This window comes from Lagenorhynchus albirostris, chromosome 6, assembly GCF_949774975.1.
Source record: "Lagenorhynchus albirostris chromosome 6, mLagAlb1.1, whole genome shotgun sequence".
Classification (NCBI taxonomy): domain Eukaryota; kingdom Metazoa; phylum Chordata; class Mammalia; order Artiodactyla; family Delphinidae; genus Lagenorhynchus; species Lagenorhynchus albirostris.
Window position 1 is genome coordinate 107,686,436 of NC_083100.1, and position 72,089 is coordinate 107,758,524.

Consider the following 72,089-nt stretch of genomic DNA (forward strand, 5'->3'; position numbering starts at 1 on the left):
GTGCCCAGGGAAGGTCTGGAAAGTATTAAAATCTCATCATAGATAATCATGAGTTGACTGTGTTTAATATCACTGCAGATAAAAATAGCTTTATTGAACTATTCAAATACAGCAAGGTCAGGTTTTGTGGATTTTTTTCCTCTTGATCTCTATTGTCTTTTTTAAAAGACTTCCATACACAGCATACACACTATGCAAGGCATGCCTTCAACTACCACCTGGAGGTCAAGGATTCCAGATCTCTATTTCTATCCGTTTGCTCACTTGAATTCCAGATGCACATTTCCAGTACTCTATTCGACATTTTTACCTAAATGCTCAACAAGTATTTCAAACTCGTTCAACCCCAGATTCAATTCCTGTGTTCTTGTTCTAGATCAGTGGTGTTCACTTCCACTCTGTCCATCAAACTCAAAACTCTGAAGTCATCTTCCACCTCTTTCTTTTCCTCACCCTCATGTCAGTGGTCGGCAAGTCCTGCCAATTCTCTTTGAACCTCACCATTGCCTTAGTTCAGGCTTGTACCATCTCTCAGATGATGATTGCAATAGCTGCCTACGTAGATCCCCTGATGCACCAGTTACTTCAGTGCCAATCTAGCTTAAAATAGGAAGAACATATCTGATCTCAATGACAGTCCTCAGTTGACTTGCTTCTGCCTACATGAGCTGGCCTAGCTTCATTTACTGAGACTTCTGCCTTAAAAGGCTGTGAATTCAATGAAGGCAAGGGCTCTGTCTTGTTCATTTTTATTTCTCAGTGTTTTACAAAGTTTTTAGCATGCAACTGGTGCTACATGTCGTTGAATGTTGACAGGGCACTAGTGAGTAGCTAAAAGCACAGGTTGTAGAATCAGACAGATCTAGGTTTAATTTCTCTCCTCTGCCACTTAGTTGCCAAGTGACCCTGGGCAAATTAACTTTAAGACAGTGATTCTCAACTCTGGCTTCATATTAGGATTACACAAGGGATTTATTAAAAGGGCCAAGGCCCCCTCTTCAGTCCAATCAAATCAGAATATATGGAGGGTGATGCTCAGGCACTAGAAATTGTAATAGATCCACAGGTGATCTTAAAATGCAGCCAGGGTGAGAATCGCTGCTCTTAGCCTTAATTTCTCATCTACTATATAGTAACTGTTTTGAAGGGGTTTTGAGCATGTGAAATGAAATGGAATTTAGCATAGTGCCTGGCACATAGTAAGTCATGAAATTAACACACAACCTCGATATGTAACCTCCTTCTCAATGGCTACCCACTAGCTGCTTTGCCATCCTTTCAGTTTCTGGAAGGTACCAAGATTTTGCAGCTTTGGTGCCTTCACACTTGCTCTTCACCCTGCTCTTAGAAGATCTCTATCTTCAAGTCACACCTGAAGTCATACCCAGTCCCCTTTCACAGTATGGAGATGTTCATCATCTTTGTAGCACTTGTCTCAATTTGAAATTATACACTAATTTAACTATTTACTGTGTGTTTCCCCAACTGTACTGCAAACTTCACAAGGCAGAAAAGGTTTTTTCTTCCTGAGGTCCAGTGCCAAGTGCCTGGGATGTGCATGACGTTCAGGTGATAGTTGTTGAGGGATGAATGGATTAACAAATGATCCATCCTGTAATCTCAAAAAGGCAAAAATCCTTGACTTTTTGTGTCCCACAACTGTATGTATTCCTACATCAAAACACCACCAAAACTAGTACTAGAGTCTCTAGTGTTTTGGGTTCTAGGTACTGACTAGGAAAACTCCAGATGCTTTTAATTCGGGAAAGGCTTCCAAGTTCAAGGTTCTTAGAGGCTTAGTCATCAACCCTTGGACAATCATTAATGTTAGTCTAAAAATATCTCACTTCAACAAGGCAAATAAACTTTTGTGGGTGTTTGTGTTAGCTAAGTAAAAAGGTTTTTGTTTTCTAGTTTACCTTTTTTCCCACTCAGTTGGGAAACCAAACAACATGTAAGGTTAATGGAAAAAACTTTTCTGAAGTCACAGAATTAGCAAATCATTGATACTTTAGCCTATGAAGAGAACCTTAGAAATAATCTAGACCAATCCTTCATTTTACAAATGGGAACAAAAAAGCCTAGAGAAATCAATTTATTGGACATGATTATGCACTTGCTGTCACAGCGCCAGGTTTCAATCCTTCACCAGTGTTCTCTCAGCCATATTACACCAGCTTCAAAGTAACCCAAAGTTATTCTGATTTCTCAGCGTTCTTCATCAATTTACACTCTGGCATCAAGTAATTTGTGATTTTCATGTTTCCATGATAATAACAAATATCTAGTCCAAATTCATGAGTGTGACATTCAGATCTCATGTCTCAATACATCTGTCTACGCTCCAGGCTCCACCATCTATTTCATGTTTTTCCATCTCTGAGCTCCCAGAGAATGCACAGCTTCATCATATCTGCCTCGTTATCATGCATAAAAACTGTTCCCAAACTTAATCAGAAGACAGTGGCTCTCTGTATTTCTCCTGAGGACTTTGTATTCTGCCTCATACTGAAGTAGGAATGACTGCGTTGGATGGAAGAACCTTAGGAACTGGGGGCCACACAGTTCTTGCTTTTTAGGTCTTATCCCTTCTTGCAATCAGTAAATACTTAAACTAAAACAAAGGTCTCTCCAGGCTAAAATCTTCCATAAGGATTTCATTGAAGGCAATTTTGAAGTGTTTGAAAAAGCTGGCTTAGAGGAGGCAAGACCTGGATGAACAGGACTCATGTTGCTTTAAAGAGAACAATGATGTCAGGACATTTTGAAGTTATTGTCTCTTTTCTGGGTTCTTTTCTGGGTGCTCTTCTCCTTTCTTTTTAAAATTCCTCCTCCATTCAGTATAATCCACCCACATCCCTTTTTTTACTGGTACTGTGAAAATCTACACGAGACAAATTTAAAACCTTTAGGAAACATTAGAGAAAACAAGAAAGCCATACAAATACTTGCTTTGATGCATTTTGTTGCAAATTTAATTTCTCCTTCAATTTTCATTAATAAATGTACCAGTAAAAACGACGACTGCCCGGTCAGCAAACAACAGCGGATCTACCAGCCTTTCACCACTCGACAGTCCACGCCTACAGCCGGCCGCTACCCTCGCGGAGACCGGAAGTTCTTTTGCCCCGGCTCGCGGGCCCACTACCTGGCGCCGGTGGGAACCGGAAGTTGTTCTGCCCCGATCGTCCGAGCGTAACCGCGTCGGCCGCACAGGCGCAGGGGAGCTCGGGAGGAGTTGTGGGAGGGGAGGAGGAAGCGGCGGAGGGGCGTGGGGGCCGGTCCCAGAAGATGGCGGAGGCGGGGGTGAGTTGGGATTCCCCGGGGAAGCGCGGTGGACTTGGTGCTGAGGGAAGGGGCCTGAGGAAGGTGGTGGCCCTCGGGAAGAGGAACCGCTTGCGTTTTTGCAGCCTGGGAACCCTGCTGGCAAGTACGAGGAGCCAGGACCACAGATGGGGCCTGAAGGTCGAGGGGCTCTGCTTAACCTGGAGAAGGGTCGGCGAGATCCGGAAGGGGACACTTGGGTCGGGGAAAGGGTCTAGGAGAGGCCGAGGCTCCCGGTCAGTGGAAGAGTGTCCGAGCGGAAAGAAGGCTGGAGGACGGCGGGAAGGGCGACCCTGGAGATCTGATGGGGTGGAGGTCGGCGGGCTGTCAAGCATAGAGCTGTCAGGACTCGGCAGGCTCGTAGCCAGGGAGACCAGACTCAGGCTTGGGAGGGGGAAGGATCCGAAAAGGTAGGTATTGTAGAATGCTTAGAATCCGCCAAAAGGTATGTTGATATTGGGTTGAGGAGTGGGACTTCGGCATTTTGGATTGGAATTGGAAACCTCTGGAGTAGGTGTATGGTAAAGACAAAGATAACTCTTTTCAGGACCTAGAAGTCGGTTGGTGATAGTTTCTTGGATTTTAGGGTTGGTCAGTGGGGATTGGCAATCTGGTAGAGGAAAGCAGTGTGGATAAAACTTAAGTGATAGTGACCCATGTCCAGTTAGCATTGGCAGAAAGTTAGTGAAGTATGGCGTTAGCTAGATAGTCTAGGGAAATATACCAGGGAGAGCTGACTATTTTGTAGAATTATTGAGAAAATGCTTCAAGAAGGAATGAATAGTCTTGACAGCTGGGGCACCGAGACTGGCCGGGATCACTATTGCAATGGAGCTGAGGATTGTTGGGGGGGGGCGGCGGGGAGACAAGCTCCTGTCTTGGGTGCAGGAGGAATGAAGGCAGTCTGGCAGAGGCTAGGTTGTATCTTCCAACTTTGGGGTTTGGCCCTGATAGGGAACCATTGAGTGAAAAATGAATGAAGGGATGCCCCCACTAATAGGGGCCCCCCAGAGAATAGCCCCGTACTCTTCCTGTTTCCTCCTTTTATTCTTTCTCTGGACATTACGTTGAGTAGTGTGTTTTGTTATAGTTCTCAGTACATACCTGATACAAAGTGATGAAGCTGTGAATCATGTACATTTATTTGGTAAAGAGGTTGATTCTTTTTAAACTGACAACTGTTGCTTTTACGTGTGGTGGACTGAAAAGGAAAGGATAAAATGCAATTTAGAAATTTAATGACAGAGCTTGTTTTCATTGTTATCAGAAAATTATTCTCAAACGATGGAGTAACCTTTTTAGGGACTGAGATTTGTCATTTAAAAGCAATAATGGGATGCAAATGTTGCTTGCTTAATGGTTTCTGTGTTTGGGTTTTAATGTTGACAGGAAAGATGAGTTTCAGGGTCTTCAAGGCAAACATGTTTTTCTTCCTAAAAGTTTTTAGCGTCCATAGCCTATGATTCACATTTGTGTGCTTTTATTTCAGGAGAGTTTCATTGACTTAAGTGTGTTTTTCCTAACTGTAATGCTTATTCTATTTTGAGAATGCCATTCTAATTACAAGAGCATAGGATAAAAAAGATGTGAGGTAGTAATTTAATTTTATTATTTAGTAGCCTTTCTGATCTAAGCACCTGAAGAGACAGGTAATCTGAGGGAGTAAACATACTTCTGTGACTGCTCTTCCTTTAAAGAGAAATGATCTTGTATGGTTTTGGGGGTGTTGCAATTGTTAAAATACAATTGGTACTTAATCAGTTCTTAGGGAGATTTTGTTTGTATGCTTGTTTTCAAATGCCTGTTGCCTGGAAGTTGTTTCAGTGGCAAATGTAAACTTTGATTTTCATCCGCAAAGCTGAGAATCACTTATTTTATTTACCTGAAGGTAATAATAATCCATTGACAGGAAGCCATAGACTGGGAATAACGTTTTTCCAGTTTTGATGATTTGTTATTGTCTATCCAAACTATTTGAACTATTTTTCTTTTTGTTCAGTAATGTACTTTATAGAAATTGTAGGTCAGGGCTTAAGGTAGAATTTTTCATGTTCTGTGGAAGTTTCTACTTTGTCAGTTTTTGAAAAAAAAAGTGTTATTTTGGTATTAACAGTAGTTTATCAACATGGCTTTAAAAACTGTTTCTTTTGTGGCATTTAAATTGTTTCTGTATGGTGTTTGTAGAAAAGGCAGTTGTGAAATGGGAAACACTCTGGACATGGAGTCAGAGTGCTTGGAGCTAGTCCTGGTACTACCCGGCAACAGTTTTATAATCTCAGAAAGTTACTTAACCTATTTTATTTTTGTAAAATAAAAAGATTAAGGATTAAAAACACCTGCCTACTTACTAGGATTATTGTTGAGGATCTATTGAGATATTGTCTTTTAAATGGTATCTTTATCCCAGAGACTTCTTCCCTGATCAGAAAATTATTTCTTGGGTAATCTAAATTTTTCAAATATAGGTTTTTAAAAAAATTTTGAGAATCGAATTTATTGCTGTTGTAACAGTAACATTTAAAGGTATAGATACGCTCTAGGAAGATATTATCAATACATAATCAGAAAACCAAACTTGAAAACAAACAAATTAGGGATACTTATTCCAAGAGCTTTCACTTTAAAATAACCTCCTCCCCTAATGTGTGACTATTATAAACAACATGCTTTATTTAGGAACTTAGTTGTTGCATAGTAGGCAGTGAATGGTCTTGTGGAATTTTTTACCCCTTTGATGAGTCTGGCCATTTCTAGGAGTTCACTTTACATGTTTGTCGTAGCAAGACCCAGTAGTATACATTCTTGATCTTGTCACTTCACTTACCCACTTTGGGTCTCATTTGCTTTGCCAGGAAACAGATCACTGGTTCTTAACTTCTTTTGGATCATGAACTTTTTGAGTACTTGATATAAAAATGTCCAACTCCCTAACCGGAAAAATGCACATATCCACAACTTTTTTGGTTTTGTTTTACATCAGACTCACATAGCCCCTGGAAGAGATGAACTCCCATTCCCTTCCATTTCTTACATTTTAGGATACTGTGATTCTAAAGCATTTTAACTTTTATTTTTGTCTCCAGTAATTATATAGTATTGTATTATTATGTAGTCACAAAATTAGCTTTTTGGACTTAAAAAATAGCTTAAAAAATCTTATTCAGGTAAACATGAAACAATTGTGTTATTTTTAAAGACAACTTTTGGGGTGAAGTAAGAAACTATAAACAAGCACTTTCAGAAAGGTTGAGTAAACAGCTGTGGCAGAATTACATAAATAAACATTGTAGAAAGTCTCTAGCAGCCTGGAAGTAGAATGCGGAAAGAGTCTAGCAATCAGTGTCTCTCAGTGGGAGAACATTGCGTCTCTGTGGGAATTTGGAAACATGTAAGGCCATGTTTGGTTATCTCAGAGTGGGGAGGGGGCGTGCACTGGCATTTAGTGGGCATGAGCCAGGGCTGCTAAATGTTTTTCAATGCTTAGGGCAGTTCCAAACAACAAGAAATTGCCCTGCCCAAAATGCCAGTGCTCTTTGACAAACACTGGTGAGTGATGTGAGATGGGACCTACCACACCAGAATAGCTTTTTAAAACTGAAGCTGTTTTGTTCTTTTAAAAATATTATTCAACATAAAATTCCCTTTTGGAAAAATTCACAGACAGAAACAATTTACTAGATATACTAGAGCAATTTGGGTTACTTAAAATGTGTATTTACTCTTTGTCCTCTAGTAGCTGTTTTAGTAGCAGAAAGCGGGGGGTATTGTTGTGTCTGCTGAAGTTTGGGAAATGAGGAGTCAACTCTTGGTCTAATACTGCATGTAAGTTGGCCATATGATTTTTTTCTTTAATACATATTTTTACTCCTGGATCTAGTACTTTTAAAGAAAATTTATTTGTTTGTACATTTATTCTTATGGTTTTTCTGGTTGGACATTAATTTACATTAGTACCTTGAGAATATTTACAGTTAAGATTGTTTTCCAGTGTCTGTCCCTCTTTTCAGTAACCAAATCCCCTTCTATAGGGGATGCCAAAAAAGAAGTCTAAGGAGTTGGGCTGGAATGGGACTCAAGTTTTAGAGGAAAGAGGATGGGTTTTGGCATCAGTCAGATGTAAGGTACAATTCCAGTTCTAATACTGCATGTCATGTGACCATAGGCAAGTTGTTAAGTGTCTTTGACTTTATATCTTCATTTGTAAAATGTGGATGATAATACCTACCTTTAGCATTATTTTGAAGATTAGAGTTACTATATGCCTGGCATGGAGTAGGCCCTCCATAAATGGGTGCTGTATCGTGATGATAATGATGATGATGAATTCTGTAGATACTGAACACTGTAGAACACATGACATGCTGACATGCTGGATACCACAGCAAGGAATAGTCTGCAAGACCAGGTCAAGGGGAGATGTTTTCTAGGATTTTCAGTAGGTGTTTAGAATATATTTTCCTATGAATCAGCTATAATATGTACTGTTTTCTCAAGGCTGCTAAGCTATAGAGCTCAGTGATGTTGTACAGTAAGTAGGTTTGTGAGCTTGAGGATAAAATTCCCCCCTTGGGTGTTGGGCACAGAGCTTTGAGTGTGGTAGAGGCACAGTAAAAAAAAGTCTATTGTTTCTGTTTATAACGTGGAACTGATAGGCTGTGAAAGTTACTAGTGCTTACAGATGTTCTCATTTTCATACTGATTATTTCTAAACTCAACACCCCCACCCCTCCCTCCAGCTTACACATGGGTTTTGTTCCCAAAATTCATTTATAAGGTAGTTTGAAACTTGGAAGCTTACAGGACATATATTTTAAAGATGATTAAGTGCTAGGTTAGGTTCACCTTCCAAAAGCCCTGCTTAGGAGAGACCTTCAAGATGGTGGAGGAGTAAGACGTGGAGATCACCTTCCTCCCCACAGATACATCAGAAATACATCTACATGTGGAACAACTCCTACAGAACACCTACTGAACGCTGGCAGAAGACCTCAGACTTCCCAAAAGGCAAGAAACTCCCCATGGACCTGGGTAGGGCAAAAGAAAAGAGAAAATATAGAGACAAAAGAATAGGGACAGGACCTGCACCTCTGGGAGGGAGCTGTGAAGGAGGAAATGTTTCCACACACTAGGAAGCCCCTTCACTGGCGGAGATGGGCGGTGGGTGAGGGGGGAGAGCTTTGGAGCCACCGAGGAGAGCGCAGCAACAGGGGTGTGGAGGGCAAAGTGGAGAGATTCCCACACAGAGGATCGGTGCTGACCAGCAATGATCAGCCCGAGAGGCTTGTCTGCTCAATCGCCGGGGCGGGCAGGGGCTGGGAGCTGAGGCTCCGGTTTCGGGTTTCGGAGGTCAGATCCCAGGGAGAGGACTGGGGTTGGTTGCGTGAACACAGTCTGAAGGGGGCTAGTGTGCACAGCTAGCCAGGAGGGAGTCCGGGAAAAGGTCTGGACCTGCCTAAGAGGCAAGAGACCGTTGTTTAAGGGTGCGCGAGGAGAGGGGATTCAGAGCACTGCCTAAATGAGCTCCAGAGATGGGTGTGAGCCGTGGCTGTCAGCACGGACCCCAGAGACGGGCATGAAACGCTAAGGCTGCTACTGCAGCCACCAAGAAGCCTGTGTGCAAGCACAGGTCAATCTCCACACCTCCCCTCCTGGGAGCCTGTGCAGCCCGCCACTGCCAGGGTTCCATGATCCAGGGACAGCTTCCCCGGGAGAACACACAGCACAGGTCAGGCTGTTGCAACGTCATGCTGGACTCTGCCGCCGCAGGCTCGGCCCACATTCCATACGCCTCTCTGCCCCACCGGCCTGAGTGAGCCAGAGCCCCCTAATCAGCTGCTATTTTAACCCCGTCCTTTCTGAGCAAAGAACAGACGCCCTCAGGAGACCTACATGCAGAGGAGGGGCCAAATCCAAAGCTGAACCCCAGGAGCTGTGCGAACAAAGAAGAAAAAGGGAAATTTCTCTGTGCAACCTCAGGAGCAGTGGATTTAATCTCCACAATCAACTTGATGTACCCTGCATCTGTGGAGTACCTGAATAGACAACGAATCATCCCAAAATTGAGGTGGTGGATTTTGGGATCAGCTGTAGGCTTGGGGTTTGTTTTCTGCATCTAATTTGTTTCTGGTTTTATGTTTATCTTGTTTAGTATTTAGAGTTTATGGTCATTGGTAGATTTGTTTATTGATTTGGTTGCTCTGTTCCATTTTTTTTTTTTACATAGAGATATATGTATATTTTTTTCCTGTTTCTCTTTTTGTGAGTGTGTATGTGTATGCTTCTTTGTGTGATTTTGTCTGTATAGCTTTGCTTTTACCATTTGTCCTAGGGTTCTGTCTGTCTGCTTTTTTTTTTGGATAGCTTTGAGCGCTTGTTATCATTGGTGGATCTTTTTGGTTTGGTTGCTCTCTTCCTTTCTTTTTTTTTTTCTTACTTTTAAATTTTTTTTATTTTTAATAATTTAAAAAATAGTTTATTTTTATAACTTTATTTTATTTTATTTTAGTATTATTTTTTCTTTCTTTTTATTTTTCTCCCTTTTCTTCTGAGCCATGTGGCTGACAGGGTCTTGGTGCTCCGGCCAGGTGTCAGGCCTGTGCCTCTGAGGTGGGAGAGCCGAGTTCAGGACATTGGTCTATCAGAGACCTCCCGGCTCTATGTAATATCAAACAGAGAAAGCTCTCCCAGAGATCTCCATCTCAATCCTAAGACCCAGCTCCACTCAACGACTAACAAGCTATAGTGCTGGACACCCTATGCCAAGCAACTAGCAAGACAGGAACACAACCCCACCCATTAGCAGAGAGGCTGCCTAAAATCATTGTAAGGTCACAGACACCCCAAAACACACTACTGGATGCGGTCCTGCCCACCAGAAAGACAAGATCCAGATCGCCTCATCCACCAGGACACAGAGACTTCTGAGACACACAGTCTCAGAGACCTCTGGGACACTAAACGCACCAACATTTGAATTATAGGGGTCCCTCGCGGTTCTGCCCACCAGAAAGACAAGATCCAACCTCATCCACCAGAATACAGGCACCAGTCCCCTCCACCACAAAGCCTACACAACCCACTGAACCAACCTTAGCCATTGGGGGCAGACGTCAAAAACAACAGGAACTACGAATCTGCAGCCTATGAAAAGGAGACCCCAAACACAGTAAGTTAAGCAAAATGAGAAGACAGAGAAACACGCAGCAGATGAAGGAGCAAGGTAAAAACCCACCAGACCAAAAAAATGAAGAGGAAATAGGCAGTCTACCAGAAAAAGAATTCAGAGTAATGATAGTAAAGATGATCCAAAATCTTGGAACTAGAATGGAGAAAATACAGGAAACTTTTAACAAGGACCTAGAAGAATTAAAGAGCAAACAAATGCTGATGAGCAACACAATAAATGAAATTTAAAATTCTCTAGAAGGAATCAGTAGCAGAATAACTGAGGCTGAAGAACAGATAAGTGACCTGGAAGATAAAGTAGTGGAAATAACTACCACAGAGCAGAATAAAGAAAAAAGAATGAAAAGAATGGAGGACAGTCTCAGAGACCTCTGGGACAACATTAAATGCACCAACATTCGAGTTATAGGGGTCCCAGAAGAAGAAGAGAAAAAGAAAGGGACTGAGAAAATATATGAAGAGATTATAGTTGAAAACTTCCCTAATATGGGAAAGAAATAGTCAAGTCCAGGAAGCTCAGAGAGTCCTATACAGGATAAATCCAAGGGGAAACACACCAAGATACATATTAATCAAGGTATCAACAATTAAATACAAAGAAAAAATATTAAAAGCAGCAAGGGAAAAGCAACAAGTAACATACAAGGGAATCCCCATAAGGTTAACAACTGATCTTTAAGCAGAAACTCTGCAAGCCACAAGGGAGTGGCAGCACATATTTAAAGTGATGAAAGGGAAAAAACTACAACCAACATTAGTCTACCCAGCGAGATCTCATTCAGATTCGACAGAGAAATTAAAATCTTTACAGGCAAGCAAAAGCTAAGAAAATTCAGCACCACCAAACCAGCTTTACAACAAATGCTAAAGGAACTTCTCTAGGCAGGAAACACAAGGGAAGGAAAAGACCTACAATAACAAACTCAAACAATTAAGAATATGGTAAAGGAAAATACATATTGATAACCACCTTAAATGTAAATGGATTAAATGCTCCAACCAAAAGACACAGACTAGCTGAATGGATCCAAAAACAAGACCTGTATATATGTTGTCTACAAGAGACCCATTTCAGACCTAGGGACACATATAGACTGAAAGTGAGGGGATGGAAAAAGATATTCCATGCAAATGGAAATCAAAAGAAAGCTGCAGTAGCAATTCTCATATGAGACAAAATAGACTTTAAAACAAAGACTATTACAAGAGACACAGAAGGACAGTACATAATGATCAAGGCATCAATACAAGAAGATATAACGATTGTAAATATTTATGCACCCAACATAGCAGCACCTCAATATACAAGGCAAATGCTAACAGACATAAAAAGGGGAAATTGACAGTAACACAATCATAGTAGGGGACTTTAACACCCCAATTTCACCAGTGGACAGATCACCCAAAATGAAAATCAATAAGGAAACACAAGCTTTAAATGATATATTAAACAAGATGGACTTAATTGATATTTATAAGACATTCCATCCAAAAACAACAGAATACACTTTCTTCTCAAGTGCTCATGGAACATTCTCCAGGATAGATCATATCTTGGGTCACAAATCAAGCCTTGGTAAATTTAAGAAAATTGAAATCACATCAAGTATCTTTTCCGACCACAACACTATGAGACTAGGTATCAATTGCAGGAAAAATTCTGTAAAAAATACCAACACATGGAGGCTAAACAATACACTACTAAATAATCAAGAGATCACTGAAGAAATCAAAAAGGAAATTAAAAAATACGTAGAAACAAATGACAATGAAAATACGATGAGCTAAAACCTATGGGAAGCAGCAAAAGCAGTTCTAAGAGGGAAGTTTATAGCAATACAATCCTACCTCTAGAAACAAGAAACATCTCAAATAAACAACCTAACCTTACACCTAAAGCAATTAGAGAAAGAAGAACAAAAAACCCCAAAAGTTAGCAGAAGGAAAGAAATCATAAAGACCAGATCAGAAATAAGTGAAAAAGAAATGAAGAAACAATAGCAAAGATCAGTAAAACTAAAAACTGGTTCTTTGAGAAGATAAACAAAATTGACAGACCATTAGCCAGACTCATCAAGAAAAAAAGGGAGAAGACTCAAATCAATAGAATTAGAAATGAAAAAGGAGAGATAACAGCTGACACTGCAGAAATACAAAGGATCATGAGAGATTACTACAAGCAACTGTATGCTAATAAAATGGACAGCCTGGAAGAAATGGACAAATTCTAAGAAAAGCACAACCTTCCCAGACTGAACCAGGAAGAAATAGGAAATATACACAGACCAATCACAAGCACTGAAATTGAGACTGTGATTAAAAATCTCCCAACAAACAAAAGCCCAGGACCAGATGGCTTCACAGGTGAATTCTATCAAACATTTAGAGAAGAGCTAACACCTGTCCTCAAACTCTTCCAAAATATAGCAGAGGGAGGAACACTCTCAAACTCATTCTATGAGGCCATCATCACCCTGATACCAAAATCAAAGATGTCACAAGAAAGAAAACTACAGGCCAATGTCACTGATGAACATAGATCCAAAAATTTTCAACAAGATGCTAGCAAACAGAATCCAGTAGCACATGAAAAGGATCATACAGCATGATCAAGTGGGGTTTACCCCAGGAATGCAAGGTTCTTCAATATATGCAAACTATCAATGTGATAAACCATATTAACAAATTGAAGGAGAAAAACCATACGATCCTCTCAATAGAGGCAGAAAAACCTTTGGACAAAATTAAACACCCATTTATGATAAAACCCTCCAGAAAGTAGGCATAGAGGGAACTTACCTCAACATAATAAAGGTTATATATGACAAATCCACAGCCAACATCGTTCTCAATGGTGAAAAACTGAAACCATTTCCTCTAAGATCAGGAACAAGATAAGGTTGTCCGCTCTCACCACTCTTATTCAACATAGTCTTGGAAGTTTTAGCCCCAGCAATCAGAGAAGAAAAAGAAATCCAACTTGGAAAAGAAGAAGTAAAGCTGACACTGTTCACAGATAACATGATACTATACATAGAGAATCCTAAAGATGCTACCAGAAAACTAGTAGAGCTAATCAATGAATTTGGTAGAGTAGCAGGCTACAAAATTAATGCACAGAAATCTCTTGCATTCCTTTGCACTAATGATGAAAAATCTGAAGAGAAATTAAGGAAACACTCCCATTTACCACTGCAACAAAAAGAATAGAATACATAGGAATAAACCTACCTAAGGAGACAAAGACCTGCATGCAGAAAACTATAAGACACTGATGAAAGAAATTAAAGTTGATAGAAATAGATGGAGAGATACACCATGTTCTTGGATTGGAAGAATCACACTGTGAAAATGACTATACTACCCAACACAATCTACAGATTCAGTGCAATCCTTATCAAACTACCAATGGCATTTTTCACAGAACTAGAACGAATTTCACAATTTGTATGGAAACACAGAAGACCCTGAGTAGTCAAAGCAATCTTGAGAAAGAAAAACGGAGCTGGAAGAATCAAGCTCCTGGACTTCAGACTATAATACAAAGCTACAGTAATCAAGACAGTATGGTACTGGCACAAAAATAGAAATACAGATCAATGAAACAGTATAGGAAGCCCAGAGATAAACCCACACACATATGGTCACCTTATTTTTGATAAAGGAGGCAAGAATATACAATGGAGAAAAGACAGGCTCTTCAAGAAGTGGTGCTGGGAAAACCGGACAGGTACATTTAAAAGAATGAAATTAGAACACTCCCTAACACCATATACAAAAATAAACTCCAGATGGATTAAAGACCTAAATGTAAGGCCAGCCACTATAATACTGTTACAGAAAAACATAGGCAGAACACTCTATGACATAAATCACAGCAAGATCTTTTTGACCCACGTCCTAGAGAAATGAAAATTAAAACAAAAATAAACAAATGGGACCTAATGAAACTTAAAAGCTTTTGCACAGCAATGGAGAGCATAAACAAAACGAAAAGACCACCCTCAGAATGAGAGAAGGTATTTGCAAATGAAGCAACTGACAAAGGATTAATCTGCAAAATTTACAAGCAGCTCATGCAGCTCAATATCAAAAAAACAAACAAGCCAATCCAAAAATGGGCAGAAGACCTAAATAGACATTTCTCCCAAGAAGATATACAGGTCGCCAACAAACACATGAAAGGATGCTCAGCGTCATTAATCATTAGAGAAATGCAAATCAAAACTAAAATTAGGTATCACCTCACACCAGTCAGAATGGCCATCAAAAAATCTACAAACAATAAATGCTGGAGAGGTTGTGGAGAAAAGGGAACCCTGTTGCACTGTTGGTGGGAATGTAAGTTGATACAGCCACTATGGAGAACAGTATGGAGGTTCCTTAAAAAACTAAAAATAGATCTACCATACGACCCAGCAATCCCACTACTGGGCATATATCCTAAGAAAACCATAATTCAAAAAGAGTCATGTACCACAATGTTCATTGCAGTACTGTTTACAATAGCAGGACGTGGAAGCAACCTAAGTGTCCATCGACAGATGAATGGATAAAGAAGATGTGGCACATATATACAATGGAATATTACTCAGCCATAAAAAGAAACGAAATTGAATTATTTGTAGTGAGGTGGATGGACCTGGAGTCTGTCGTACAGAGTGAAGTAAGTCAGAACGAGAAAAATAAAATACCATAGGCTAACCCATATATATGGAATCTAAAAAAATAAATAAATAAACGTTCTGAAGAACCTATGGGCAGGACAGGAATAAAGATGCAGATGTAGGGAATGGACTTGAGGACACGTGAAGGGGGAAGGGTAAGCTGGGATGAAGTGAGAGAGTGGCATGGACATATGTACACTACTAAATGTAAAATAGGTAGTGGGAAGCAGCCGCATAGCACAGGGAGATCATCTCGGTGCTTTGTGACCACCTAGAGGGGTGGGCTAGGGAGGGTGGGAGGGAGGAGATATGGGGATATATGTATATGTATAGATGATTCACTTTGTTACAAAGCAGAAACTAACACAGCATCATAAAGCAATTATACACCAATAAAGATGTTAAAAAAAAAAAGGCCTGCTTAACCCAATATACTTTGATTCAAAAGGAGTTAACCTAATTTAATGAAACAAATATGAATATGTAGAGCTCCTACTATGAGCTAGGCACGTACCTGTCTGGGTACGTAGGCACAGCAAAAACTTGATAGTGAATAAGACCTACATAGAAATTTTATAATCTGTAAAGCAACTATACATATCATCATAAGGTACCTCTAAGAAGTGCCATAGTAAAGGTTTAAATAAAATACTTAGAGATTCAAAGGAAATATCCCAAGGTATACTGTTAGGTGGGATAATGGTAAGTTATGAAAATAGTCTGTATACTTTCCCACTTCAAAAAAAGTATTCATAGAAAAAGAATTTAGGGCAACATGTAACAATTTGGGAGGCTGAACATAATGGTATGAATGAGGGCTTTGGAGCCAGACAGACTGCATGGATTTGAATCCCAGCTTGCCCTCTTACTAAGGCTGGAAACTTGGTTGAGTGACTTAACCTTTCTTTGCTTTTACACCTCACCTGTAAAATGGACATAATTGCACTTACCTGTTAGGGTTATTGTGAGAGTTAAAAGGACAGCTCCTAGATAGCCTCAAATGTTACTTGTCTTAAACATATACAAAGGAAAGTTCACGTTGGTTTAGAGGGGTGAGTGAATACCTAGAGTGACTGTACTTGCAAAGTTCTAGGTTTTAGCCATGTGGATCAAACTTCTTAGCATCTAGCCAAGAGGTTATTCGTTATTTTCTTAGCTCGCTTTCTTCTGCTTCCTACTGCAGCTTTCTCACAATAGCTCCCATGATTGCAACAAGGGCAGACTGGGTCAAGGCAGGGGTGGGACACAACTCGGGCCCTGGTGACAGCGGGTCAGGTCTGGTTTCTGTGCTTGGTGTATGTGTGAGTGAGTGGGTGGTGGTCTGTTTTTTTGTAAGATACTTTTGTGCAGAAATCCACATATATCAGCATTAAACATCAAAAGAGGTCATTTTATTCCCCTATGGAGATGGTCCTCACAAGCAAGTCACATTTTATTCAGAGCAATGTAACATTTTTAGTCAGAATATGTTGATTTTCTGTAAAGTAGAAATTTATTTATTTTCTGTAAAGTGTAAAAATTTCTACCTAAATCTCCAAGCCCATCAGTTACTTGGGCTTGGAGATTTGGGTAGAAGAAACCTGGATTTTGATCTTCCAGTTTCTAGTAGAAGTGTCTCAGATAACCCGTCCTGCTTTTTTCACTGATGTGGGGCTAGCTGTTTTTACTATTATTCTAACCTTTTAGTCTCTTAGCTCACTAATTCTGTCCTAGTAAATATAGATATAGCACTTTATTTTTTATTACATCATTCATATAAAAATGCTTTTTAAATGTCTTCTTATTCAGTAAATAATTTAAATAAATATATAAGCTTATCAATTCATTATTTGGCCTTTAAAATGAATTAGTATTGAAATCAGGAAAATTGTATAGTCATTTATTAGACACATTGATTTCTTTTTTCTTATCTCTTGCAGGATTTCTGGTAGGTCCTATTTTAGGACGAGATGCAATATTGTTGAAACGCCAATCTGCTTTGGTTCAGGCAGTTGGCTTTTCAGCTGAGAAGCCATTCTTCTTCCTCTTTTTAAAATTTTTTTGCTGACTTACTGAACTTATGAAACCATGGCGGAAGGAGAGACACAGTCACCTGGGCCCAAAAAGTGTGGTCCCTATATCTCATCTGTCACTAGCCGAACTGTGAACTTGATGATTCGAGGAGTAGTGCTGTTTTTTATTGGAGTATTTCTTGCATTAGTGTTAAATTTACTTCAGATTCAGAGAAATGTGACGCTCTTTCCACCTGATGTGATTGCAAGCATCTTTTCTTCAGCATGGTGGGTACCGCCATGCTGTGGCACAGCTTCAGGTACGTGAAGGCCATGTCTGTAACACTTAGAAAGGAATTAGGGTAAATGAGTGTCAATATTGTCTGGGCAATACTTTAAAAAAATTAGCTTTATTGAGGTGTAATTTAAATAGAGTGCAATAGACCTGTTTTAAATGAACAGTTTGATGAGTTTAGACAAATACATAGAAGTCATGTAACTACCACCACAATCCAGGTATAGAACATTTCTATTACCCCCTAAATTCTCCTGTGCCCTTTTGCAGCCTACCCCCAGCCTCAGGCTGTCACTGGATTATTTTTGCCTGTTCTAGAATGTGATATAAATGGAATCATAGAGTTTGTACTCTTTTGTGTCTGATTTCTATCTGACTGACCCATATGACTTTTAAAAATTCAATCCTGAAAACAATCTTGATTCTCTTAGGGATGAGGCTTTTAACCTCTTAATTTTGTTCTTTCCTCAATCCATCTCATATAAACTTATTTTAAGTTATTTTGTTGATCATCATCACTGTTTGGTTTTAAGGTTTTGACATGTATGTTATCCTCTGGTTTTTGAAGTAGATAAAAACTTGAAAGATGGAGACAGTCGACCCTTGAACAACATAAGGTGGAATTTATGTGTGGATGTTTTTCAATAAATACGTACTACACAGCCCGAGGTTGGTTGAATCTGTGGATGCGGAACTGTGGATACAGAGGGCTGACTGTAAAGTTATATTCAGATGTTTGATTGTATGGAGGGTTGGTGCCCCTAACCCTCATGTTGTTCAAAGGTTGCCTATAGTTTTATTCAAGTTTAAAGCTTCATGTTGTTATTTTTTACATTTTTGCATATGCTTTTTTTCTTGGTATCTTGTTTTTAGATATACATTCAGAATAATAGATTCTTAAAGAGATCAGTAAGGTAGATTCTCTTTGCTTAAAATCATTATTATCCTATTTAGATCTTGTTTTTGGTGGACAGTGTGTATTGGGTAAAGTGGAGCATTTCAGAATGCTGTATTGATGATGCGCTTCCGTAATGGATAGCTCTTCAGCTTTTTCTAATGAGACCAATAGGCTGATACTATTTTATATAATAAAGTAATAGAAGGAAGCCATAATCATGTGGTAGAAGATAATTCTGATTGAGAGAGAAAAGCGCTTTTATGAATGTCCATTTGGTGTCTCACACCTAATATACATAACTGCCTTGCAATATAATGTAGATCCTCCTTGATTTCCGTCCTAGAGCTAGAGGGCCAGCAGTGAGGAGTTAGGTGTGAGACATTTTAAAATGACCTTGGGAAACTTATTGGACAATTACATAATCCCATTGTGTGGATTGAAGGGCATTTTGGTGGTAAGGTTTCAGCATGGTTTATATATTGATGTCTCACTATTACAACATTCCCATTAAAAGAGAACTTGTAAAGGTGATGATTCTTAGTTTCCCCAGATCTGTTGTTATTCTCTGAGAGAACAGGCAACATAGTCCAAACAGACAAAGCATAAATTACGTTTTATTATTCTCTGTTGTGTCTACCAGCCCTCATGTATTTTCCTTTCTTTCACTTAGGTTCAGAAGAAAAAAGTTTTCCCAATGACTTTTTCTACTTCTTTGTTTATTTTCTCCTATGGTAGAGCTGCTGTCTCGCTACTAATAGAAGCTTTTCAGGACTTGGAAGAACATGTCTTTTCAGAATAGACAAAAGGAAGGTCAAGGGAGGGAAATGATTGCTTATTGAATGTCTACTGATGTTCTGGGCATATCCCTTAACCCCAGGGATCTGTAGGGCAACGTTGGGAGTGAGATGTTTGCATTGTGCCTATTTTGGGGGGTTGAGGAAACAGATAAGGAGAGGATATCAATGAGTCCAGGGTTCCAGAGCCAAGGAATGGCATGGCTAGGTGAAACATCACATGCTGGGGAAGGGGGCAGAGGGAGCCACTCATCCTTCCCTCTATTGGGTATCTCTTTTGAACCTTGCAGACTAAGTGCCAGGCTTGGATGGAGTGCAGTGGCCTGTGCTACACATTCTGGGCTAGGGCAGGAGAACTTGGCTGAGGTTTCATTCTACCTCTATTATGGAGAGGAACAGGGGTTACATCTCTGCCTGTGATATGGACACTTTTGCCACAAACTCCATTTAGGAAGGAAAACTTGTAATGTTAATGCTACATTTTAGTCACTTTGTCCCTACTTTCCTACCTTCTCCCAGCCGCTAGGCTTGTCACACTTACAAACCTAACCTCATATCATTCCATGTGGAGGATTTGCATTTACGTTTCTTGCTTAAGTGTTTCTTCTGAAAGCAGTGCATTCTATGAGGTGCCCAGCAAATGAAGGGAGAGAGGCCTTGGGGAATTGAGATTCCAGTTAACGCTGCTGTTGATGTTGGGTAGGTCATGGTGTTTAGTAGGTGGGGGGTGAGGATACCAGGTTTGTGGAAGTTGCCAAAGATGGAAAATGGACTCTTGCATAATCGCTGCCCCCTCCAATTTTAGGGAAAATATTAAAGAAAAAAAGTAAATGCTGTAAGAAACAGTGTGTACAGTTTGCGTGTGTATATGGTATGTATATGTTTTTGTGTATATGTGGTGTTGTGCATTTTCAAAGCTCTTATCATGTTAAATCAGAAAAACTGATGATTGTCCTTTGATTTTCCTGCCCAATTAATATCCGCAGACTGAGCAGCTGCCTTCGGGAGGGTCTCCAGAATCGCCACTTTCTCCTTGTAGACCCAGTGCTGGGAAATTTGCTAGTGGTGCTTCTGGAGGGACAGCTAGCAGAGGACTCTGATAAACTCCTTTTGATCCCATTTTCCTTTTCCTGGTTCTCTGTTTTTAGTTTAATAATGTTTGGTGTTTCAAGTTGGTTAACTTCTTTACGTGTGCAGTGCATTGGAATTGGAGTTAAGAACCTCTTGAATGTGATTGAGAGCTACAAAGGAATCTCTCTGAGGAATAAATAGGAGAAAAAAGATTGTGTGGATAAAATAACCGGAGAAGTTGACTAACAAATCACGAGTCAAGTTAATATCTAATTTAAAAATGAAAACAAACAGATCTTTTCTGTTGAGTCATGCAGTCAGTCACCCAATTCCTGGAGAGTCTTAGAAGGCTCCTCCCTTTGTCTCTCACTGCCCACATCTGGTTTCCAAGTTTTACATCTCTCCCTTGTCTCTTTCTTGGTCTAGGCCCTCAACCGCTCTGCTTGGAATTTTCAGTCTTTTCTTTTTCTGCCTCTGATTTTGTCCCCCCTGCACCCCAAGTCCCTTCTCTCCTGTCCTGTGTTGTACACTCACTGCTGGAAGAACGAGTGGCCCTCTCTCTGGCACAAGTGTGATGGTGTTATTTTCCCAGTGACTGTGGGGCAAGTCTCTGTGATATGGCCCCCGCCAACTTGTATCCTTCTCAGACTCTTTCTGGACCCGAAACTCCCTTTCCGCCTAAAGTTTCCAGTTTCCAGATGATACCAGGTATTTTCTGTTGTCTGTGCTTTTCCTCAAATGCTTTCCTTTGATTAGAAAGCCCTTTCCAGACCACTCACCTGCTGAACACTCCTGCCTCAAGGGTCACCTCTTCTAGGAAGCTTTCCTGACACGCTCGCACCCTGCTTCCCCTCGGCACACACCAGGAGAAGACTGGACCCCCGGGCCCTTCAGGGCTGCCCCTAACACGTTACTCTACTTAATTGTTTCTGTGGTCACTTTGGGACGGGGGTCATGTCTTACTCATTCAGTGGTTGTGCTTTTTCAGCCCCTTTTCCTTGAAAAATGTGTGCTTTAACTGTTTCTTTTAGCGCAGCACTGCATTAAAAACATGACCATGAAAAATGATGACTTAATATTGACATTTTACAAACTTCTCTTGTTTTTGGTCTTTGGTACCCTTCAGCTAGTCACTGGGAAATAACTGAAATATATCACAAGAAATGTGGTTTTTGCATCAGAGAACCATCTGATTAAGCAGGACTGTGTTTGCATATGATTTTACACAGGCATGATTTTAACAGTCTCTCTTGTTAAAATAAGAAAGTGGAGGAAGAGGACAAGAAGGCCAGACACACTTCTGCTGAGCTCTGAACAGTGCAGCCTCACTGTGCTGTAGATGTTGCTCTCAGACTCTGCCAGGCCTTTATTTAAAGGAAAGAAAGAAGACGTTTAATGCAAAGTGACAAGCTCCCTCGAATTCTCCCTCTCAGTGAGCGTCCAAGAACCATGCATACTCAATGGATTTGATTTTTATTGGCAAATCCCAAGGTTGGCAGCGTGGCAGTTTAAATTTCTTTTTGTGTTTTTGCTTTCTCTCCTCAGTTGTCTCTCATGTGTGAGTCTGACATCACATGCATAAAAATACAGTCAATTTTACTGATTTATATCTTTGCACACACGTCAGTACTCTCTGTGTGATAATTCTTTACCTATGGCATCAGCTGCTGAGAAAAATTGACTTGGAATATCTGATCTTAGTTGATTTCCTCAGCAACAGGCAAAGGGAAGAAAGAGAGAGAGAGAGAGAGAGAGAGGGAGTGAGGGATGACACATGAGCTGCCAGTTTCATGACCCCTTGAGAACAAAAAAGAGGTAATATTCATTTAGATATATTTCAACTGTTAGGCATGCTTGTTGCCACTTTAATTTTGTAGAAATTTGGAAATGCTGTCAGTTAATCTCACAGGATTTTAGAGCAGAACCTTTTAAATAGGAATATAATTTGAAACTTTTAAATTTACTAGCTGTTGGAGCTCTGCGTTGCTGAAGTTTGTTGTTAATGTCTTGATGGTCTGTGAACCATCTATCCTCAGCAAAAGCCTAATCAGAAGAGCACTTTCAGTTTTGCGGGTTAGAAAATGTCTGCATTATTGCAACATCTCCACTCCAGATGAAAGGGTGACGGTGCAGCCTGGTTTTCATGCTGTTCCATTAGTCTGCTAGCCTCTGATTTTTGATATTAATTGATTTCTGTTTTTCCTTTAAGATTGAATGCATTGTTTATGAGATAGAGCTAGCCAGTACCAGGCCAGGCAGGGGCTTCTAACACCTCAGGCGTAGGTTTGGGTGCAATAATTTCATGATACATCATAGGTAATACTGGACATTTTAAACATACTTTTGAACTAATGTGACAGTTGTGTTTTTATTACCAAATGGCAGCATAAACATTCTGTTTTTAGGAAGATGAGCAAATTAAAGCTGCCCAGCTATTTCCTGTTAAATTTAATCTGTAGAAGTATATTTTCCTTAAAACTTGTTGAAGAATGTTTTGGTTCATGAAATACTCTTTTTTTAATGACTAACTTAGCATTTAAAATCTTCTCCCAGTGAATGAATAAAATGTTGAGGTTTGTCAAGTATTTAAGTTAAAAATTGAGTTATTCATACTAATTAATTGCACCATTAGTATTCAAAATGTTCTTTCCAAAATGCAGAAATATACCAAAAAGGTTTTTTCTGATCTTTTAACAGTGGATTTAAATTTTAACTGAAAACATATAATTCTGTAGACCATGTTTCCTCCATCTGTCCTCTGCAGAATGAGTCTTACAAGTAGATTTCTGTTGCAAGTTTCCCTGCTTTGACAGTCTGACCTAGAGTCTCATTAGAGGGCCAGGTTGGAAGGGAGTTGTCCGGACAAGGCACTAGACACAAGAGACTGAGTGAGACAAGAAGCTGGGGGGACAAGAATTGTATGTGTGGCAGGACAGCTATAGCCATCTAATACAACGTATATGATGAGCTTGTACGTGTTTACACTTCGAGATTCTCTTTAGATTTGTGACATTTCATAGCATGCTTCATGGTTATATAGCTTAGAGAGAACATTGCTTAACTGCCAACTGCTTTGATGCTTTCCAAGTCTCGGAGATATTAGTAGTAGAAAAGTAGCATGAATCATCTAGTCCAATCTGCTAAATTCTGAATCATACGCTGAAGTAGTGTTTTGCCTATTATAATTGAGAGTACTGTTGTACTCATTTACAATGCTGTCTTCGATGGTGTTATCCTCACTTTTTTTTTCTTTTGGAAGGTAAGTTTAAAATATCAACGATTAATGTTAAGTAAGTTGAAAAGCTTTTCTAGAGACTCTTTCAAATGCTTATGGTGGTTGTTGTGACTCTTAGCTTAAGTTTTGCCTGTATACCATTGGAGATGACTTAATTTTTTCCCTTTTTTTCCCCACAGCTGTGATTGGGTTATTATACCCCTGCATTGACAGGCATCTAGGAGAACCACATAAATTTAAGAGAGAGTGGTCCAGTGTAATGCGGTGTGTAGCCGTCTTTGTTGGTATAAATCATGCCAGTGCTGTATCCTTCCTGCTGTAATGAAATGCGTAATAACAAAGCAGCTTTTGACAAACCAAAGGTTAAACAGTCCCTCGCAACTGCACTGTTGTCAAATTGTGATATGCCCACTTAGTCATAAAAAGAATGCACGCCGCATTGTTGAAGCATCATGGGAGCACCTGGGCAATTACAGTGTGGGGTATAGCCTTTCATTTCAATCCCTATTTTTCGATATCACTCAGAACTTTGCACATTTAAAAAAATTACATGGTTTTCTTAAATTAGGTTACTTGATTACCTCCATCTAGTTTTGGTAACTAGCATTGAAACAGACACATTTTCAAAGGAATTTCTTTTCTCTCTTCATTTAAGATTTGTCAGTAAGGACATCTGGTGGCTTCAGGTGCTGGTTGGTTTTTTGTTCTGTTTTGTTTTTAATTTGAAGAATATATATATATATATGTATATATATATTTTAAAGACTGTTATTTATTGGTTTTAATCAACACCAACAAACCACATAAATGTTCTTAAAAGTGGCAGAGGCAGAAATAGCCAACTTAGACTGTGGCCCAAAAGAACTGTTTTTCCTAAGTTACATATTTTTAAAGTTTGATCATTTTGAGGATTTTGATATTTTAATTTAGTGATTAATTTTTCATAGTGTCCTGGCTAGAAGGATAAGGTAGCCTCTATGTCCCACCTCTCCTCTGCTTCTACCCCCCCAGAAAAAAATGTCCACCCCCAGAACAAAAGTTTTTGCCTTCATAAGGATTTTATCCTGTCATCCTCCCTACTTCCTCCCTGCCCCGCTGACCTCCCAACTTCCCTTTGTAGAAGAGGGTCTGGGAAATGCTAGTTCAGTCTTCCCTTTTCTGGAAGAGATGGCTTAGAGGATGGCAGGAGCCTTCTCTTTGGGGAAGAGAAGATGTGTGACTCAGGCTGACCAAGGTTTCCTCCTGTAACTCTGCGCTGGGCTCAGGGCTGGCAGTTAGCTGGAGAGAGTGTGGGTCACGGGGCAAGGAGATTCCAGCGTCTCTAACAGCATGTATTGAGGTGTTTTGGAGAAGCTGGAGAAGAGGAACCAAGGAAAGAAGCAGGGTCCTAGATTCTGAAAGCACGTCTACCTTTCTGTTCCCAGTCACGCTGGCTCTTGGAGATCTGTGAATTTGGAAGTCCCTCAGTGGCTCTTATTATTTTGTTTTTTACCCTTTTGTCTTAAAGAGTTTCCCAACATGTTTAGTTTGGTGAAATCTTTGAGAATTAGGATTTTATAACAAACAAATCTAGTGGTTAGGAGGACTTTAAAAAGGTAGACTCGTACAATATTATATCTAGAAGAAAACTTAGAAATCCCCTAGTTCCACACTTTCTTTAGAAAGATAATAAGAGAAATGAAAGCTAGAGAGGTTTCGTACTTTGCTAAATCATACATACTGCAAGGCTGCTCCAGAGCTGAGGCCCGACCCTGGAGATCCTGACTCGAGTCTAGGAACATTCCTTCTCCTACCGAGGAGCCCCACAAGTGTGTAAATTCGTCTGTCTGGTGGATTAGACCTTTCTATCCTAGACAGTTCAGGTATTTTTAAGTTGAGTAATTTAGATAACCTTTTCTGGAATTAAAAAGACTTACATATCTAATTTAAATTCTTTACTTTGGTCATTCTTTTCTTCCTCTCAATGAAATCCTTAAATATAGTCATCTTAGCTATTCTGTTCATCCTTTAAGCAGAATCCAAAATGTTTACAAAATATATAACACAGACTTAATATTAGGTTACTTAGACTTTAGAAAATCACATTGTACTATTTTTAAGATTGATGTTTTACCTGTACCCTAGAAGCCTCCTTATTTTGCTTTGACTCTTAGCAAAGTTAATTTAGTCAGCAAAGATAGAACCCAGTTAATGTCAAATTCCAGTCTTTACAAGAATGTTTATTGCATAGAGAAATCAGAGTGCACAAGTGTTTCTTTGGAATTTGAGGTATAATACTCACTAAAGAATAAAAGCTTTTTCAGAAAGCATGCCATAGACTATAGGTCTCTTGATAAATCAAGCCTAAACAAGGACTGACCAAGAATGGCAGTCTGGGCGTTCAGGATACCCGCTGGTTGGGTAGGAGGGGGGAATGGTGGTAAACAGCAGGGTGTTAAAGGAAGTGGAAGATGGTTTTATATGTATTTTTGGAACTTCCCCTCTCTTCTCTGTAGTTGCAGCATGGCCAGTTTGGCAAGATATATAGTATCCTCTGGGGAGCTGGATATAGAGCCAAGATGTGGCCTTTGGGACATAGATAATGCTCTTTTAATGACACTTGACATTAATTCCTTTAGTGTAATCCTCTAGCAAAGAAATGAGAAAATTGAATTTATAAAGCTTCGTTTTACCCAGAGATTTTGAAGTAGAAAAGGGCTGTACATTTGTGAATAGGTGCTTAAGTAGATGATGGAAATAAAACATCATTTGAGCAAACTGTCCTATACCAGAAAGTCTCAGGCACCAAAATAGCTTGGCAGGTTGCAAGATAATGTTCACTTCAGGGCTTTATCCTCAACAAATTAAAACTAGAACAGTTGACATAATAGAAAGGGATAGTGTGTCCTTGGTACTCTTGTTTCTGGACTGCATTATTATAAAATGTGTCTGTCAGTAAATCACATAGAGAATGTGGTACCCTGTTAAATAGCTGTCAACTCTTCTATTTGCAAGTTCCTGTATGATTCTCAAGTAATTCTAAGCCTGTTTGAGAAGTAATATCGGTTTCCTTTTTGGCAGAAGTGTGTTCCTTTAGCAATACTTGTGTTTCGAGGCTTCTAGTTACATTTTTTTGCAAGGAAAGCATTTCTTAAATAATGGATCTGATCTGATAATCGGCAATGTATATACTGTGCCATGTTTTTGGAGAGATTAACACGTCAGTGAGATCTATTAGTGAAGTATCATGACCTCTGTGCGTCTTTAGTACATATCGGAGATAGCTTTAAGCCTCCCTAGTCTTGTACACTGTATTAAAAACCTGAATGCACTCTAGACTATGCAGTCTGTTCCCTTCTCAACATTAACATCTTTTATTTTAGAAAAGTGAACAGGTGATATTATTTGGTTACAAATTTAAAGATGACTCTTTAACACTGATCTCAGAAAGTGGATTTTGATAACAACATACAGTTGTCTCTCACACTGGCTGCACTATCCATTGGACTGTGGTGGACTTTTGATAGATCTAGAAGTGGTTTTGGCCTTGGAATAGGAATTGCTTTCTTGGCAACTTTGGTCACTCAACTGCTAGTCTATAATGGTGTTTATCAGTAAGTATTCTTTTTGGTGCTTGTTTCCTAAAATCTCAGAATTGAGATTTTAAAATTGCATTAGCTAGTTTAATTTACAGAGTAACTTATTTCCATTGTAATTATCTTAATAAGTGTCATTGTCCTTCCTTTTTGAGCTGTTAAAAATATTTCTATTATTCTAGATACACATCTCCAGATTTTCTCTATGTTCGCTCTTGGTTACCATGCATATTTTTTGCTGGAGGCATAACAATGGGAAACATCGGTCGACAACTGGCAATGGTAAGCTCATGCTCATTTACTTACCTTTCTGTTATTGAGATGTAAGACAAGTTTTCTCCATACAGCAATAGAATAAGTCATTTGGAAGAATTTAATCACAAGTGTATTAAAAATGGAAAGAACCACTGGATAGAAAAGCTAAAATGTGTTATGGATAGGGTGATACGATCTATCCTCCAATTTTTATTAATTAATTTATTTTATTAATCTATACGTTTCTACTCCATGAAAAAGGGACAGTTTTAAAAGTGAGAAGAAGCGCTGCTTATAACTATGTTGCTACAATAAATATAAATTAGGACTATCTCCAGCAAATCAAGATGTTTGATCATTTTAGTTAAGAAGGAAAAGGACATTGTTGATAAGCCCAGTCAGAGAGGGCAAAGGTCAGGGACTGGCATTCAGATGCCACAGCAGTTTCATGAATAGGTGCTGTCACTTTTACCGTTTTAGCCAGCTGAGAGAATTGAGTGGTTTACATTGCTGTCTTTTTGGTAGTCTAGCCACCCAGTTATCCTAAATCCATTGGTTTACTTTATTTTGAATTATGGGTAGACATTTTAATAGCTGTCCTTTCAAAATATTGTTTTGACCAGAAACATTTGCTAATATAGTAGATTTTTTCCTTTCAATTTTAAAGTTATTTGAAAACATATTATCTGAATTCACAATATTAGTCCTGTCCTTAAGTTCATGACCTTTCCTTTGCTAATATGCCTTAGTGAGCACACAAAGAAATTTATTTTGCTTCCTTTCATATTCTAGGATTGATCTAAATCATATACTGTTATCATTTGCTTGTAATATAGAAATATCATTTTTTCCCTGCTTTTGGCTATGCCCCTTTCAGTTCTAGAATGCGAATTTCTTTTTTCCTTTCATAATTGTCATTTAATCCTAATAGTTGTATAACTCTCAGATTCTTTGAGGAATAAAGTGGGCATATGTTAATAAACTATTAAGTTTAGACCTTTTTAGTTTATATGGAAATTGCTATTCAAAATAAACATTAATCTGTTAACCTTTTAACCTTTTAATTTTTACAGTATGAATGTAAAGTTATCGCAGAAAAATCTCATCAAGAATGAAGAAGGCAAAAACATATCTTTTGTACAGAAAAACAAGACGAAAAGGGCAAGTAAATGATAGCTATACCAACAATACTTCGGACTATAAAATTGCCAGGATGCAGTTTTTCCCTTAATTGGTGTGTGTATACATATACACACATATACACACATACATATGTTACTGCAATCTGTGATTGCTTCATCTGTAAATCAAGTACAAACCTTTATGTATTTGACTTAAATAACTGTAAAATATATATGCACTACATTAAAAAACATGTTGATTAATAGATGAAATTTTTAATTTTTTAGACATACCATATATTGTATCACAATGTTGATGTGCCAAAATATTCAGTTATCGTCATGCAGAGTATAAGAATGCTTTGAACAATTTATAGACTTACTGAAATAAAATATGAGGAAAGCCAAAAAAAAAAAAAAAGCAAATGGAAAGTGGTATATTCTCTTTTGCTTACTGTTGTGCCTTTTTATTTTTCTAATATATAGCAGTACGAGTTATGGGTGCCCTAATGTGTGGTTAGTTTCTATTTTAATGTTGTCTCAGAGAGCTTTGGGTGTTTTAATATATGATGAAAAAGAACTTCCAGGGAACATTTTCATACCTGCATTACTGGAGAGAGTCCAAAGAGTAATTTTTGTTTCAACAGATTTTGCTGGAGGTGAAAGTGATCAGCAGGAGAGTTTATCAGCATCAAATTGTTTTGAGTCTAAATCTGGAAGAATACATATAATTAAAAGTAAGGACCATTGAAAAATTTAACTAGAGTAAATATGTTTTACAAATACAAAATGACCTTCTGGAGTGCCACAAAGTGTTAAGTGATATTAACTGTCATTTGCAGTACAGTATTACACTGCTTTTGCACATGGAACACATAAGAATTCCTGAACAGGTCAAAATGAAGTTTCTAGTTGTCTTGGGTTCTGTAATCTGTTGGGTTCTGTAAAGAGAACCGTTTGAACTGGGCTGCTTCATATGATTGATTGTCAGTGGATTGCATCCGAGGAGTGGATGGGCACATAATTTCTTATGTATCCATGCGCCGCCCATTAATGAACAGTTCAAGAATGTGGTGTTTTAGAATGTATTGGGATGGCATGTTGTGCATGGTAAGGATCCTGGTAACAGTTTTGTGCATATTTTTCCAACAACTGGAGCCTTTTGAGTATGATTTAAACATAGTCTTAGTTAACCTTTTCCCCCAGTTTTTATTTTTGAAATTGATGGCAATTGTCTGATACACAAGGGTGAAATCTGCTTACTCTGGAGGGGTGTGTATGTGTGTGTGTGTAGGACTGAGTGAGGGGGAGAGAGAGAGAGAGAGAGAGAGAGAGAGAGAGAGAGAGAGAGAGAGAGAGAGAGAGTGTGTGTGTGTGTGTGTGTGTGTGTGTGTGCGTGTGCTCATGCTCTCTTAATATGTCAACTAGATATTTTTCCAGTTTTGATTTTAAAACCATTTCTGTCAGACTGAGATCTTGTATGCCAAACTTTAATCTGCTCTTATGTTTTAAGGCTGAAAGTGTGAAAATCCTAAGAGGATTTCCTATTGAATATATGTACACAATCTTAACTATAGTGGTGGTAAAGATACTACTGTAATTTATTATTCTATCTTCCAGATAATGTTATTCATTTAGAACAAATAAGGTATATTTTTAGAATCAACTTTGTAAGCACTATAATTCTTTAATAAGTTATAAGGTCTATGATGTGTTTACTTTGAAATTTGCTGTTTAAAGCAAGATGTATTAAATATATAATTATCATCTTGGTTAAGAGTCTTTTTTCCATCCTTGTGGTTAATCTTAGAATTATATTACTGAGGATTAATTTACTAAACTTAACATGGGTGGTTGAATTAATTCAGAAATAATGAAGGAAACTAAGTTTAGTGTTACAGGAATTGAATGATTTTCGCTTTGAGTTCTTAAATTATTTGTATATCACCTAGAAAACAAGAAAATATATTTCTGACAAAAATAAAATTGTTTTGATATTTTGATAAGTGTATAAATATATTACATCTTTTTTTTTTTGCAGTGAAAGTGGTAAACATCTTTTAATACTGCTATATTGGCAGTGCTTCCTGGCTTTTATTATTTAAAGTTTTAAAAATTGAATAGTTGAAAACTGAAACTTAAATTCTATGAAAGCACAGGCAAATAATTAAAATTAGCTAGCAAGAACCCTGGTAATACTTTTGTTATAATCTTCATTTGTTTGCAATGAACTGTTTTACCTTCATTAAGGTCTTTGGAACCTCTCAGTGGTGCCTCTGCTTCACACATCTGTTTTCTAGGTGGAATCCAGACTTGGTCAATATCATTAAATACTTCTCTAATCTTTCGGCTCACTTACCTGCATAATGACATATATTCTTTGAAAGGTAATTCTTCCAGTGATGGTCTGTGAATGGTAGAGTCTTCGCTGTGTGGGTCTGAAAAAGTCTGTTTCATTCTTGAAGGAAAATTTAGCAGGCCATGGAATTTTCTTTCCTTTGTAGATAATCTGTTTTTTTCTCTCCAGGAGGTTTTTCATGATTTTCCCTTCATCTTCGAGGTTAGTTTCACTTTTACTTGTTTGGTTTTAAATTTTGTTTTTATTTTTCTTGCTTAGTATTCAGTATGCACTTTCAGTCTGTGGGCTCATTGTCTGGAAAATTTTAAAATCTGGCTGCATATTGGAGTCCTGTGAAGTCTTGTAAAAATATGCTGATGCCTAGATCCCACTCCCGGAGACTCTAATATAATTGACCTGAGGTGTGCTCTGAGCATTACGAGTTTCATAAGTTCCCCAGGTGATTCTAATGTGCAGCCCAGGTTGACTCTCACAGGTGTAGATACATGTAATATAAGGTGGAGGGTCCAGGTGAGAGAGATGTAATGACTTGGAAATGAAGAGTGAGGGACACACTGAGATACATTTTGGATTAAATCATCTGAACTTGGTGACTTGGGTATAAAGGTCGAGGAAGAGGAAATGTGAAAGGTGACTTAATTTTTCTCCCTTGGAAAACTAAGTGGATGGTATTTCTGTAAACCAAAAAAGGAATGCAGAGAAGTAGGTGAATGGAAGTTTGATTTGATATGTTGAGGCTGAGGGATGTAGGAGGCCTCTGGTAAAGATGAGTATAAGCAGTGGGATATTTGAGCCTGGGTTATTGGGTATAATGAGGGAGTCATCAGCATATGACACTAATAAATACAGCTGTGGGAGTGGATGAGGTCACCTAGGGAGCATGGTATAGTGAAAAGGAAGAGATCTGAGGCACACTGGCCTGTTGGCAGAGAAGCTGGTGAAGGAGATAAAGGGGGTATAGTGAGAAGTAGGAGGAAAAACGAGAGTGATGTGGAAGCCAAAATAGGGGGTTTCAGGCAGAGGGTAACTGGTAGAATGAAGTACAGTTGGAGGGAATAATTGACTTTAGAAGTACAGGTGATGATATCTGATTGTTTTATGTTGAAACATTTTTTCTCTAACCTATTTTATCTTAACATTTAAAGTATATCATTGCATACAACATATATTTGAGAAAAGCCTGATCATGTACTGTCATTTATTACTAGTAAGGGGAGCTGGGGACAGCTAGAGAACTTTGAAAGAATAGTGGAGATTGGGGCCGTATCTTTGACGAACGGACCCAGGAACTGACTAGAGGTGAATAAAGAATCTTCAGAGAGTTTTGAGACCATCCAGGACCCAGGTGAGGCTGGAGACCAGATATCTGCAGTGGAGTCAGTTAACGTGGCGGTGCCATGTTTAAATGGGCTCCGTAGCCCAGGGCCTAGGCCACTTGTGATGGAGCAGATTGAGTCTAGTGGGGAGTTCACTGGTAGACATGGCACAAGCCTTTGTGGAAAATTAAAGGAGGCTCCTAGTGCAAGGTCAAGAGATTTATCGTGGGATCCAGGCAAATTGGGGAAGGAAGTTGAATCAGCAGTGCTAACCTGACTGCATGGGAGAACGGTGTGAGGTGAAAGGACAGCAGCACTCTAAGGAGGCCAAAACCCTGTTTGATGGGAAGGGTGATCGGCTTGGGGTTTGTAGTCAGAGAGGGATTTAATGGCTCACTTCCAGGTCTCGAGGTCCAGGGTATGATCTGAACACCTGTTTCCATGGTTTACAGAAGTGGCTGGAGATCTGAGGCCTGGGTGACCAGCTGTTAGTACCAGTATGGACGGTACTAGAATGGTCGCAGAGGCTGGGTGGAAAGGAAGGTCTCCTCTGTGGGCTCATGACCATTAGAGTGAAACACTTATCCAGATGCCTTGATTGTATTGGAATTCTAATTAGAGTCCCTTCCCCCCTTTTATATAATTATTTTGAGTTGTTTCATCATCCTAGGTGCTTTAAAAATTCACACGATGTTTAGGAGTGTGTCTTCTACTAGTCCTGTTCAATCAGAGACATCATCTCTTTAATCCTGGGCAATTTTTTTTTCTGTGTTTGCTGTTATTATTCCTTTGTTCACCTTCTCTGTTCTTCTAAAATTCCTCTATTTGGGAGATCTTTGACCTTTTGTTCCTGTTTTCTATATATCCCTTAGCTTTCCTCTGTTGTGCTACATTCTAGAAGAACTACTTAACTGGATCTTCCAGCTAAACGAGTTGCTCTTCAGCTGTACCCATTCAGCATTCATCCCATCAGTTGAACTTTTAATTTCAGTTGAACTTTTAATTTCAGTGATGACAATTTTAATTTCCAGGATCCCTCTTTTTGTGTGTGTGTATGTGTGGCAGTGTGTGGTCATTCTTGTATTTCCTGAGGATATTAATTAATCTTCTAAAGTTCTAAACTCTTCTAAAGATCCGTGGCAGGGAAGGGCAGGATGAGCCTGCGCCAGCCTGTCTCTGGATGTGAGCACTCCTTGGTCTGCCTTGGGCACACTCCCAGGCTTCTCTGAACTTAGTGCTCACACCGCTTGCATCTGGGGGCAGATACCGTGCTGTCCGTCTCTGCCCGGTCCAAAGCAGCGAGTAGAAGTGTGGAGGGGTTGGCTAGATGGCTGCTTCTGCAGGAGCCTGCTCTAACGCATGAGGTCTGTTGCCCTTGGTATTTCTGGCTCCAAGCATTAGCCACCTATGAGCTTTGAATGTCCCTAGTTTCGTTTTTAGCAAATCCTTTCCTTGAGTGAGCTGTGGTTTCTTTCCACCTATCTGCTCTCAATTGTTTTCTTGCTTTCAGGGCTTCCTTGTAGTGGTAAAGACATGGAGGAGACTTCTCCTTATCTGGCAGTATACTTGTAGATTCCTTTACCTTTTAAAAATCTTTTGTTGTTTCTATGGATGTGGGATAGGAGGGAAAAGCTACAGGTTGACTAGTCTGCCTCCCTGATTCAATCTTCCCCACAATTTTTTATACTGTAAAATCTTGCCATTTGCCTGATCATTTGTCTTCACATTTCAAAAATTCAATTTAGTTGGGAGCTGAGATAAATGGGTTAAGTCAGTGGTTTCCTGCTTGGTCTCAATAAAAATTGGGGTATGGAGACTTTTTTTGCCTTCGAAATACATTTAGTTCATTGAGATCACTGTGCCAGGAAGTGTAAATATCCTTGTATCTGTTCCTTTATGCCTCCCTTCTTTTTATCACTGATGAAATCTGTGAAACCTGTCATCCTTCTCTGTGATTTACAAGACAGACTTTTCCAGGGTATGTCAACTGTTCTGAAGAAAATGTTGTTAAGGATCAGATTTGGCAGATCAGATAGATAAGGATGTGCCTGTGAAAGACTGGGCTGTTGATGAGCCTCGTGTCAACACTGATTGCCATATGTGGGCAATTTTCCCCTTGCACCGTTGCTCTGGCTGAGGTGTCTGGAAGGATTTTCATGAGCAAGGGACGGTTTTGATTCTAAATCAGAATTCTGTGCTAGCACAACTGTGTTTTATTCCGCTTGGTCATGGCAGGATTTGTAACTGCTGATAGTTCTGTGGCTTCCCCAAAGGTGGGCTTTAAAAGTAATGAGCACTTAGGAAACGTATTTCCATTTAAAATAATCTTTTTTTTATTACTGTTCTGAAACTAATAAATTCACTCAGTACTACTGTGTTTCCACGAGTTTGTTCAGTTCGTGAGATTTTGTCTCTCTTAGAAACATGTTTTGAGTAACTTGTATGGAATGTGATCGTGGACCAATTCACTGTGATGAGCAATTGAGTAGACGAAAGAAAGAACCCAACTGCTGAATCTGATTGTTTCAGAAGAAAAGTTTCTAAAATGCATTCCCTGGGAATTTCTGCCATTGAATGAAAGTCATTTCTATTTCCTTTATAGTCATCACATGGCACTCCTAGATCTTCTGGGAATGTCTGCTCAACCAAGTTATGACGGTGACAGTTCTGTTTTGAAACAGTTCCTTCTGCCTTCACAAAAGCTTGAAATTTTGCAGCAGGACATTACAGGAGGACAGACTGCTGCCCCATCATCTTAGGATCAGCTGGAGGAAGGCTGCTGTGCTTGGTCTCCACACACTGGACTTGGGAAGCCTGCACACTGACAAACTGAAGATGAAGTTTAAAGATGTTTGTAAAGACAAATCTTTGCGGAATTTTCTATGCCTCAGACCTAGTGTGGGTTGATACCATGCCTGTCCAAGAGAGAAGGCGGGTCAGGATATGTTGAAGCAAGTCTTCTAGAATATATGTAAAATTCATAATAAAGTTGAGTCAGATTCAACTTTATTTTTTCCCCACAAAAAGTAAATTAGTGATTCTTAAATCTTTGTTAGGATTAGTTCTGGTCCTGTGACCCCAACTACCTGCAAGGGGGCTGGGATGTGCAATCCCTCTCCTGACAGGAGAACCAAATATAGGTGATCATTGGTAATGTCCACCTCAGTTGGTTTAAAGCGTTTTGTAGCACTCTCTTCCCAGTAGAGTATTTTTCTTCGCAAGTGATTCATAGTGAACAGAGTTGTAAGGAAATGAAAATTCTTTTGGTGGTAAAATTATAGCCTTTAAAATACATAAAATACAAACTTTGTATCCAAGTCCTGGAAGGGTGGGGAAGAAGGAAGGAGTCCACTTTTGTCTTTTCCTATCATCTGAAAGGGAGGGGGTGAGGGGGAGGGAGTGAATCAAGTGTTTCCTTAGTGCTTCCTACAAATGTCCCTACCACACAAATAAGGATCGTTTTACAGCTGCCAACATCCACGTTTTTCTGAATGGCGGAGCAGCATTTCAAACTCCTGTCTAACTTTGCTCCAACAGTCAAGGATTCTCACCACCACATGGTACTGTCCCTGAAAGTCCCTGCAAACTATTTTGCATGTACATTTTCAGCAGATTTCCAAGACCATCACTAAGTGACTTGGCACTGAGGCATCTCTGACACGAATGCGACCTTGACTTCATAGACGTGTGTTTCACGTGTTGCTTCACTCTGGGATCCGGCTTCTCTAGGAAGTTAACATAAGCATACTTAGAGAGTCTGACGACTTTAGCCCTCAGGGAATGCCTGCACTTGAACCTGAAGGCTCTCTTGATAGCAGACATCCTACCTCAGCCTCCACAGACACAGTCCCATGTGGAAATCTGACAGCATAGAAAGGAGATAAAATTTTTAACAGGTTTTGACTTCTGACCTATTAAAAAGTTAAGTCTGAGAGAAGTCTGTGTGAATTATTGTGCTGGCCGGTCTAGCTTTTGATGTGCCCACGATACGTAAGTACTGGCCTGGTGGGATCCATGCACGTGAGCTGTATAGATGGTAAGTTCCATTAGAGTAGGAAGAGGATGTTAACACGGTGGCCCGGGAAAGGCATCTGGAAGGCAGGGGCACAGGTACTGACGGGTCAGGCCAGCTCGAGGAGGGGAGGACAGTTCTCTTGGGCATAGGATGGACAGGAACACCACATGGACAGACAGGCGGATGTTCTCTGAAGACTCCAAAGTCTGGTCTGGAGGTGGTGAAGATTGCAGGTTGAAGTGATGGGAGGACAGACTTAAAACATGGCTTCACTTCACTCTGGGGGTTTAAGTGGTTCCGAAAGAGCCTACCAGCAGGACGTGCTCTGCTTAGACAGGGCCCCCAGCTGCCCGCAGGGTTACTTGTGGGAGCCCTGCGTGTTGAGGCTACCCCGTCTAGCACAGCCCAGAGCATTCCCATCGTCATCAGACTTTTACTGAAAAAGAACATCCTGTGGCTGATCAAGGCGCAATCCTGAGGTTGAGCAGAGTCAGGAAAGAGCCTTGGGAATTGAACAAACTCAGGCTTGATTGTGTCACCCAAGGAGTTATTTACAGACTGGGACCCTGGGCAAGTCCCCCAAGCTCTTGAAACTTCAGTTTTTCATCTACAAAATGGAGATACACTCCCACCTTTCTTGGAGGGCCATTACCATTAAATGCAGTAATATGTAAACAGGCGTCCAGTGAAATATTAGTTCTTCTTTCCCTCCTGTCTATTCGTTTCAAAGTATGGGTACTGTACTGTTCCAGCACGTTGGCATCCCCTCTGCATCAGGATAACTTCCCTAATTTTTTTTTCAAAATGGAAGGGAGCAGAATCTACTCCGCCGAAGACCACCGTCCACAGCTTTCCTCACCAGGTTAGTCAACAGCGAGCAGGTTCCTAAGGAAGCAGGACAGAACACTGGCTGGTCGTTGGTATACTGAGTAATTGTTCAGCTGGAGGTTTGGCCAGGTTAGGCTGGGATGTCATCCAGGGAGGGAAGCTCAGGTGAGATGCTGCAGGATGGCATGAGGACACCAGAGGGAAGGAAGGGTATGGGAAATAGTAGATAGGTTTTGTCAGCATCTTATTTTTACCTAGGGATGATGGCTCTGTCCTCATACTTTATAGTGTCACCACTGTGAGGGTGCACTTTCCCATAGAAGGAGTTACATTTTAATTAGCCACACGGCACCTGATTTCTAACCTATCAGCCCTTTTCTCCAGGCTTCATCTCTTTGGGTTATTTTTGCCCATGTCCGCCACTTGCCTACGCCTTTCATGTGTATCAGAAAGGAACCACCAAGCACCCTGGAAATCCTATTACCAGACCTCAGGGTATTAATTGTCGCGTTCTCCCCCATGGTTACACACGTGCTGAAGAAGTGGTTCTCTTTCAAAAGTGTCTTGTCAAAACGCCAGGCACAGTTTGTTTTTGACATTTGCTGCTACCGTTAAATAATAGTCTTGCTTCTGTCATAGCTAATGTTGACTTGAAGGCATTTGGAGGGCATTTCTCAACTCCAGCCTTAACAGTGAGACCTGGGTCTTGACAGATATTTTTCTTGCTTGCCCAGGGCAACTGAATGTAAGGGGTTGCAACCTTTGCTTTTCTAAGCTCAAGAAAATTTCAGATGGGTACACACCACTTAAAACTTTAGAACTCATTGTGCACACGTGCGTGTACTCACAGCCATGAACACCTACACACACATACAAGTTGGAGTTCCTGAAGTTTTGCCATCCTGGGAATGACATTGACATCAATTAAATAGGATCCCATTTTAAGACCCCTTAAATCCTGGCTGTGCTGCCTTGGTAAACCTTTATCTGTTCGAATGTCAAACTTAATTACAGATCTCTTTAAAATCAGTAAGCAGGTTTATTGTTTATGTATTGGCAGTGGAGTAAGCCCCGAGCAGCAAGCACTGTGTGCCATCTGTCAAAGAGAATCTGGGCTCTTCATACACAGCACTTAACTTTCTTCTGTCCATTTGAAATTTAATTTACGGAACTTTTCCCCACTTTTGTGCAGCAGCATCTTTTGAATTTTTCCTCCAGTGTCTTATAGAGCAATGTGTAGAGATCTCCTTCTAATGGGATCGTAATTTCTGAAATGTTCACCATTTATGAGGTAATAGAGAGGAGATTAAGAAAAAAAATTGGGCAGAGCAAGTAAGAACTGTGCAAGAATTCTATGGAATTGTGTAGGAGTTGGCATCGCTTGTATGTGAAGGGGCCAAGAAATGCACAGTTGGTTTCAAAATAAATACCAAAGGAATGGTTAATTAGACAAGTCTGTTTTGCAGTTTCAGAAAAAAAGAAGTACAGCAGTCATTAGGATTTCCAGTAACTAAGGCATCTTGGGTTTAGAGCTTTGCATGTGGAACAGTAGATTGTAAATCTAATGGATAAGCGTCCACCATGTCCTGCTACATGCTTTTCTTTCACTACACCTGTGTCACAAAATTCATCTTCAAATTTTGAGAAATACTTTTAGAGATTTCCAAAATTACAAAATCTGAGCATATGAATTATTGTAACTGTCATCTCTCTCTCTGTCTCTTTCCTTTTATCCTGATATTTGTTTGGGAGACTAGTTTTAGATGGCAGCATTTTTTTTTAAGAGGAATATTAATTCAGTTATGAATTCAGTTATAATCGAGGAATATGAATTCAGTTATAATCGAGATGTGATTGTCTCATGACGATTCATATATATCACAGAGCAACTTAACTGAGTTATAAGATTCACAGAAAAGAATGGCAGAGCTGGAAGAGACTCTAAAATTCATCTCAGGCAGTGCAATCTTGTCATTTTACAAACGCAAAGGCAAAACTCACATTGGTTAAGTTCTTGTCCCTGGTCACAGAGCCAATTAGTGGCAGAATGAGACATTTCAGTAGCTTTAACAGGGCATTAACATTTCAATTCATGAAAAATGTAGATTTAATTTTATAACTCTGCAAGATTTATGACAATGCTGACAACTGGTAGAAAAGGGACACTCATGAATTATGAATGTTTCTATTTGAAGGACAATTATTTGTTACCTTAAGTAAGAGCTGGTACATAATAACATTGAGGATCTATTATATGCTTTACATATACCACCTCATTTAATTACCCCATTAAAACTACGATGCAAATATTATTATCTATAATATAATATGAAGAAACAAAGCCTTACTTACAAAGATCACACATAACCTGCCAACATCACGCAAGTAGATGCTAAGCTGGGGGAGATCCCAAGCCCTCCTTCTTCCCAGGCTGAAAGATGCAGATCTTTATTGCCTGTGATGTCAGCACAGGAATATGTGGAATCTGATTTATTTCTATGAAATGTTAGATGTAGGACTAAAATGTATATGAGAAAGTCATGCCCTTACCCTTCCTAAACAACTTTAAATTTCAGTCGGAGCAATGAACAATTTCAGTGGAACCATTCTTGGCTAAGAAATGGGTTCTGAGCCTGAGATTTATTATTTTGTGATGAAATAAATTGGATATCTTGAAAGAAGAGGTATGGGGAAGATTATTTGCATCATGACTTATTAGAGGTATTTTAAAATCAAAAATTGGGTTAAAATATTCTCATAATGAAGAAATAGGATATAAAGCATGTCTTACCAGATACATTTTCATCTATGGCTTAAATTGGAACTTCTAAGTCACTCCAGTGTCTTTGATTTTAAAATTAAAGTTGGAATAATGAAAAAATTTAAAATATTGTTGGCATGTCCATAGGAGAATAACAAGGAAACGGACATTTTAAAAATTTCCATTAGACTTGCATATGAAAAAAAAATACAAGCATCACTTAAGAAGTTGGAAGTGATTTCTGTAGATTATCCCATATATTTTTTTTTATAAAAGGAATGCCGAATTTTATTTTATTCTATTTTAAAAAACATCTTTATTGGAGAATAATTGCTTTACACTGGTGTGTTAGTTTCTGCTTTATAACAAAGTGAATCAGCTATACATATACATATATCCCCATATCTCCTCCCTCTTGTGTCTCCCTCCCTCCCTCCCTATCCCACCCCTCTAGGTGGTCACAAAGCACAGAGCTGACCTCCCTGTGCTATGCAGCTGCTTCCCACTACCTATCTGTTTTACATTTGGTAGTATTTATAAGTCCATACCACTCTCTCACTTCATCTCAGCTTACACTTCCCATTCCCCATGTCCTCACGTCCATTCTCTACATCTGTGTCTTTATTTCTGTCCCACCCCTAGGTTCTTCAGAACCTTTTTTTTTTAGATTCCATGTATATGTGTTAGCATACGGTATTTGTTTTTCTCTTTCTGACTTACTTCACTCTGTATGACAGACTCTACGTCCATCCACCTCACTACAAATAACTCAATTTCGTTTCTTTTTATGGGTGAATAATATTCCATTGTATATATGTGGCACATCTTCTTTATCCATTCTTCTGTCGATGGACACTTAGGTTGCTTCCATGTCCTGGCTATTGTAAATAGAACTGCAATGAACATTGTGGTACATGACTCTTTTTGAATTATGGTTCTCTCAGAGTATATGCCCAGTAGTGGGATTGCTGGGTCGTATGGTAGTTCTATTTTTAGTTTTTAAGGAAACTCCATACTGTTCTCCATAGTGACTATGTCAATTTACATTCCCACCAGCAGTGCAAGAGGGTTCCCTTTTCTCCACACCCTCTCCAGCATTTGTTGTTTGTAGATTTTTTGATGATGGCCATTCTGACTGGTGTGAGGTGATACCTCATTGTAGTTTTGATTTGCATTTTTCTAATGATTAGTGATGTTGAGGATTCTTTCAAGTGTTTGTTGGCAATCTGTATATCTTCTTTGGAGAAATGTCTATTTAGGTCTTCTGCCCATTTTTGGACTGGGTTGTTTGTTTTTTTGATATGGAGCTGCATGAGCTGCTTGTACATTTTGGAGATTAATCCCTTGTCAGTTGCTTCATTTGCAAATATTTTTTCCCACTCTGAGTGTTGTCTTTTCATCATATTTATGTTTTACTTTGCTATGAAAGAGCTTTTAAGTTTCATTTGATCCCATTTGTTTACTTTTGTTTTTATTTCCATTTCTCTGGGAGGTGGGTCAAAAAGGATCTTGCTGAGATTTATGTCATAGAGTGTTCTGCCTATGTTTTCCTCTAAGAGTTTGATAGTTTCTGGCCTTTAGGTATTTGATATAGGTATTTAGGTATTTGATGCATTTGAAGTTTATTTTTTTGTATGGTGTTAGGGAGTGTTCTAATTTCATTCCTTTGCATGTAGCTGTCCAGTTTTCCCAGCAACACTTCTTGAAGAGGCTGTCTTTTCTCCATTGTTTATTCTTGCCTCTTTATCAAAAAATAAGGTGACCATATGTGTGTCGGTTTATCCCTGGGCTTTCTATCCTGTTCCATCGATCTATATTTCTGTTTTTGTGACAGTACCATACTGTCTTGTTTACTGTAGCTTTATATTATAGTCTGAAGTCTGGGAGCCTGATGATACCTCCAGCTCCGTTTTTCTTTCTCAAGTTTGCTTTGGCTATTTGGGGTCTTTTGTGTTTCCATACAAATAGTGAAATATTTTGTTCTAGTTCTGTGAAAAATGCCATTGGTAGTTTGATAGGGATTGCACAGAATCTGTAGATTGCTTTGGGTAGTAGAGTCATTTTCACAATGTTAATTCTTCCAATCCAAGAACATGGTATGTCTCTCCATCTGTTTGTATCATCTTTAATTTCTTTCATCACTGTCATATAGTTTTCTGCATATAAGTCTTTTGTCTCCTTAGGTACATTTATTCCTAGGTACTTTATTCTTTTTGTTGCAATGTTAAATTGGGAGTGTTTCCTTAATTTCTGTTTCAGATTTTTCATCATTAGTGTATAAGAATGCAAAAGATTTCTGTGCATTAATTTTTTATCCTGCTACTTTACCAAATTTTTTGATTAGCTCTAGTAGTTTTCTGGTAGCACCTTTAAGATTCTCTATGTATAGTATCATGTCACCTGCAAAGAGTGGCAGCTTTACTTCTTCTTTTCTGATTTGGATTCCTATTATTTCTTTTTCTTCTCTGATTGCTGTGGCTAAAACTTTCAAAACTATATTGAATAATAGTGGTTAGAGTGGACAACCTTGTCTTGTTCCTGATCTTAGAGAAAATGGTTTCAGCTTTTCACCATTGGAAACAATGTTCACTGTATGTTTGTCATATATGGCCTTTACTCTGTTAAGTTTCCTTTATGCCTACTTTCTGGAGAATTTTTATCATAAATCGGTGTTGAATTTTGTCACAAGCTTTTTCTGCATCTATTGAGAGGATCATATATTTTTTCTCCTTCAATTTGTAAATATGGTTTATCACATTGGCTGATTTGTGTGTATTGAAGACTCCTTGCATTCCTGGGATAAACTCCACTTGATCATGGTGTATGATCCTTTAAATGTGCTGTTGGATTCTGTTGCTAGTATTTTGTTGAGAATTTTTGCATCTATGTTCATCAGTGTTATTGGCCTGTAGTTTTCTTTCTTTGTGACATCTTTGTCTGGTTTTGTTATCAGGGTGATTGTGGCCTAGTAGAATGAGTTTGGGAGTGTTCCTCCCTCTGCTTTATTTTGGAAGAGTTTGAGAAGGACAGGTGTTAACTCTTCTCTAAATGTTTGATAGAATCCGCCTGTGAAGCCATCTGTCCTGAGCTTTTGTTTGTTGGAAGGTTTTTAATCACAGTCTCAATTTCAGTGCTTGTGATTGGTCTGTTTATATTTTCTGTTTCTTTCTGGTTCAATCTCAGAAGGTTGTGCTTTTCTAAGAATTTGTCCGCTTCTTCCAGTTTGTCCATTTTATTGGCATATAGTTGCTTGTAGTAATCTCTCAGGCTCCTTTGTATTTCTGCAGTGTCAGCTGTTATCTCTCCTTTTTCATTTCTAATTCTATTGATTTGAGTCTTCTCCCTTTTTTTCTTGATGAGTCTGGCTAATGGTTTATTAATCTTTTTTACCTTCTCAAAGAACCAGCTTTTAGTTTTATTGATCTTTGCCATTGTTTCCTTCATTTCTTTTTCATTTATTTCTTATCTGATCTTTATGATTTCTTTCCTTCTGCTAACTTTGGGGGTGTTTTTGTTCTTCTTTCTCTAATTGCTTTAGATGTAAGGTTAGGTTGTTTGTTTGAGGTGTTTCTTGTTTCTTGAGTTAGGATTGTATTGCTATAAACTTCCCTCTTTTGCTGTTTCCCATAGGTTTTGGGTCGTCATGTTTTCATTGTCATTTGTTTCTAGATATTTTTTAATTTCCTCTTTGATTTCTTCAGTGATCTCCTGGTTATTAAATAGTGTATTGTTTAGCCTCCATGTGTTTTATTTTTTACAGATTTCTTCCTGTAATTGATATCTAGTCTTATAGTGTTGTGGTCAGAAAAGATATTTGATATGATTTCAATATTCTTAAATTTACCAAGGTTTGATTTGTGACCCAAGATAGAACTATCCTGGAGAATGTTCCATGAGCACTTGAGAAGAAATTGTATTCTGTTGTTTTTGGATGGAATGTCCTATAAATATCAATTAAGTCCATCTTGTTTAATGTGTAATTTGAAGCTTGTGTTTTCTTATTTATTTTCATTTTGGATGATCTGTCCCTTGGTGAAAGTGGGCGTTAAAGTCCCCTACTCTGATTTTGTTACTGTCAATTTCCCCTTTTATTTTTTTATTATTTTTTTTTACATCTTTATTGGAGTATAATTGCTTTACAATGGTGTGTTAGTTTCTGCTTTATGTCAAAGTGAATCAGTTATACATATACATATGTTCCCATATCTCTTCCCTCTTGCATCTCCCTCCCTCCCACACTCCCTATCCCACCTCTCCAGGCAGCCACAAAGCACCGAACTGATCTCCCTGTGCTATGCGGCTGCTTCCCACTAGCTATCTACCTTACGTTTGGTAGTGTATATATGTCCATGCCTCTCTCTCACTTTGTCACAGCTACCCTTCCCCCTCCCCATATCCTCAAGTCCATTCTCTAGTAGGTTTGTGTCTTTATTCCTGTCTTACCCCTAGGTTCTTCATGACATTTTTTTCCCCTAAATTCCATATATATGTGTTAGCACATTTTATGGCTGTTGGCATTTGCCTTATGTATTGGGGTGCTCCTATGTTGGGTGCATAAATAATTACCAGTGTTATATCTTCTTCTTGGATCAATCCCTTGATCATTATGTAGTGTCCTTCTTTGTCTCTTGTAATAGTCTTTATTGTAAAACCTATTTTGTCTGATATGAGAATTGCTACTCCAGCTTTCTTCTGATTTCCATTTGCAATGAATATCCTTTTCCATCTGCTGACTTTCAGTCTGTATGTGTCCCTAGGTCTGAAGTGGGTCTCTTGTAGAGAGCATATGTATGGGTCTTGTTTTTGTATCCATTCAGCCAGTCTATGTCTTTTGGTTGGAGCATTTAATCCATTTACATTTAAGGTAATTATTGATATGTATGCTTCTATTACCATTTTCTTAATTGTTTTGGGTTTGTTATTGTAGGTCTTTTCCTTCTCTTGTGTTTCCTGCCTAGAGGAGTTCCTTTACCATTTGTTGTAAAGCTGGTTTGGTGTTGCTGAATTCTCTTAGCTTTTGCTTGTCTGTAAAAGTATTAATTTCTCTGTCAAATCTGAATGAGATCCTTGTTGGGTAGAGCAATCTTTGTTGTAGGTTTTTTCCTTTGATCACTTTAAATATGTCCTGCCACTCCCTTCTGGCTTGCAGAGTTTCTGCTGAAAGATCAGCTGTTAACTTTATGGGGATTCCCTTGTATGTTATTTGTTGTTTTTCCCTTGCTGCTTTCAATATTTTTTTCTTTGTATTTAATTTTTGATAGCTTGATTAATATGTATCTTGGTGTGTTTCCCCTTGGATTTATCCTGTATGGGACTCTGTGCTTCCTGGACTTGATTGACTATTTCCTTTTGCATATTAGGGAAGTTTTCTACTATAATCTCTTCAAATATTTTCTCAGTCCCTTTATTTTTCTCTTCTTCTTCTGGGACCCTTATAATTCGAATGTTGTTGCATTTAATGTTGTCCCACTGGTCTCTAACACTGTCCTCAATTCTTTTCATTCTTTTTTCTTTATTCTCCTCTGCAGTAGTTATTTCCACTCTTTTATTTTCCAGGTCACTTATCCGTTCTTCAGCCTCAGTTATTCTGCTATTGATTCCCTCTAGAGAATTTTTAATTTCATTTATTGTGTTGTTCAACATTGTTTATTTAGTTGCTCTTTAGTTCTTCAGGGCCTTGTTAAATGTTTCTTGTATTCTATTTCCAAGATTTTGGATCATCTTTACTATCATTATTCTGTATTCTTTTTCAGGTAGACTGCCTATTTCCTTTTCATTTGTTTGGTCTCGTGGGTTTTTCCCTTGCTCCTTCATCTGCTGTGTGTTTCTCTGTCTTCTCATTTTGTTTAACCTACTGTGTTTGGGGATTCCTTTTTGCAGGATGCAGGTTCATAGTTCCCATTGTTTTTGGTGACAGCCCTCAGTGGCTAAGGTTTGTTCAGTGGGTTGTTTAGGCTTCCTGATGGAGGGGACTGGTTCCTGTGTTCTGGTGGATGAGGCTGGATCTTGTCTTTCTTGTGGGCAGGACTGCATCCAGTGGTGTGTTTTGGGGTGTCTGTGGACTTACGATTTTAGGCTGCCTCTGTGTTAATGGGTGGTGTTTTGTTCCTGTCTTGCTAGTTGCTTGGCATAGGGTGTCCAGCACTGTAGCTTTCTGGTCGTTGAGTGGATCTGGGTTTTAGCATTGAGATGGAGATCTCTGGGAGAGCTTTTGCCATTTGATATTACATGGAGTTGGGAGGTGTCTTGTGGACCAATGTCCTGAAGTTGGCTCTCCCACCTCAGAGGTACAGGCCTGACACCCAGCTGGAGCACCAGACCCTGTCAGCCACACAGCTCAGAAGATAAGGGACTAAAAAAGAAAGGAAGAAAGAAAAGAAAAGAAACAAGTTATTAAAATAAGAAATAGAAAATAATGATTACAAATAAAAAAATTTTAAAAGTAATAAAAAAAGAAAGAAAGGAGAAACCAAACTAAAAAACAAATCTACCCATGAAAATAAACTCTAAATACTAAACTAAGGTGAACATACAGCTAGGAATAAATTAAATGTGGAAAGCAAACCCCAAGTCTACAGTTGTTCCCAAAGTCCACTGCCTCAATTTTGGGATGATTCGTTGTCTATTCAGGCATTCCACATATCCAGGTACATCAAGTTGATTGTGGAGCTTTAATCTGCTCCTCCTGAGGCTGCTGAGAGAGATTTCCCTTTCTCTTCTTTGTTTGCACAGATCCTGGGGTTCAGCTTTGGATTTGGCCCTGCCTCTCTGCATGTAGGTCGCCTGAGGGCGTCTGTTCTTCGCTCAGAAAGGACGGGGTTAAAGGAGCAGCTGATTAGGGGGCTCTGGCTCACTCAGGCCGGGGTGGTGGGGGGGGGAGGGAGGGGCATGGAATGCGGTGCGAGTCTGTGGCGGCAGAGGCCGGCGTGACGTTGCACCAGCCTGAGGTGCACTGTGCGTTCTCCCGGGGAAGTTGTCCCTGGATCATAGGGCCCTGGCAGTGGCGGGCTGCACAGGCTCCCCGGCAGGGAGGTGTGGAGAGTGACCTGTGCTCGCACACAGGCTTCTTCGTGGCAGCAGCAGCAGCCTTAGCGTCTCATGCCCATCTCTGGGGTCCGCGCTGATAGCCTCGGCTCGCGCCCGTCTCTGGAGCTCGTTTAGGCGGTGCTCTGAATACCCTTTCCTCGTGCACCCTGAAACAATGGCCTCTTACCTCTTAGGCAGGTCCAGGCTTTTCCCTGGACTCCTTCCCGGATAGCTGTGGCGCACTAGCCCCCTTCAGTCTGTGTTCACACTGCCAACCCCAGTCCTCTCCCTGGGATCTGACCTCCGAAGCCCAAGCCTCAGCTCTCAGCCCCGCCCGCCCCGGTGGGTGAGCAGACAAGCCGCTGGAGCTGGTGAGTTCCGGTCGGCACTGATCCTCTGTGCGGAATCTCTCCACTTTGCCCTCCGCACCCCTGTTGTTGTGCTGTCCTCCACGGCTCTGAAGCTTTCCCCTCCGCCGCCCGCAGTCTCCGCCAGTGAAGGGGCTTCCTAGTGTGTGGAAACCTTTCCTCCTTCACAGCTCCCTCCCAGGGGTGCAGGTCCCATCCTTATTCTTTTGTCTCTGTTTTTCTTTTGCCCTACCCTGGTATGTGTTGAGTTTCTTGCCTTTTGGGAGGTCAGAGGCCTTCTGCCAGCGTTCAGTAGGTGTTTTTAGGAGTTGTTTTCTTCCACATGTAGATGTATTTCTGATGTATTTATGGGGAGGAAGGTGATATCCACGTCTTACTCCTCCGCCATCTTGAAGGTCTCTGGAATGCTGTTAAATCGAAGGCAACATGGGAGTGCCTTTGAGTCTGGTATTTTTTCCATCTATCCCTTATGTTTTGACATTCATGACTTTAATGAAGATAGGGAAGAAAAAATAAGATTAGGCTAATTATGAGATCAAGGCCCTTAATTAATAAATCTAAATGCAAGAGGTTCATAATCCTCTCCCTTTGTCTCACCGTTAGCTCTGAAAAGGGTTGTCCCACACACCACAGTAAACTCCACTCCTTCCTGAGCCCCCGCCCGAGTCCAATCAGGAAACTAGAGCCATAAGGTCAGGTCAGGAATGGGGTTGGCTCAGTGGAATCTGGGGCTGATGGCTACAGCAGTTGGGACCTTTGGGGATATGCATGGCAGAATACCTGGTTCAAAATGACATAAACAAGAAAGCAAGTTATTAAAAGTAACAGGCAGGACTGGCTTCATGTGTAGCCAGAATTTAGGTTTCAAAAACTGCCATCAGGGCTCAACTTCTTTCCATCCTTCTCTGTATCTGCTGTGTTGGCCATAGGCTGGGGCTTTACGAGGCTGGATGGTGTTGGCAGCTACAACCTCAAGTCCTTCCCCTTGCATGTCCTGTCTCTCAGGATACTCTGCTAAAGTCTCATAGAAGCTTACTGGCTCTGGTCAGGTCAGGTGTCCCTTGCCACACCAATCCCCATGGATTGGTTCTGCACAGACACAATGCGATATTCATATCGCCAAGGGTTCTTGGCCTTTGTCAATCCATAGAAATTAATAAGAGGCCAGAAAAGAAATTGAGGCAAGGCTTTATTGGGGTTCCCTGAGGGGCAGTGAGCTGGTTCCTTATATGGGATGAGGGTAGGGGTGTGTCCAGAAGTCAGGTGGAGGGGTGGCTTAGGTCTGCCCACCCCTTTGGTGGTGGTGAGTGCAGGGGGCATGCGCAGTACCCTGCTTTTTCTCCCAACATCCTGTTTTTTGCTCCTGGCTCTTTAGAAGTGGCAGTTGGACTTTTTTGGTCTTTTTGTGTCTTGTCCAGAATTTGCCCCTATTATGCATGCACACAGTTATTTTTAGTCCTTTATAGTTTTGTTGTTTTTTTGTTTGTTTGTTTTTGTTGTTGCCTGAGTAGACATGTTTCCAGGTGCAAGCATTGCAGCACTGCAGCAAAGGATCCCAGGTCCCAGGTCCCAGCCTGTATCAATATGATGACAAAAAAAAAGGGTAACTAAAAAGACAAGTGTCGTGTATCAGAGCCCAAAAGTCATAATGAACTGGAAGTTGCTAATGCAAGACAAAGTTGCTAACTGTAGACGGAAACAGACAGTAGGTGATGGAGATAAAGAAGGGAGAGAGAAAAACCATCTCATGTCTTTCTACTTCCCATGAAACCTATACTTTCCTTCAAATAAACTCTTTAAGAAAGGATTTAAATTGAGTGGTTTTCTGTTCTTTGTACCTGTCCAACCATGACTAAAATAATGTGCTGGTGTTCCCTTTACTGATTAATATTCTGGTTCATATGTAAGTTATACACACCCTATAGATAATGTGTGTCCCTCAATGGGAAGAGAAGCCTGCCCACCAAACAGATCATCCAAAGATTATTTGGAGCAATTAGATGTGTGGCTTGAATTAAATGATCTTGGAAGTGGCCATGAAACTTGAGTTTCAGAGGTTACCTCGTTCTCTGAAAATACCAACACTCAGTTTCATGAAAAACAACTTTTTTTAACTCTTTTCCCACTTTTGCCAGATACATTTTCATTTATAACTTAAATTTGAACCACATGTGCAAGTTCCCTGCTCAACTACCTCACCTGGTGTCATGGAAGGGGCTCCTGATAATCTATGTGGTTAAGCATGAGGTGGCCATACTTTCTTTTAAATAAAATCTTTTGTAAATAAGAACATTTTGGTCAATGGGGCTGGAGATATCATTGAAGCAATTCCCTCAAATCTGAGCTAGGCCACAACTAAATCATTTCAGTTCTTGTTTGAAATGAAAACTAGGAGAATCTAGAACCTCTCCAAGAAATCCACCCAAATCTTTAAGCGCTCTCACCTTCATTTGACATTCACCAAAAGCTAGGTTAGAAGGTTTCGAAGATGGATTTGCTCTTTAAGATGATGGGAACACATTTTATTCAGTTTCTGCTGCAGTGCCCAGAGGAGGCAGGTTGTGGGGCCAGCTTTGGACAGATCTTTTCATGATGTCGTGATTTAAGAAAGTGCTTAGTTTCCATTCTCATACTTCATAGAGATTTGGTACTACTAGCGGACAGGCTTCCAGGGCTTGTATTTGACCTATCTTGCTGCCTGATTACGAATGAATCCAACTGGAACACCACCAGCCCCAGCCACAGAAGCAGGTTCCTTAACCTGAGCTTTTGAAAGCCTCTGTGTGTGGAGTTATACACGATATCACCTCTAGTCATTTGGCTTAGGGCCCTGTCCTGGCTAGCTTAACAACTCTGATTTTTGGTAAGCCAAATAATTCCACTGGGGCAAGATATTGTTACAATTTCAGAATGAAATTCTCTTATCTTGCCAAAACCATTATGTTCTTTCTTAGTAAAGTATATACAGTGGACCGTTTCTTCCCAAATGTCATAAACTCCATTCTCTTTTCATAATTTTTGGAATAAGTATGGAATGGAAAAGAAAAAATCCTCCCATCTGAAGCCAAGCTATGTAGGGAGATGTTAGATCACTTTTGGCAAGAGAGAAAGGCTATGAGAGCTGGACTTGGATACAAGAAATACAAGAAACTTACCCCTTTATGTGCTGTTTTTAATGATTACGCTCTCCCCTGAGAATTGATTAATATTCTTTTCGATTAGCTATCTTTTGTTCCAACTTGTCCAGATGAAGTGCCTGTTCTTAAGCCTGACACCCACAATAAATAAACAAAGAACGAAGGTCATGTGCATGGGAATTGGAGAATACAGGAGATGCCTATTGAAAATACATTCCCATCTAGAAGAATTTCTCTCTCATAGAATTTTAGTTTTTTGTAACTTTGTGTATCTTAATCATATTAAAAGTGAATTTATTCCATAGCTGACCAATCTGTTCAGGAACCAGAAAGTATTTAGGTAGCCCATAGACTAAAACATCTTTCCATCTACTATGGTGTTACCCTATGGCCCTGTGAGGTGAGACAGGCAGGGGTTGCCATAAATGATTAGCCTATGTCATCCAGCAAATTACAACTTCTTTCTATTGCAAAACATTACTTCTCTGCATAGTGAGAGGCAATGCAGTATAGTGGGAAGGTTCTGGATGAAGGTCCAAATATTAGGGGTCTAGTTTTAGCTCCGCTAGGAGCTTACTGGCTGACTCAACAACTTTAGGTCTATTCTTTCATCTATAAAATGAAGGCCCTGGAAGAGCTGGTCTCTAAAAGAGGCAACAGAGCACAGCGACTAAGGTTAGGGTCCTGGCTCTGCTACTCACTAGCAGTTTGAACTTGGACAAGTTACTATACCTACACTTGTCTTGTTGTTGTTGTTTTCTAATTTGTAAAATGGGATATTATGAGTTAATGTGAGGATTAAATAACCTAAGACATACAAAGTATCTAGAAGAGACTTTGGCCCATACTCAGTGCTCAAATGTTATTATTAGCAACATCACCATCTAAAATCTCTCCAAGTCATGAAAAGGGCTTGTCCTACCCATTATGGAAATATAACAGGAGAACTGGATTTTCCAACTTGGTTTGGTAAGCAAAATCTATGTATGAAGTAGTTAGAAAACCATACATAATCATCAGATTAAATGAAAGGTTAATTCTTCCTCCTTTCAAGAATACCAATAGAAATTAAACAATACAGACCTTGGTCAATTTGGTGGGTGGGAGGGGGCTTTCCTTTATGACAAGAGTATTTTTGTTTGGAGATGATCTGACAGGTGACTCCAACAAACCTATGATTTCTTCACACACCCCTACCCCCCACCCCTTTTCACATCTCAGGAAATAGTAACACATCCTCTCTGATCAATTAGACCCAAAATGAATAAGGATACAAAGACCTAAGCCACATAATCATAAAGGTAGATGTGAAAAGCTTCATCCAGAGCCAAAACATTAGGTTTTGTTTATGAAACAAAGTTGGATAATCTAGTTCTCCTTCTATATTTCCTTGGTGAGTAGGAAAAGGCCCTTTCATGACTTGGAGGGATTTTAGATGCTACTTCAATAACATTTGAGCATTTACTATGAACAAACTCCCTTTCTCTCTGAAGGTAGGAATATATTATTGCTTCAAGTGCCCACGGAACAGCCACAATAATTGACCATACCATTGACCACCACAAAGTAAGTCACAATAAATTTCAAAAAGTAGAGATAATATAGACATTATTTTTTGTTCACAATACAGTAAAAATAAAAATTAATAAAAATGAAGGTAATTTTAAGAAAATCTTTATTTAAACAAGTCCTGAGTTAAAGTACAAATTGAAATTGCAGAATTTCTAGAAACCAATGATAGTGAAAATACTACATATTAGATTCTGAATCTAGAACATAGAACAAAAGCAGTGCTCATAGGAAATGTCGTAACCTAAAATATAAAAGAAATATTGGTTTAAAATATAAAATAGATGAAATTGAAAGAATTAAGAATCAAAAAGTTAGAAAAAAGAACAACAAAATAAGCCAGAGGAAAGCAGAAGGAATAAAATAAAAATAAAAGGAATTAATGAGTTAGATAACAGTGGTGAGGGGGAACAAAGTAAGTAAGTGAATACCTGGATCATTCGGGCAAAATCAATAAAACAAATAAGCCTTCTCAGAAATCAAGGAAGAATGAACAAATGAAAAAAAAATACATGACAAGAAGAAAATGATGAAGAAAGGAAGGAAAATTTAAGAATAATTTTGCACAACTTTATGTATCTAAATTTGCAAATCTGAAAGAAATGGAGTTTTCCAGAAGAATATAATTTACTGAAACCAGCTCTAAACAGACCAATTTTCATAGAAAACATTAGAGAAAATTTTAAAGGAGTTAATTTTTTTAAAAGTACGAGGGCTACATGTTTCCCAGGCAAATTTAACCAAACCTTTAAAGGAAGGATGATTCCAAAACTATTTAAATTGTTCTGGAGCATATATGAAAAAGAACAGCTTTCAAATTATTTTCACCCAGCAAAGATAACATTGAATACAAAGGCTATACAGAAAAGAAATGATAAATGAATCTCACATATGAATATTGATGCATAAATCATAAGTAAAATATTAGCAACCAGAATTCAGCAGCATACTAAAAGAATAATACTTCATAACAAGTACAGCTTATTCTAAGAATGCAAAGACATTTCATCAAAATAGATCTAAGAAGAAAAATCATATGATCGTCTCTACAGATACTGAAGATGCATTTGACAAAATTCCATACCTGCTTGTATTTGCATAAAGAATCACTGGAAGGACAGGTAAGAAACTAATGAAACTGGTGAGTCATGGGGGCAGAGAGCAGGGTTATCAAACAGGGCAAAGAACAGCATGGATGGGGACAATGTTCTCAATGTCCATCTTTTTATATCACTTTCATTTTTAAGCCATGAGATCATTTTACCTGTTCAAAAATTACAGTTCTCCATAAATAATATTATTTTAGTTACCATTGTATTCTATGCCAGGTGCTTCAACTCTGTTTTTGTTGAAAAATTAAGCTTCAGGTGAATCACAGACAAGAGCAACACTTTGTCACAGAATTGTAGGTCAAAGGGAACTAAAGGAAAAACCAAATGTGATATTACCTCCTTTCTAGACAATCTCTCTCTGCTCCATCTTGACTACAGGATGTAGGCTGATCTTGGACTTGCTGTAGCACAAACAACCCTACTCATGGGCTTTGGTAAGTCCTATCTCGTCCCAAGTCCACCATGCTGGTCTCACTCTGTCCTTTGATGAGGGAGGAAAACAAATCCATAAGCAGTGTGTTCAATCAGTCCTGCAGAGCTCGGGCCTCCAACCTTTCTATTATCTCCAACTCCCTGCTTCAAAAAGGAACTCTGAAGTGACTAAATGTGCAGTGTGGCCCAGGACTACCCAAAGGGTCCTGATTTGTGTTGGAAACCTCCTCAGCATGCTGTGGGTATTCCACTGTGTTTACTGAGCATCCGCTCTGTGCTGGCATCAAGGTCCTGGAGCTGAAAGACTCCTCCCTTCTGGCAGAGAACTCAGACCAGAGAGGCCCAGGCTGGGCTGTCTGCTCCTACCTGCTCCTATAGAAGTGTGCAAAGGGTGCAGAAGAATCCCACTAGAAAGCTTTGAGACCCAGCCAGGGAGGTCAGGCCAGGCAAACCTGCCCAAGTTTTAAGGGGTGATTTGGAACTTGCAAGACCCAGAGGTCAGGAAGAGTGTTGAAAACACAGCTTTAGAGCAAGAGGCCTTTGTCAAGTGACCCCTCTGCCCAAAAGGCCCTCCACCTTCCCTCAACCACTCTCATCCTTCAAGTCCCCTCCAATAAGGCGATTCAAGAAGGGCAACCTCAGTTCTCTCTCTCATGCTGTTGTGTTTGATATGTTCACCATTGTCTCCCTAGGACCTAGACCAATGCTTGGCCTCCAGTAGGTGCTTGGTAAGTATTTGTTAAGTGAACAAATGGTTTGTAAGTTTTGTTCTTCAAAGCTGGCCAGGAATTTTTACATCAGGGTGTTCTGTTTCTTTGGATAAATCTCTATGGCAAATATAAAAAAATCATTCAGGTGCTTATTTGTTTCTGAAAGAGGCTGTGCAGGATGGAGTGTTTGAGTTTGAACACATGGCCAACAACTTACAATATTGGGCTTGGGAACAGTGATACGCTGACCTGATTACACTTAATTCTGTTTCCTTTGCTCTGCTCCCTCTCCCTGCCTGAAACTCTTCCTCTTCCCTCAAATCATAAGAAGGAAATAAAGGAAGTCATTCATGTAGGTACACAAACATTTTAAAGGGCTCTACCCTTGGTGGATAGTACACATATATCCCATTACTTTTTATTATTTATTGTGTGATCTTCAGCCACTCACTTAACTTCTTCAAGCCTTAGTTTTACCCGCTATAAAAGAGAAATGTTATTTCTACTCTGTTTATTGGCCATGTTTATAAAACTCACAATTGAACACCTCGTACATAATAGATGTTCAATAAACAGGAGATGAGACTCCCATTTAGTAATAGGGGTTGCTATTATTATTGGTGATGGTGACAGTGTGTGTATTGATTCATTCATCAGTCTCAGCACATTACAAATACCAGTCAGCAGAACCTCCTCCTTCATCCTATTACGTCTATGTGTGCAGAGAGCAGTAAAGAGTTCACCAAGGTATTGAGAAATTAATTAAATGTACTAAATGATTGGGGCAGTGAAATGTGAAATCGTGGAACATGAAGACTGGGAAAAATAAGACTGAAAAGAAGGACTTTTTGAATCACAAGGAAAAGTTCTGTGTTTTAGACATCCAGGTCTGGATTTAAGTACTCAGGACTCTGTTGGAAGCAAATGCTTGGTGTCTAATCTAGATCCTTCACCCTTCCCCTTTCTTTGGATTCTTGGGCAGGCACTGGCTTGTTTTCCTCCATTCCCTCTGCTCATTCTTCAGTTTTCTCCAGGCTCTGCTTCCTATGCCCTTCCTTAAATGTGCTTCCCAGATCTTGCTCATCAGGTCCTGGTGCATGCCACTCTGAACCTCCAATCACCTGGGCGAGGATCCAGGAGTCACGCTTGATTCTTCTTCCTCTTTCTCTTTCGTCAATCTCTATAGCTTAATAGTTTTCAAGCTTTCCATCCCCACTGGCGCAGTCTACTTTCAGACACTAGTAATAGCAGCTAGACTTCTGTGGTAACCCCTGACCTTGACTATCACCCATGCTTCCTTCTCCCAAATTGTTCTTCACACTGTAGTCAGAGGGAGACTTCCAATGCAAATCCCTGGTGCCCTCAGAAGACAGTCAGGGCTCCTTAGCATGGTGCCCAATGCCCTTCAGGACCTGACTCCTGGCAGGAGCCCACCTCTCCAACCATATCCTGCTACCTCCCATTTTTCTCTCTCAGTCCCTCCCACATGAAAGGAGAAACTTCACAGTTCAGGGTCTTTGTTGATATGCTCCTTTTGCTGGGCATACCTTTTCCCAACTCCTAGCCAGATCTCAGCTTGGGGGCCACCCCCTCTAAGAAGCCTTTGCTGACAATTCCTCCCACCCCTCACTCGACTTATACTCACAGTATTTATGTCATCATTATGGTTGCCTCTTAACTGTCCTTCTCCCCGTATGGGATAGTGGTGAAATGTGGGTACTCAAGAGCCATCTTACCCACCAACCAGCTGTGGCATCTTGCACAATTTACTTAACTCCTCTGTGCTTCAGTTTACCCATCTGAAAAATGAGAGTAATCATTGCAGGATGATTGTGAGGATGAAATGAGCTAATACATGTAGAGTGCTGGGCACAGAGCATGGAACATAATAAGCCCTGAATGAGCATGAATTATTATTATTAGATTGTGATCACTTTGAGGGCAGGGCTGAGTTTTATTCACTTCTGAATCCTCAGTTTCCAGCTGAGTCCCTGGCACTGAATTAATGATTAATAATAATAATAGTGACGATGATGATCAGAGCAATAAGTGTCTATAGAGATAGCACTTTACATAGCCTATGACATGTGTTCACCTGCTGTAAGATATCTATGATTATCCCCATTTCACTGGGGAAGATATGAGGCCTCAGAGAGGACTGGATTAATCCAGTTTGTTGGAGGAGTAAACAGTAGAGATGGTATGCAAACTAGCCATTCTGATTTCAATACTCATGCTTTTGGAATTTGGGGATTTTAATATCTGAGACTTGGAGATTGGTTCAAGATGGCAGAGTAGAAGGACATGTGCTCACTCCCTCTTGCGAGAGCACCAGAATCACAACTAACTGCTGAACAGTCATCAAAAGGAAGACACTGGAACTCACCAAAAAAGATACCCCATATCCAAAGACAAAGGAGAAGCCACAATAAGATGGTAGGAGGGATGAAATCACGAAAAATCAAATCCCCTAACCGCTGGGTGGGTGACTCACAGCTAGAGAACAATTATATCACATAAACCACCCACTGGAGTGAAGGTCCTGAGCCCTACATCAGGCTTCCAAACCTGGGGGTCTGGCAATGGGAGGAGGAACCCCAGAGAATCGGAATTTGAAGGCCAGCAGGATTTGATTGAAGGACTTTGACAGGACTGGGGGAAACAGAGACTCCACTCTTGCAGGGCACAAACAAAGTTGTGTGCACACCAGGAACCAGGGGGAAGAAGGAATGACCCCATAGGAAACTGAACCAGACCTACCTGCTAGTGTTGGAGGGTCTTCTGCAGAGGCAGGGGTCAGCTGAGGCTCACTACTGGGACAAAGACACTGGCAGCAGAAGTTCTGGGAAGTACTCATTGGTGTGAGCCCTCCCGGAGTCTGCCATTAGCCCCACAAAAAGTCTGTAGGCTCCAGTGCAGGTTAACCTCAGGCCAACAACCAGCAGGGAGGGAACACATCCCCACCTATCAGGAGACAATCGGATTAAAGTTTTACTGAGCTCTGCTGACCAGAGCAAAACAGAGTTCTACCCACAACAAGTCCCTCCCATGAGGAAGCTTGCAAAGTCTCTTAAATAGCCTCATCCATCAGACGGCAGATGGCAGAAGCAAGACAAACTACAGTCCTGCAGCCTGCAGAATGAAAACCACAATCACAGAAAGATACACAAAATGAAAAGACAGAGGACTTTTCTGTCTTTCATTCATCATCTGTCGAAGATGAATGAATAAGATAAAACCCCAGATAAACAATTAAATGAAGTGGAGATAGACAACCTTCCAGGAAAATAATTCAGAATAATGATAGTGAAGATGATCCAGGATATCAGAAAAAGAATGGAGGCATGGATGGAGAAGATGCAAGAAATGTTTAACAAAGACATAGTAGAATTAGAGAACAAACAAATGGAGATGAACAATACAATAACTGAAATGAAAAATACACTAGAGGGAATCAATAGCAGAATAACTGGGGCAAAAGAACAGATAACTGACCTGGAAGACAGAATGGTGGAAATCACTGCCATGGAACAGAATAAAGAAAAAAGAATGAAAATAAATGAAGACAGTCTAAGACACCTCTGGGACAACATTATATGCACCAACATTCACATTATAGGGGTCCCAGAAGGAGAAGAGAGAGAGAAAGGACCTGAGAAAATATTCAAAGAGATTATAGTTAAAAATTTCCCTCACATGGGAAAGAAAATAGGCACCCAAGTCCAGGAATCACAGAGAGCCCCAGGCAGGATAAACCCAAGAAGAAACATGCTGAGACACATGGTAATCAAATTGACAAAAGTTAAAGAAAAAGAAAAATTATTAAAAGCAACAAGGGAAAGATGACAAATAATATACAAGAGAACTCCCATAAGGTTAATAGCTGATTTCTCAGCCAAAATTCTGCAAGCCAGAAGAGAGTGGAATGATATAGTTAAAGTGATGAAAGGGAAGAACCTACAAGCAAGAATACTCTAACCAAGAAGGATCTCATTCAGATTTGATGGAGAAATCAAAAGCTTTACAGACAAGCAAAAGATAAGAGGATTCAGCACCAGCAAACCAGCTCTACAACAAATGCTAAAGGAACTTCTCTAAACGGGAAACACAAGAGAAGAAAAGGACCTACAAAAACAAACACAAAACAATTAATAAAACAGGAAAATACATATCAATAATTACCTTAAATGGGAATGGATTAAATGCTCCAATCAAAAGACACAGACTGGCTGAATGGATATAAAAACAAGACCTTTATATAAGCTGTCTACAGGAGACCAACTTCAGACCTAGGGACACATAGAGACTGAAAGTGAGGAGATGGAAAAAGATAATCCATGCAAATGGAAATCAAAAGAAAGCTGGAGAAGCAATACTCATATCAGATGAAATATACTTTAAAATAAAGAATGTTATAAGACACAAGAAATGACACTACATAATGATCAAGGGATCAATCCAAGAAGAAGATATAACAATTATAAAAATATACACACCCAACATACGAGCACCTCAATACATAAAGAAAATGCTAACAGCTCTAAGAGGGGAAACAATAAGAGTGGGGGAATTTAACACCTCACCTACACCAATGGACAGATCATCCACAGAGAAAATTCATAAGGAAACACAAGCTTTAAATGACACAATAGACCAGATACATATTATTGATATGTATAGGACATTCCATCCAAAAATAGCAGATTACATTTTCTTCTCAAGGGCGCCCAGAACATTCTCCAGGATAGGTAAGATCTTGGGTCACAAATCAAGCCTCTGTAAATTTAAGAAAATTGAAATCATAGCAAACATCTTTTCTGACCACAATGCTATGAGATTAGAAATCAATTACAGGGAAAGAAAAAACTGTAAAAACACAAACACATGGAGGCTAAACAATACATTACTAAATAACCAAGAGATCTCTGAAGACATCAGAGGAAATCAAAAAATACCTAGAGACAAATGACAATGAAAACACGATGATCCAAAACCTATGGGATGCAGCAAAAGCAGTTCTAAGAAGGAAGTTTATAGCAGTCAATACTACCTCAAGAAAAAAGAAAAATCTCAAACAAACAATCTAAGCTTACACCTAAAGGAACTAGAGAAAGAAGAACAAAAAGCCCACAAATTTAGTAGAAAGAAAGAAATCATAAAGATCACAGCAGAAATAAATGAAATGGAAACAATAGCAAAGAGAAATAAAACTAAAAGCTGGTTCTATAAGAAGATTAAAAAAATTGATAGACCTTTATCCAGACTCATCAAGAAAAAGAGGAAGAGGACTCAAATCAATACAATTAGAAAAGAAAAAGAAGAAGTTACAATAGACACTGCAGAAATACAAAGCATCATAAGAGACCCCTACAAGAAACTCTATGCCAATAAAATGGACAACCTGGATGAAATGGATAAATTCTTAGAAAGGTATACCTTCCAAGACTGAACCCAGAAGAAACAGAAAATATGAACACACCAATCACAAGTAATGAAACTGAAACTGTGATTAAAAGTCTTCCAACAAACAAAAGTCTGGGATCAGATGGCTTCACAAGTGAATTCTATCAAACATTTAGAGAAGACCTAACACTCATCTTTCTAAAAATCTTCCAAAAAATTGCAGAGGAAGGAAAACTCCCAAACTCATTCTACTAGGCCACCCTCACCCTGATACCAAAACCAGACAAAGATACTACAAAAAAATAAAATTACAGACCAACATCACTGATGAATATAGATGTAAAAATCCTCAACAAAATACTAGCAAACAGAATCCAACAACACATTAAAAGGATCATACATCATGATCAAGTGGGATTTATCCCAGGGATGCAAGGATTCTTCAATATATGCAAATCAATCAATGTGATACACCATATTAACAAATTGAACAATAAAAACCATATGATCAACTCAATAGATGCAGAAACAACTTTTGAAAAAATTCAACACTGATTTTTGATAAAAACTCTTCAGAAAGTGGGCATAGAAGGAAACTACCTCAACATAATAAAGGCAATAGATGACAAACCCACAGCAAACATCATTCTCAATGGTGAAAAACTGAAAGCATTTCCTCTAAGATCAGGAACAAGACAAGGATGTCCACTTTCACCACTATTATTCAACATAAATTTGGAAGTCCTAGCCACAGTTGAAAAAGAAATAAAAAGAATCCAGATTGCAAAAGAAGAAGTAAAACTGTCACTGTTTGCAGATGACATGATTCTATACATAGAGAATCCTAAAGATGCCACCAGAAAACTACTAGAGCCAATGAATGAATTTGGTAAATTTGTAGGATACTAAATTAATGTACAGAACTCTCTTGCATTCCTATACACTAACAATGAAAGATCAGAAAGAGAAACTAAGGAAACACTCCCATTCACCACTGCAACAAAAAGATTAAAATACCTAGGAATAAAACTACCTAAGGAGGTAAAGGACCTGTACTCAGAAAACTATAAGACACTGATGAAGGAAATCCAAGAAGACACAAACAGATGGAGAGATATACCATGTCCTTGGATTAGAGAATCAGTATTGTGAAAATGACTATACTACCCAAAGCAATCTACAGATTCAATGCAATCCGTATCAAATTACCAATGGCATTTTTTACAGAACTAGAACAAAAAATATTAAAATTTGTATGAAGACACAAAAGACCCTGAATAGCCAAAGCAATCTTGAGGGGGGAAAAAAAAAAAACGGAGATGGAGGAATCAGACTCCCTGATTTCAGACTATACTACAAAGCTACAGTAATCATGACACTATGGTACTGGCACAGAAACATACATATAGATCAATGGAACAGGAGAGAAAACCCAGAGATAAACTCACGCACCTATTGTCAACTAATCTATGACAAAAGAGGCAAGGATATACAATGGAGAAAAGAAAGTCTTTTCAGTAAATGATGCTGGGAAAACTGGACAGCTACATGTAAAAGAATGAAATTAGAACACTCCCTAATACCATACACAAAAATAAACTCAAAATGGATTAAAGACCTAAATGTTACACCGAACACTATAAAATTCTTAGAAGAAAACATAGGAAGAACAGTCTTTGACATATATCACAGCAAGATCTTTTTTGACCTGCCTCCTAGAGTAATGGAAGTAAAAACAAAAATAAACAAATGGGACCTAATGAAACTTAAAAGCTTTTGCACAGCAAAAGAAACTATAAACAAGACCAAAATACAACCCTCAGAATGGGAGAGAATATTTGCAAATGAATCAATGGACACAGGATTAATCTCCAAAATATATAAACAGCTCATGCAGTTCAATATTAAAGAAACAAACAATGCAGTCCAAAAACGGGCAGAAGACCTAAATAGACATTTCTCCAAAGAAGACATACAGATGGACAAGAGGCACATGAAAAGTTGCTCAACATTACTAATTATTAGAGAGATGCAAAACAAAACTACAATGAGGTATTACCTCACAGCGGCAAGAATCGCCATCATCAAAAAATCTACAAACAATAAATTCTGGAGAGGATGTGGAGAAAAGGGAACCCTCTTGTGCTGCTGGTGGGAATGTAAATTGATACAGCCACTATGGAGAACAGTATGGAGGTTCCTTAAAAAACTACAAATAGTACTACCATACGACCCAGCAATCCCACTACTGGGCATATACCCTGAGAAAACCATAATTCAGAGTCATGTACCACACTGTTCACTGCAGCGCTATTTACTATAGCCAGGACATGGAAGCAACCCAAGGGTCCATTGACAAATGAATGGATAAAGAAGATGTGACACATATATACAATGGAATATTACTCAGTCATAAAAAGAAACGAAATTGAATTATTTGTAGTGAGGTGGATAGACCTAGAGCCTGTCATACAGAGTGAAGTAAGTCAGAAAGAGAAAAACAAATATCGTATATTAGCGCACATATTGGGAATCTAGAAAATGGTACAGATGAACTGGTTTGCAAGGCAGAAATAGAAACACAGATGTAGAGAACAAACGTATATACACCAAGGGGGGGAAAGTGGAGGGTGGTGGTGGTGGTCGGATGAATTGGGAGATTGGGATTGATATATTTACATTAATACGTATAAAATAGATAACTAATGAGAACTTGCTATATAGCACACGGAACTCTACTTCACTTCGCTGTACAGTAGAAACTAACAGAACATTGTAAAACAGCTATACCCCAATTTAAAAAAAAGTAGCCAAGACTTGGTCAGAATCTTCTCTTTGTCTGGAAGTCTCTTTTCAAGATTTTGTCTGGCCAAGTCCCACTTGTACTACAACTCCCTGCTTCAAAGTCACTGCTCCCAGGCAGCCTCGCTGACCCTTACATGCTTACGTGCTGCATGTCCCCATTGTTCTGTGAGTTCTTTTTTTTTTTTTTACATCTTTATTGGAATACAATTGCTTTACAATGGTGTGTTACTTTCTTCTTTATAACAAAGTGAATCAGTTACACATATACATATGTTCCCAGATTTCTTCCCACTTGCGCCTCCCTCCCTCATACCCTCCCTATCCCAGCTCTCCAGGCTGATCCCTTTGTGCTATGCGGCTGCTTCCCACTAGCTATCTATTTTACGTTTGGTAGTGTATATATGTCCATGCCATTCTCTTGCTTTGTCACAGCTTACCCTTCCTCCTCCCCATATCCTCAAGTCCATTCTCTAGTAGGTCTGTGTCTTTATTCCTGTCTTACCCAAAGGTTCTTCATGACATTTTGTTTTCTTAAATTCCATATATATGTGTTAGCATACGGTATTTGACCTTCTCTTTCTGACTTACTTCATTCTGTATGACAGACTCTAGGTCCATCCACCTCAATACAAATAGCTCATTTTTGTTTCTTTTTATGGCTGAGTAATATTCCATTGTATATATGTGCCACAACTTATTTATTCATTCATCTGATGATGGACACTTAGGTTGTTTCCAACTCCGGGCTATTGTAAATAGAGCTGCAATGAACATTTTGGTACATGACACTTTTTGAATTATGGTTTTCTCAGGGTATATGCCCAGTAGTGGGATTGCTAGGTCGTATGGTAGTTCTATTTGTAGATTTTTAAGGAACCTCCATACTGTTCTCCATAGTGGCTGTACCAATTCACATTCCCACCAGCAGTGCAAGAGTGTTTCCGTTTCTCCACACCCTCTCCAGCATTTATTGTTTCTAGACTTTTTGATGATGGCCATTCTGACTGGTGTGAGATGATATCTCATTGTAGTTTTGATTTGCATTTCTCTAATGATTAATGATGTTGAGCATTCTTTCATGTGTTTGTTCGCAGTCTGTATATCTTCTTTGGAGAAATGTCTATTTAGGTCTTCTGCCCATTTTTGGATCGGGTTTTTTGTTATTGAGCTGCATGAGCTGCTTATAAATTTTGGAGATTAATCTTTTGTCAGTTGCTTCATTTGCAAATATTTTCTCCCATTCTGAGGGTTGTCTTTTGGTCTTGTTTATGGTTTCCTTTGCTGTGCAAAAGCTTTGAAGTTTCATTAGGTCCCATTTGTTTATTTTTGTTTTTATTTCCGTTTCTCTAGGAGGTGGGTCAAAAAGGATCTTGCTGTGATTTATGTCATAGAGTGTTCTGCCTGTATTTTCCTCTAAGAGTTTGATAGTTTCTGGCCATACATTTAGGTCTTTAATCCATTTTGAGCTTATTTTTGTGTATGGTGTTAGGGAGTGATCTAATCTCATACTTTTACATGTACCTGTCCAGGTTTCCCAGCACCACTTATTGAAGAGGCTGTCCTTTCTCCACTGTATATTCCTGCCTCCTTTATCAAAGATAAGGTGACCATATGTGCGTGGGTTTATCTCTGGGCTTTCTATCCTCTTCCATTGATCTATATTTCTGTTTTTGTGTCAGTACAATACTCTCTTGATTACTGTAGCTTTGTAGTATAGTCTGAAGTCAGGGAGCCTGATTCCTCCAGCTACATTTTTTGTTCTCAAGATTGCTTTGGCTATTCGTGGTCTTTTGTGTTTCCATACAAATTGTGAAATATTTTGTTCTAGTTCTTTGAAAAATGCCAGTGGTAGTTTGATAGGGATTGCATTGAATTTGTAGATTGCTTTGGGTAGTAGAGTTATTTTCACAGTGTTGATTCTTCCAATCCAAGAACATGGTATATCTCTCCATCTACTTGTATCATCTTTAATTTCTTTCATCAGTGTTTTATAATTTTCTGCATACAGGTCTTTTGTCTCCTTAGGTAGGTTTATTCCCAGATATTTTATTCTTTTTGTTGCAATCGTAAATGGGAGTGTTTTCTTGATTTCACTTTCAGATTTTTCATCATTAGTGTATAGGTATGCCAGAGATTTCTGTGCATTAATTTTGTATCCTTCTACTTTACCAAATTCATTGATTAGCTCTAGTAGTTTTCCGGTAGCATCTTTAGGATTCTCTGTGTATAGTATCATGTCATCTGCACACCGTGACGGCTTTACTTCTTCTTTTCCACTTTGGATTCCTTTTATTTCCTTTTCTTTGATTGCTGTGGCTAAAACTTCCAAAACTATGTTGAATAAGAGCAGTGAGAGTGGGCAAACTTGTCTTGTTCCTGATCTTAGTAGAAATGTTTTCAGTTTTTCACCATTGAGGACGATGTAGCCTGTAAGTTTGTCATATATGGCCTTTATTATGTTGAGGAAAGTTCCCTCTATGCCTACCTTCTGGAGGGTTTTTATCAAAAATCGGTGTTGAATTTTGTCAAAAGCTTTCTCTGCATCTATTGAGATGACCATATAGTTCTTCTTCAATTTGTTAATATGGTGTATCACATTGATTGATTTCCGTATATTGAAGAATCCTTGCATTCCTGGAATAAACCCCACTTGATCATGGTGTATGATCCTTTTAATGTGCTGTTGGATTCTGTTAGCTAGTATTTTGTTGAGGATTTTTGCATCTATGTTATCAGTGATATTGGCCTGTAGTTTTCTTTGTGACATCCTTGTCTGGTTTTGGTATCAGGGTGATGGTGGCCTCATAGAATGAGTTTGGGAGTGTTCCTCCCTCTGCTATATTTTGGAAGCGTGAGGAGGATATGTGTTAGCTCTTCTCTAAATGTTTGATAGAATTCGCCTGTGAAGCCATCTGGTCCTGGGCTTTTGTTTCTTGGAAGGTTTTTAATCACAGTTTCAATTTCAGTCCTTGTGATTGGTCTGTTCATAATTTCTATTCCTTCCTGATTCAGTCTTGGCAGGTTGTGCATTTCTAAGAATTTGTCCATTTTTCCAGGTTGTCCATTTTATTGACATAGAGTTGCTTGTAGTAATCTCTCATGATCTTTTTTATTTCTGCAGTGTCAGTTGTTACTTTTCCTTTTTCATTTCTAATTCTATTGATTTGAGTCTTCTCTCTTTTTTTCTTGATGAGTCTGGCTAATGGTTTATCAATTTTGTTTATCTTCTCAGAGAACCAGATTTTAGTTTTATTGATCTTTGCTATCGTTTCCTTCATTTCTTTTTCATTTATTTCTGATCTGATTTTTATGATTTCTTTCCTTCTGCTACCTTTGGGGTTTTCTTGTTCTTCTTTCTCTAATTGCTTTAGGTGCTAGGTTAGGTTGTTTATTCGAGATATTTCCTGTTTCAAAAGGTAAGATTGTATTGCTATAAACTTCCCTCTTAGAACTGCTTTTACTGCATCCCATAGGTTTTGGGTCATCGTGTCTCCATTGTCATTTGTTTCTAGGTAATTTTTTTATTTCCTCTTTGGATTCTTCAGTGATCACTTCGTTATTAAGTAGTGTACTGTTTAGCCTCCATGTGTTTGTATTTTTTACAGATCTTTTCCTATAATTGATATCTAGTCTCATTGCGTTGTGGTCAGAAAAGATACTTGACAAAATTTCAATTTTCTTAAATTTACCAATGCTTGATTTGTGATCCAAGATATGATCTATCCTGGAGAATGTTCCATGAGCACTTGAGAAAAATGTGTATTCTGTTGTTTTTGGATGGAATGTCCTATAAATATCAATTAAGTCCACCTTGTTTAATGTATCATTTAAAGCTTGTGTTTCCTTATTTATCTTCATTTTGGATGATCTGTCCATTGGTGAAAGTGGGGTGTTAAAGTCCCCTACTATGAATGTGTTACTGTCAATTTCCCCTTTTATGGCTGTTAGTATTTGCCTTATGTATTGAGGTGCTCCTATGTTGGGTGCATAAATATTTACAATTGTTATATCTTCTTCTTGGATCAATCCCTTGATCATTATGTAGTGTTCTTCTTTGTCTCTTTTAATAGTCTTTAAAGTCGATTTTGTCTGATGTGAGAATTGCTACTCCAGCTTTCTTTTGGTTTCCATTTGCATGAAATATCTTTTTCCATCCCCTTACTTTCAGTCTGTATGTGTCTCTAGGTCTGAAGTGGATCTCTTGTAGACAGCATATATATGGGTCTTGTTTTTTTATCCATTCAGCCAATCTGTATCTTTTGGTGGGAACATTTAGTCCATTTACATTTAAGTTAATTATCGATATGTATGCTTCTACTTCCATTTTCTTAATTGTTTTGGGTTCGTTATTGTAGGTCTTTTCATTCTCTTGTGTTTCTTGCCTAGAGAAGTTCTTTTAGCATTTGTTGGAAAGCTGGTTTGGTGGTGCTGCACTCTCTCAACTTTTGCTTGTCTGTAAAGGTTTTAATTTCTCCATCAAATCTGAATGAGATCCTTGCTGCGTAGAGTAATCTTGGTTGCAGCATCTTCTCCTTCATCACTTTAAATATGTCCTGCCAGTCCCTTCTGGCTTGCAGAGTTTCTGTTGAGAGATCAGCTGTTAACCTTATGGGGATTCCCTTGTGTCTTATTTGCTGTTTTTCCCTTGCTGCTTTTAATATGTTTTCTTTGTATATAATTTTTGACAGTTTGATTAATATGTGTCTTGGCATATTTATTCTTGGATTTATCCTGTATGGGACTCTCTGTGCTTCCTGGACTTGATTAACTATTTCCTTTCCCATATTAGGGAAGTTTTCAACTATAATCTCTTCAAATATTTTCTCAGTCCCTTTCTTTTTCTCTTCTTCTTCTGGAACCCCTATAATTCAAATGTTGGTGTGTTTTATGTTGTCCTAGATGTCTCTGAGATTGTCCTCAGTTCTTTTCATTCTTTTTTGTTTATTCTGTTCTGCAGTAGTTATTTCCATTATTTTGTCTTCCAGGTCACTTATCCGTTCTTCTGCCTCAGTTATTCTGCTATTGATCCCATCTAGAGTATTTTTAATTTCATTTATTGTGTTTTTCATCATTGCTTGTTTCCTCTTTAGTTCTTCTAGGTCCTTGTTAAATGTTTCTTGCATTTTCTCTATTGTATTTCCAAGATTTTGGATCACGTTTACTATCATTATTCTGAATTCTTTTTCAGGTAGACTGCCTATTTCCTCTTCATTTGTTAGGTCTGGTGCGTTTTTTTCTTGCTCCTTCATCTGCGGTGTGTTTTTCTGTCTTCTCATTTTGCTTACCTTACTGTGTTTGGGGTCTCCTTTTTGCAGGCTGCAGGTTCGTAGTTCCTGTTGTTTTGGGTGTCTGCCCCAGTGGCTAAGGTTGGTTCAGTGGGTTGTGTAGGCTTCTTGGTGGAGGGGACTGGTGCCTGTATTCTGGTGGATGAAGCTGGATCTTGTCTCTCTGGTGGGCAGGTCCACGTCTGGTGGTGTGTTGTGGGGTGTCTGTGGACTTATTATGATTTTAGGCAGCCTCTCTGCTAATGGGTGAGGTTGCGTTCCTGTCTTTCTAGTTGTTTGGCATAGGGTGTCCAGCACTGTAGCTTGCTGGTCGTTGAGTGAAGCTGGGTGCTGGTGTTGAGATGGCGATCTCTGGGAGATTTTCACCGTTTGATATTATGTGGAGCTGGGAGGTCTCTTGTGGACCAGTGTCCTGAAATTGGCTCTCCCACCTCAGAGGCACAGCACTGAGTCCTGGCTGCAGCACCAAAAGCCTTTCATCCACATGGCTTATAATAAAAGGGAGAAAAAGAAGAAAGAAAGAAAGAAAGAAAGAAAGAAAGAAAGAAAGAAAGAAAGAAAGAAAGAAAGAAAGAAAGAAAGAAAGAAAGAAAGAAAGAGAAAGAAAGAAAGAAAGAGAAAGAAAGAAAGAAAGGAGGGAGGGAGGGAGGAAAGAAAGAAAGAAGATAAAATAAAGATAAAATAAAGTTATTAAAATAAAAAATATTAAGGAAAAAAAATTTTTTTAAAGAAAAAAAAAACGGATGTATAGAACCCTAGGACAAATGGTGGAAGCAAATGTATACAGACAAAATCTCACACAGAAGCATATACATACACACTCACAAAAAGAGGAAAAGGGGAAAAAATCATAAATCTTGCTCTCAAAGTCCACCTCCTCAATTTGGGGTGATTCATTGTCTATTCATGTATTCCACAGATGCAGGGTATATCAAGTTGATTGTGGAGCTTTAATCTGCTGCTTCTGAGGCTGCTGGGAGAGATTTCCCTTTCTCTTCTTTGTTCTCACAGCTCCTGGAATTCAGCTTTGGGTTTGGCCCCGTCTCTGCTTGCCGGAGTGCGTCTGTTCTTCGCTCAGACAGGGCGGGGTTAAAGGAGCAGATGACTCAGGGACTCTGGCTCACTCAGGCCGGGGGGGAGGGAGGGGTATGGAGTGCAGAGTGAGCCTGCGGTGGCAGAGGTCGGCATGACGTTGCACCAGGTGGAGGCGCGCCATGCATTCTCCCGGGGAAGTTGTCCCTGGATCCCGGGACCCTGGCAGTGGCGGGCTGCACAGGCTCCCAGGAAGTGGGGTGTGGATAGTGACCTGTGCTCTTACATAGGCTTCTTGTTGGCAGCAGCAGCAGACTTAGCATCTCATGCCTGTCTCTGGGGTCCGTGCTTTTAGCCGTGGCTTGCGCCCGTCTCTGGAGCTCCTTTAAGCAGCGCTCTTAATCCCCTCTCCTCACGCACCAGGAAGCAGAGGGAAGAAAATGTCTCTTGCCTGTTTGGCAGGTCCAGACTTTTCCCCAGACTCCCTCCCGGCTAGCCGTCATGCACTAACCCCTTCAGGCTGTGTTCACGTCGCCAACCCCAGTCCTCTCCCTGCGCTCCGACCGAAGCCCGAGCCTCAGCTCCCAGCCCCGCCCGCCCCGGCGGGTGAGCAGACAAGCCTCTCGGGCTGGTGAGTGCTGGGAGGCACCGATCCTCTGTGCGGGAATCTCTCCGCTTTGCCCTCTGCACCCCTGTTGCTGCGCTCTCCTCGGTGGCTCCAAAGCTTCCCCGCTCCGCCACCCGCAGTCTCTGGGGCTTCCTAGTGTGTGGAAACCTTTCCTTCTTCACAGCTCCCTCCCAGGAGTGCAGGTCCCGTCCCTATTCTTTTGTGTCTGTTTATTCTTTTTTATTTTGCCCTACCCAGGTACGTGGGGAGTTTCTTGCCTTTTGGGAGGTCTGAGGTCTTCTGCCAGCATTCAGTAGGTGTTCTGTATCAGTTGTTCCCCGTGTAGATGTATTTCTGGTGTATCTGTGGGGAGGAAGGTGATCTCCGCGTCTTACGCTTCCTCCATCTTCCCCTCATCCCTGTTCTGAGTTCTTTAAAGGTAAGAATCATTCATGATTCATTTTGATATTTTTCATGCATAGCATGTGGCTGGCAGGTGAAGGTGCTGGGACGAAAACTAACTGAGGATTGGCTCCTTCAGCATGTTATGTGCTCAGAGGGTGGCAGACGGTGTGGATTGCAGGCAGAGGGGCACTGTGTGTGTGGGGGTTCTGGCCAGGACTTTTGCCTCCTGCCCAATCCCACCACTGAAGTTCCTGGGCTTTGTACCTCCACTCTTCCCATCATTTCTCAACCCTTCCCTGTGGTGGGCACGATAGCACCTCTGCTGAAGAGCTAGACACAGCTCCCAAATCTCACCTTCCTGATCTCCATAGAATGATCCTCAAGATCTGAGGTAGTTTCACTGTACAGATTCAAGAGTGGCTGCCAATGCAAGTACTCAACCCCCCAGCTTTCTAAAAGAAAAAGCAAGGAAAGGAAAATCTGTTTTGCCCTTTGTAAGGGCTGTAAACCTGTGTATATTCTCAAACTCTATGGTATTTATTGATATAAGGTAAGAACAGTGCCTTGTATTCAGAATATTACTTACTTTTTCTTCTCAAAGTCTGGTTTTCCATACAATAGCAGTCTCAATGACGTAAGCCAGGAGTTGTTCACTCTGTACAAACATGAAGACAATGTGTGGCAGGAATTTGGATCACTAATGAGGCACTGGTACTTTACTGAAATGGTTAGAGCACTTTAGCAATTGATACGGGTGTTAAGAGTTCAGATTTCAGGGTTATATAATGTAAAATGACAGATATTAATTGTTTGAGCCTTGATATCCTCATCTATAAAATCAAGATCTTGTTAATGTTTTGCAAAGTAATTGTAAACATAAAATGATGATAAATGCATATAGTTATTGTCCTCAAGGAACCTCTTTCCACCTAAACTGGGAGGTAAGTCTTTGGCAGACTAGGTGTGATTGAGGCCTAAGGTAGACTGTGTTAATTGTCCCCATTTGTTCCTCTGACCATATTCACACCTATTGCCATGCATCTCTGCAGTACTTTCCCACTCTGACTCTGGGCTCAACTTTGTGACTTGTTTTGTCCAATAGAATAAAAGAGAAGAAATAGTGTGCTAGTTCTGAGACCAGACCTCAAGAGCCTTTGCCGTTTGTTTTTTTTTTTTTAATCTCTGGTATTCTTTCTATCATTATCAGGACATGCCTGCGCTAACTCCCTGATTCCAGAGGAGGATGAGAGACATATGGCGCATAGCTGAGTCACCTCAGCCAAGGCCAGCCTAGATCAGCCAACCCCTAACCAAGCTGAGATCACAGCTGAGATTTAGCAAAACTGTCCAGTGAAGCCCAGTTTGGATCATCACTGAGCCTTGCAGACATGTGAGAAATAAATGTTTGTTGTTTTATCTTCTGAAGTTTTGTGAAGTTTTGTTACACAACAATAGCTACCTGATACCTGATGCCACGTGCCTTATCACTTTGAATAATGGGAGTGGGAACCCACAGGCTGGTTGGGGCATGTGTGGTCCAGAAGACCCGTAGGGTCTTATAAACAGTTCACCATAAATGTTTTTCTAGGTTTAGCTCCTCTTGATATGAGATCTTGCTTGTATATAGACAGATTTTCAGATAAGTTTTGTGATTGCAGAAGTTTTCCTATATGATAGATAGTGGTAGAAAGGAAGTGCATGCAAAAGAGTCCCTCTTTTTAATAAATTACCTCCTAATCAGGGATTTTCTTATCTCTGTCCTCTCCTCTCCTGTCCCTCCATTGCTATTTGTATCTGGAGGATTATAACATAATCAGTTTTTTTAAAATGTCAATGTTAACTAAGAAGATAAGGGATCAAATACTTCTCTTATGTAGTATACACACATCATGTACCTCACTTTTCATTCAGGAGAAATTATTACAAATTATTTGGTTATTAGTTTTCAGCAAATGAAACTTAATATTCAATTAGTTACTGTCTTCCTTTGAAGTTTTGTGGAAATATTGCTGTGAGTGGAATCATACCATATCCCAATCTTTGGTTACATAATTCTCCGTTGGTTCACACATTTTTCTGGAATGCTCTTTAAGGCACCTAAAAGTTTATAAACCATGTTCACATTGAAGTTTTATCCTATTTCACCAGTGATTTCAATTCTACCTGTGGAACAACATAAATTTGGTCATCAGTCAGCCTAGATGTTAGACTGGCCTGGCTAAATGCTGAGTGATATTCATCACATTAAACTCTCTAAACCTCTGTTGTCTAATTTCTAATGGGAGCAAAAAGTACTTAACCCATAGAATTGTTGTGACCATCAACTATGATGACAGATGTAGAGCACTCAGCACTGTATCTGGCACATAGTCACACTGAAGAAATATTAATTTCCTCCTTCCCAATGGAAAATTACCAATGGAAATTATTGAGTCTGAGGAGCAGAAAGAAAAAAGGTTGAACAGAGCCCAAGGGACATGTGGGACATCAACAAGCAGACCAATCAAT

General features: G+C 39.5%; 1 protein-coding gene across 9 annotated transcripts; it reads left to right on the forward strand.

Moving 5' to 3' along the window:
* Positions 1-3,272: 3,272 nt before the first annotated feature.
* INSIG2 (insulin induced gene 2) lies at positions 3,273-35,960 on the forward strand. 9 transcript variants are annotated; one of them, XM_060153015.1, is made up of 8 exons: positions 8,337-8,352; positions 9,185-9,421; positions 17,096-17,487; positions 23,640-23,764; positions 26,887-27,053; positions 27,218-27,317; positions 29,059-29,148; positions 34,689-35,960. In XM_060153015.1, the coding sequence occupies exons 3-7, from the start codon at positions 17,244-17,246 to the stop codon at positions 29,140-29,142; spliced, it is 720 nt and encodes a 239-aa protein (XP_060008998.1). In that variant the 5' UTR covers positions 8,337-8,352; positions 9,185-9,421; positions 17,096-17,243; the 3' UTR covers positions 29,143-29,148; positions 34,689-35,960. The 9 variants fall into 9 exon arrangements, 6 of the variants coding, with proteins under 6 accessions (XP_060008999.1, XP_060008998.1, XP_060009001.1 ...); XM_060153018.1 differs by lacking the exon at positions 8,337-8,352 and adding an exon at positions 30,939-30,971 and having other exon boundaries at positions 8,594-9,421; XR_009541201.1 differs by lacking the exon at positions 8,337-8,352 and adding an exon at positions 28,364-28,524 and having other exon boundaries at positions 8,609-9,421.
* The last annotated feature ends 36,129 nt before the right edge of the window (positions 35,961-72,089 follow it).

What these genes read in the sequence shown, in the direction of transcription:
- INSIG2 (XM_060153016.1), top strand. Translation starts at nt 17,244, where the DNA reads ATGGCGGAAGGAGAGACACAGTCACCTGGGCCCAAAAAGTGTGGTCCC. An exon ending in GTCTATAATGGTGTTTATCA is followed by an intron (nt 27,054 to 27,217) that starts GTAAGTATTCTT and finishes CTATTATTCTAG; the next exon opens with ATACACATCTCCAGATTTTC. An exon ending in TCGGTCGACAACTGGCAATG is followed by an intron (nt 27,318 to 29,058) that starts GTAAGCTCATGC and finishes TTGTTTCAACAG; the next exon opens with ATTTTGCTGGAGGTGAAAGT.